The sequence below is a fragment of the Phoenix dactylifera genome, chromosome 5 (genome assembly GCF_051530095.1).
Source record: "Phoenix dactylifera cultivar Ajwa chromosome 5, Ajwa_hap1_PhDact_Kaust_v1.1, whole genome shotgun sequence".
NCBI classification, from domain to species: Eukaryota; Viridiplantae; Streptophyta; class Magnoliopsida; order Arecales; family Arecaceae; genus Phoenix; species Phoenix dactylifera.
The window spans coordinates 10643674-10715762 of NC_143194.1; the positions used below are offsets into that span (position 1 = coordinate 10643674).

Here is a 72089-nt window from a genome sequence, read left to right on the forward strand (position 1 = left end):
TGATTTTTAATGACAAAAATACCTTTGGCTCACTCATCTACACCCCCCTATCTCCCATTTACTGCCATCACATCACCCACCAACTGGATCGGATACAACGCTTATCGATTATTCTACGATTGCAACATGATCAAAACATTCTCCTCTCTTAGGAACAGAATGACTTACAGCTATAACAACGGAACCGAATGCCTCTGTAGTTGTAATGACGCGATCTTGTACACTCTATATATACTTGTTATTGGAAATAATTCAATTCTCTAGTTCGTATGAACCATTGGTAGACCTTCACCATCACAAAGTACTCACTGTTTAGTGTCTGGTACCTGAATTAATTTGCTACTTATCCCCATATTCAGCGAGGAAGAAGAGAAGAGATAGTGGAGGTAGTGGAGGCCTCTAGTTGCACCAATGCAGACTATAGCCTTTGCTTCAGGCATGGGAAATTGTAGCATTGTAAGTAATTATTTATTGGCCCCTTCTCCACATACCCATATACTAGAATCATTTCTGATTGCTCGTAATTTACACTACCAAATCAATGACACAAAGATGGTGGTGACAAATTTAGGTCAAGAAAATGATGTCGGCCTAGAACTCTAGGTAGCCTGCTTCAACCCGGGCATTCTGGTTCCATCCCTTTGTCACGCCCCGAACCCAGCACCCGGGTCTGGCACGCGACCGGCCGCATGAGCCCTAAAGCAGTGCCCTAAAGATCATGCAAGGCCTAAGATAAACAAAAATTCCAATAAATCCATAATTAATGTATTTAAACCAAACCAACTAAAATGTACTGAATGATTACATAATTTCAAATGTCCATAAGCAAAAGATAAATTAACTTCTATCTATCTAGCAGTCTGACTTCAGATCGATCTCATTTCTCATTCCACCCGATGGACTCGACAAATCCAGTGCCTCTGAAAAAGAAGGTAAGTGTAGTATGAGCTTTTCCAGCCCAGTAAAAATCCCAACAGCCACACACAATAATAATAATAAAATAATCAAAGTATCAAAATAAATGTCATTTCATCTTTTCAAAGGCTCAACAAACAACAAGTGTATATAATCAGTACATATACACAAATCCTTTTTCACATTATGTGATCCATTCCCGTATTACTCTGATTCCCAAGTTTTCAGACTTTTCACTTCTGGCTTTGGACTAACCAAGTTTATGACCCAGTCCAAGACTGCACAAATCCCACGCATAAGCTCGTGGCAGCTATCCCACGCGTAAGCCCGTGGAGGCTATCCTACGCATAAGCTCGTAGAGGCTATCCCACGCGTAAGCCCGTGGAGGCTATCCTACGCATAAGCTCGTAGAGGCTATCCCACGCGTAAGCTCGTGGCAGCTATCCTATGCATAAGCTCGTAGAGGCTATCTCATGACAAGGTTAGTCCAACCCATTTTACATGTCTAGTTTTACATGTTTAATCACATTTCAATCACGTCATATTTTTCATAATTTCTCAAAATATGTTATTCCTTTCCAATTTAATTATTCCAATACTTTCATAATAAACAAAATGCACACCTCATAGTGCCATACAAGCTCAAAAACAAATAGCAACATACTGATAAAATATATCCAACGATAAATCCAATATATGCATAAATAAAAGTACTCAGATGTAGGGATTCTTACTGAAATTTGTGGATTGACTCAAATACGTATCCGGAGCACAACCTACGAGCTGGGGTGCTAGGTCCCCTGATCAAAACCTCCTGGCTCCGCTGACTCCTCCCCTACAACATCAATTACAAATCACAAACTAAATTATTTAATATTTAAATATTCTAAACCATAATTCATATCTACTATGGGGTCCATCACCAGGTCCCCAAACACTCAATCCCTCCAAATCTAGGGCAGTCGAGATGGCCCGACTTCCACCCTTGTACCACCGGCCTATATCATCGCCAGCCGTGACCGCAGCCACGCCGGCGACGATAGCCGGTCCCAGTGAAGAAACTAAGAGAAAGGAAGATCCCTCTCTTCATGGTTGGGAGTACATCTCTCTTCCTCAAGTCTTTTTGATCCAAGGGCAACAACCATGGTGACTGTGCCCTCTCCTTCCCCAACCCGACAACAACTCAGCCACCATTGGCCGAACCATCATCGGCCACCACTCCGGCGATGATGGTCGGCCAAGAGAGGGAGGGATGAAAGAAAAAGTCGGCAGAGGTCGGAAGGCCCTCTGCCTTCTTTTTCTTCCCTAAGATAAAGAACCCCCCCCCTTCTTCCACCATCATTGACAGAGGGCCACCGTGATGGTGGCTCGGGTCCTCCCACCTGACAGCAGCCACGGTGGCCCACGACCGCCGCCGTCGCCGTCGCCCCCGGTGGCCAGCCGCCGTCGTCGCCGTCGACGAGAGGGAAAGGGGAAAAGAAAGGAGATGGAGTCACGAGAAAGAAGACCTCGGATCCATCACTCCCCTTCTCCAATAAACCCTAGAAAATCCCTCTCCGACCTCCACAAAAATCCAATCCACCCCATCTGCCATGAATCCCTGCCAACCCGGCGGCCGGCGGCGGCGGAATCCAGAAGAGAGGAGCCGAAACAGGGGTACCCTGTTTCGGACCCTTCTTCGATGATCTCACCGGCCAAATCCTCACCAACGCCACCCAAAATTCAGAAATGGAACGCAAAGGAAGGAGCCACGCTTACCTTGGTCCGGCGGCGTGCTCCGGCAACCTTTCCGGCAAGCAATCAGAGGAGGAAATCCGTGAGCACACGCACGGTTCCAAAGCTTTTTCTCTCGATTTGTGGGGAAGGGAGGAGAGGCTTTCCGGCTTCCTCCACCGCCGGCCAGTTCTCGGCTCCGGCGCTCGGTTTCCTCCGGCGATCGGCCTCTCCAACGCCGCCGCCCGCTCCCCTCAAGCGCCCTCCTTCCACGATCGTGCCTAGGGCACGATCGTAAAAGGGAGACAGGCCCGGTCTTTTCGGGCCGGCCCGTTATCCCTTTTTTTTGGAGTTTTCACATTCTTCCCTCCTAAAAAAAATTTCGTCCGCGAAATTAACGTACCTGGAATACCAAAGAGTTGAGGGTGTTTGGCTTTTATTTCTTCCTCGAGCTTCCAAGTGGCCTCTTTTTCGGAGTGGTTGCTCCATTGCACCTTTACATAAGGAATGGTCCGACGTCGCAACACTTGATCCTTTCTATCCACAATCCGTACCGGGTACCAACTCAGGACCTCACCCAAAATGGCTAGCCGGAAGGTATTGTTTGGATTTCTTGATCCTGTATAAGTACCCAAGATCTACCCAGCGAATAACCGATGTGGGACTAAACACACGCCCGCACAGGTCCTCACTTACTCCCTCCGTTCAAGCCCTGACATCCTCGTCAGGCTAAGGGTTCAAATCCATTCAAATCTAATCACAAACACCACGATTGGTCCGTGGTCAACCCCAATGGATCCGTGCTGCAGTGTCCCCTAGTTCACATAAGTTATGGGCCAGTTCCGCTCTGATACCACTCTGTCACGCCCGAACCTAGCACCCGGGTCCGGCACGCGACCGGCCGCATGAGCCCTAGAGCAGTGCCCCAAAGATCATGCAAGGCCTAAGATAAACAAAAATTCCAATAAATCCATAATTAATGTATTTAAACCAAACCAACTAAAATGTACTGAATGATTACATAATTTCAAATGTCCATAAGCAAAAGATAAATTAACTTCTATCTATCTAGCAGTCTGACTTCAGATCGATCTCATTTCTCGTTCCACCCGATGGACTCGACAAATCCAGTGCCTCTGAAAAAGAAGGTAAGTGTAGTATGAGCTTTTCCAGCCCAGTAAAAATCCCAACAGCCACACACAATAATAATAATAAAATAATCAAAGTATCAAAATAAATATCATTTCATCTTTTCAAAGGCTCAACAAACAACAAGTGTATATAATCAGTACATATACACAAATCCTTTTTCACATTATGTGATCCATTCCCGTATTACTCTGATTCCCAAGTTTTCAGACTTTTCACTTCTGGCTTTGGACTAACCAAGTTCTTGACCCAGTCTAAGACTGCACAAATCCCACGCATAAACTCGTGGCAGCTATCCCACGCGTAAGCCCGTGGAGGCTATCCTACGCATAAGCTCGTAGAGGCTATCCCACGCGTAAGTCCGTGGAGGCTATCCTACGCATAAGCTTGTAGAGGCTATCCCACGCATAAGCTCGTGGCAGCTATCCTATGCATAAGCTCGTAGAGGCTTTCTCATGACAAGGTTAGTCCAACCCATTTTACATATCTAGTTTTACATGTTTAATCACATTTCAATCACGTCACATATTTTCATAATTTCTCAAAATATGTTATTCCTTCCCAATTTAATTATTCCAATACTTTCATAATAAACAAAATGCACACCTCATAGTGCCATACAAGCTCAAAAACAAATAGCAACATACTGATAAAATATATCTGACGATAAATCCAATATATGCATAAATAAAAGTGCTCAGATGTAGGGATTCTTACTGAAATTTGTGGACTGACTCAAATACGTATCCGGAGCACAATCTACGAGCTGGGGTGCTAGGTCCCCTGATCAAAACCTTCTGGCTCCGCTGACTCCTCCCCTACAACATCAATTACAAATCACAAACTAAATTCTTTAATATTTAAATATTCTAAACCATAATTCACATCTACTATGGGATCCATCAATCCCTCCAAATCTAGGGCAGTCGGGATGGCCCGACTCCCACCCTTGTACCACCGGCCTATATCGTCGCCAACCGTGACTGCAGCCACGCCGTCGACGATAGCCGGTCCCAGTGAAGAAACCAAAAGAAAGGAAGATCCCTCTCTTCATGGTTGGGAGTACATCTCTCTTCCTCAAATCTTTTTGATCCAAGGGCAATTGCCATGGTGGCTGTGCCCTCTCCTTCCCCAACCCGACAACAACTCGGCCACCATTGGCCGAACCATCATCGGCCACCACTCCAGCGATGATGGCCGGCCAAGAGAGGGAGGGATGAAAGAAAAAGTTGGCAGAGGTCGGAAGGCCCTCTGCCTTCTTTTTCTTCCCTAAGATAAAGAACCCCCCCCCCCCCCCCCTTCTTCCACCATCATTGACAGAGGGCCACCGTGATGGTGGCTCGGGTCCTCCCACCCGACAGCAGCCACGGTGGCCCACGACCGCCGCCGTCGCCGTCGCCCCCGGTGGCCAGCCGCCGTCGTCGCCATCGACGAGAGGGAAAGGGGAAAAGAAAGGAGATGGAGTCACGAGGAAAAAGACCTCGGATCCATCACTCCCCTTCTCCAATAAACCCTAGAAAATCCCTCTCCGACCTCCACAAAAATCCGATCCACCCCATCTGCCATGAATCCCCGCCAACCCGGCGGCCGGCGGTGGCGGAATCCAGAAGAGAGGAGCCGAAACAGGGGTACCTTATTTCGGACCCTTCTTCGATGATCTCACCGGCCAAATCCCCACCAACGCCACCCAAAATTCAGAAATGGAACGCAAAGGAAGGAGCCACGCTTACCTCGGTCCGGCGGCGTGCTCCAGCGACCTTTCCGGCGAGCAATCGGAGGAGGAAATCCGTGAGCACACGCACGATTCCAAAGCTTTTTCTCTCGGTTTGTGGGGAAGGGAGGAGAGGCTTTCCGGCTTCCTCCACAGCCGGCCAGTTCTCGGCTCCGGTGCTCGGTTTCCTCCGGTGATCGGCCTCTCCAATGCCGCCGCCCCCTCCCCTCAAGCGCCCTCCTTCCACGATCGTGCCTAGGGCACGATCGTAAAAAGGAGACGGGCCCGGTCTTTTCGGGCCGGCCTATTATCCCTTTTTTTTTTTGGGTTTTCACACCCTTAATGCTTCTTTATAAATAAACTGGAACTTACTAGAGCCAACAACAAGCTTCTCATCAAAATTGTTGGTTGCCAATTTGATTTCGATGAAGGGGATGCGGAGACCCGCATTGACCTTTGATGAGGCAGTGAGCATTGTTCCTTCCGTAACAAAGTTGTTGGACTATCAGTCTGATATATATGGTGAGCTACTGAGCTCCTTTCGGTTTTGGCATAGACTTTGGCCGACATCATTTGTATACCAACACCAGCACAGTGATCATCAGAGTGATGAGGAAAAAAAAAAGAAAAACACCACTAACAATTGATGAGATCATTACAACAATAAAATCGTTCTTCTTGCTGGCTAAGGCCTGATCTAGAGTCGAAGGATTTGGTGAGGCTAGTGAAGGTATTGTCTACTTTCATGATCTCCAGCTCCTTCAGTATGGCATAGCGCTATTGGGGGGGTGTGCTCCAATTTGACTGGACAATGCTAGCAGTGATGAGCTGTGAGCTTGAAAGATCAAAGGCAAAGTCTACAAAGTCTGAAACATCAATGATAAGGTCTAGAAAGAAAGCCTTGGCAATGGAATCAGAGTTGTCGTTGATGTACACATTGAAGTAGAGAACCGTGAAGAAGAAGAATGAAGTATGTGTGGCTGGCTGCCACCAAAAAGTTCACGTCAAATGAAAGGTGATGGAGTTGAAGGCAAATTCATGGAAGCAAAGGCTAGAGATATGCATTTTGTGGAGCTAGAGGCCTCCGCTACCTCCATGCAGGCTCTTCAAATAACTCAGGAGAGTGGTGGAGCTTGCAAGGCCGTGCTGGGTGGAGGGCATGAGTCGGAGTGGAGCCCACCGGGGTTTAGAAGAAGAGATAGGAAGAAGAAGAGGAGTGAAAACAAAGTTCACACTATTTATTTTTTGTTGTTCATGGAAGGCGGCAGACTCTGGGAGCAGCAAGAAGTGGGGGTGGGTGGCCAAGGCGGCGGAGAGAGGAGAAATATTTTGATTTTAAGAAAGAAAGGAATCTGGGAGCAGCAGGAAGTGGGGGTGGGTGGCCAAGGTGCAAATGATGACATTGGGTCAACTAAAACCCTAGCCCTAGAGAAGGGCTTTAGGATACCTAGATCACCATTTCTTACCAAGCCCTAAACCTCTAAAGCTCTAACCTCAACAACATCAACCCATCTTAAGATGGAATTGATTGAGATTAGCCTGTATTGTTCCCTCTTGCCATGATTTGGAACACTAGCAAGCTCATTATGAGGCAATAGAATTCGATTTATATGCATCTCATATCAATTGACACTCTTCCATCTCAGCCTCCTAGAATAAGGATCCGATGCACCAAGATGCCTATGCATAGTGAGTGAAGCGAGATTTTCTTCAAATGGAATCAACTGAAACTCGCGCATCTTACCTCCGTGATTAGAGATTTGGAGTGCTTATAAGTCCATTAATAAAGCAATGGAATTAAATCTACATGACTTTACAAGACTAGGGCGATCCAAAATGCGAAATATCAAGTTTCTTTTACACATTACTTAGTCCACATTCCAAATATTTATGCTAGTTGATGCGTAAGTGCATTTGTGTTACTGCAAGGCTTGTTCCCCCTTCTCAAGAATATATCACGTATTTAGGGTGGCAGCATATATTTAAGCATCGTTTATTCTTGAGAATTGCCGACGCCTACTTGAAGCGTCAGCAAATTTTGGCACGGTGCCCTTTTTTTCCTACGCTTCTTCCTAGCGTTGAAAAAAAAGCGTCGAAAAAAGCTGTTTTTCCTGTAGTGATATTTTGATTTAGTTGACCATCTTTATACTTGATGATCAATTATATCTCACATGATTCACATGTGTGAGAAAATCTTAAGAATAAAAAATGTTACTAATAGAAAAAAAAAGTCCAATCAAAAAGAGAAATTATTAAAATATCATAACTCGATCACCATAAAAGTTTGCAAATATCTTGAAAGCTATGGCTAGTTTCGCGAATTAGATTCCATTATCAATATACTCTTCATTTAATGCAATAACATCTCCCGCGCGCGCCATGTTCAAATCAGTTAGTTTCTTTATTGGTTTATATTGCTTGATGCGATCATGGTTATCTATCAAATGCTCTTCTTTATCAAATGAACTACCTGCAATTCACATGAAAGAGTCTACCGGCCATAGGAATGCATGGGCATGTCAAAAATTTCAATGCCTATGTCCCAAATGAGCACCAACGGCTTCTCCTTTGCCTTCAGGATACATGGATTTTACTTCCACTATATATGTTCTAATTTTTCTTCGCTTCTCCTGCAAATCCTCCATTTGCACCTAATATGTCAATTAGAGCCGCACAGCCGGACGCATACGCAACCCTCCTCCGGTGTGGAAGACTATCACGTAACAAGCCAACCCCGTGGCGGTCCCCCCGGCGTCCACGTGACCCACATTTCTCTTCCCCGGACGACCCTCACAAACACTTCTATGCGATCCCGACGATCCACCATCCTTGCCGGCGTCACAACTTTCGATCATGACACAGTCGCATGACCGAAAACACCAACGGTTGGGATGTATTGAATCCCAGAAAAATAACGGCCGATTCTGCCATCGCATAGAGATTCAGTACGCCTTTCGTACATTCAGCTCGTACTGGGCCAGTGGTAAATAATTGGACAAACGGTGTCCCTTTTCGGACCCAAATCGAAATCCAAATCGGAATCGGGCGGCAAAAACCTGTAGATAGGACTCCGTTTCGTTTCTCCCCTAGAGCGACTCCTCTCTCGCCATATCGGTCCTACGTAAACCTAGAGGCCGAGGAGGGAGACGAAGGCGTCTCCTTGCTCTCTTTCTCGTCTCTCTCCTTTCTCTCTCTATCTCTTCTGCTCGAAGAGAAGGAGAGATCGGTGGGAGTTTCACTGGATCGAGCGCGGGCGTCGAGGTACGGGATTACCGTTCTTGGATCTGAGGTGGTTTGCTCCGATTACTCTTTTTTTCACTGATTTCTTGTTATCTTGGTCGATTTCTGTGGATTCTTGTACCTTTTGTTTTGATATCTGATATAGGGTTCGTGATCTTGGAATCGTGGACCATGGATACGGGTTTTGTGGGCGGGTTGAGGGTTAGATCGGGCAAGAGTAAGAGGAAGGTTGTTTCCTCTTTGGATTTGCGTTTCGGATCTATTTGTTTTAAATGATTATTTTATTATTTTTTATAAAATTTTCAAGAAAGTTTGTAAGCGGATCGGTTTTGATGCGAGGTAGATGTGCTGTTTTTGGGATGCCGAGGTTTTACCGTTCCAGCCATTTTCGATCTTTTCTTTAGCAAAGGAATCAATTTTATTGGGTGGTGGGATTTAGGGTCGAGAATTGACTCGATGGTTTGGTTTTTTTAAAAAGAATTCTTCCATTCGTTTTATATTTTATCAAAACTTGTTGGAGACTGTGTGTACGTTTCTTTTTTTGGTGATTTACATTCTGGTGACTATGTTATTTCTTGATGCTGTCGGTGATCGTTTTACATGGGTGATAGTGAGGAAGAGAATCCTTTCGGTTGATTTAGGTACGCGTGCTGCAAGGGTTAGTCATGACCTTTGGCTTGCAGAGGGTCTTGGAAAGGTCTGAAGAAAGGAAAGAACTTGGGTCAGCGCAGTGACAAGTGAGAACCTTCACTTTTCTTTTCTTTTTTTTTTTTTAATTTTTCTTGTCTTCTTTTCCTCGGTAACAAAATTATCTTGGACATATCTGACAATAAAGTTGGCACTACAAAGCCAACCTCAAGAAGAAGGTAAACCAACATGCAAGATGCGTGCCTTTGGAGCCGTAAGGAAGTCTAAGCTACCCAAACATTTTTTGGATGTCAGTACACGCTTACTAATTGAGCATTCCAATTTTTTTTTTTAATTAATTAGTTATATGACTCGAGATAATTCAGCTTGAATGTGAAGCAGACTGAAGTGTGATACATGATCATCACCAGATGATGAAAACATATAATATTACGAGGCATTTTCAGTGATCTTGCTTTTCTTCTTGTTCTCTTGCAGAAAGGAATCTTTGCATCCCAAATAAAGTAGCTAGGTTCAAAAATCAAGTACTACCTGATATTTATTAGCCCTATGATTTTACTGAACTTATGGACTTGGAAATATATATATTTAAGGTACCAAATTGCATCAGAGGCTAGACTCTTTAGAATGAAGAATTTCAATTCTTCTGTTTTTGAATTAATATACTTATACCGGATAAATCAAACTTTAAATGCTCTATTAGAACATCAGTGTCCCATGGGTAACTGAGCTCTGCCTGAATAATATGATGTGTAGGCATGAGAAATGTTCCATGGAATAGTGTCCTTGAATGTTGTCATTGCATATTAGTATTTGGAAGTCTATATATCCTAGGTACTGACATGGCAACGAGACTAGATGCTTTACAATGAAATGTTTCAAGTGTTGTACTTTTGAATTAATATATGGACTCATTGTAAATTGAACTTGGAATGTGTTATTAGAACATTGGTGTCCCATACTGAAGCATAGGATGTGCAATGTCAAAAAAATGTGCCATGGAGTACTGTCCTTGAGGCACATTATTGCATGATTACTATCTTGACAATTTACAGGCTTAGAAATCTTTGGGCCTTTTGTCTGTGCATATCTGCTACTTCCTAGATTCTGTGAAGAGGCCATTATAAGATTCTTTCTTAATTGTTACAAATTGTGAATGGGAAAACAAATTAAAATGAAGCATATATGTTCTGTCTTTTCTTGCAGAAAAATGGACATTTTGCTTTGAGATCTAAGCATCAATTTGTTTGCTGGGCAAACAATTTAATACTTACATGGAAACATCAAATTACACCAATTTACACAATTAACAGATGATATTCTAATGGAAATGCTCAACAAAATAAATCAGTGATCTGTAACCAAAGATTTTTAAAAAAATGCCGATTCAAGGTTTCAAACTAAATATTGAACTGGCAAAGAAACTATTCGTATGTATTCTGAATTGTAGTTAACTTGTTTAAAAATTTGAAGTTGACTGTGAAAAAGACACAGCTGCTTTTTGCATGATGTCAACGAGCTTTAACTTGATACCACCAACTAAGAAATGACAGCCTAAGCAAATGACTTTGATGAATGTATCCACATTGCATAGCCAAATTTTGCCAAGAAATATTGCAGTTTTTTTTTAATGTAACCTGACTGGAGTATAATGGAAAATTAATATTTTTTTTGGTTACTTGGTGGAACTTGGGATCATATTGATGCTTGCATAATTGCCTTCAATTGGAGGTTTTCTTTAAAGTTTATCCCTTTGTAATGTGGCAATGTTCTCAACTTTCTCAACCGACTAGTTTTCATTAGGTAAAACCTGAAAAGGGGTTTAGTTTGTGTGCTATGGTTAAATGGGAGGAACAACTCTTTTCAATGGCCCACTAGTTGATATTTTGTTAATCACAAAATTATTTTAATTTCTTGGAAGTTGCCTTGGTAACATAATATATGCTTTCAGAAGTAGATCAGAATACCAGCCACCTTAGGATTGCGTATTTAATTCCTTCCTGCCTTTATTTCATCATTTCTTTTTCATTTTTCTTTGCGGTTACTTGAATTTGGCATGGATGGGCAGGTTCTACAAACAATTGTTTGTGAAAGTGTTGTATTTGTTCTTCTTTAAGGCCTACTTGCCCATGAAGAAGGAAAATTCTGCAGCTGCTGGTCATGGAGCACCTACTGGTCGAATCACACGAGCACGAGCTGCTGCCTTCCGTGCAAATGGTGGCATGATCCCTTCATCATCAGCAGTTGCAAAACCGGAGAAGAAGCCAACACAACAAGGAAAATCAAAGAGAGCAGCTAGTGATGAGAACAGCCAACCCGCTCTTACTGCAGGTTTTCAGCACAAAAAGAGAGCAGTGCTTAAGGATGTCAGCAATATATGCTCTGATAATTCATATAGACACTACAAACCTGCAGCAAAAGCACAGGTTACTTTTCTCTTTAGATTTTGAAATTTGATTGTTGTTTCAAAATTTTAAAACATCATCGTGTTCAAATTTGATTTTTTTAAATTTATAATCAATATAAAAGAAAATAAAATTAGCTCTTTCCGAGCTTTACCTTTGTCTGTCGCAAATACTCCATCTTCATTATTATGTTTTTTCTTTCCCTTCTAGTACTCGGGAACTTAATTTTTATTCTTTTGATGATTCAGTCTAAGGCCTCCCAGCAGGTTAAACTTGGTTGTTCTAAAGCAAAACAATGCTCTGACCAGAAGAATTCTAAGTTAGCGCCCGCCGCTTCTATTGGTACTGCAATCATTTATGATGCTGTGCAAAATAAGGTGGATGAAGAAATGCTAGAAGCGAAAGTGGATGAACGGCTTTTAGCCTTACAAAATATGGAGTGTGTCAGGGATATGGAGAGCACATGCAATACGGCTTTCTTCAAGGAACATAGCTTCAGAGGAGCTGAAGTCATAAACCATTCAAAGAATGGTTGGTATCGTTGTTCTGTTTCTATTTTAACTTGAACATGCATGAATCTTCTTTGTGAAGAATGGTTGTCTCTGGACCACCACTGGATCACTGTTATCAATGACAAACTGAACAAAGTGGTGATTTAAGCAAAAGCTCACCATCAAAGTTCAGCTGAATGGGCAATGACATCCATAACATATTGATTCATATAATTCGTAACTCATGCATTTACAGCTTAAGCGGTTTGTTTATCTTCTACTGCACGCACGGAAATTTATGACTAGGGTGTGGCAGATTTCAGTTATGTATTAACTTAAAGATAAATTTTGTGATGATCCAGGAGGCTTCACTGGAAAGAATATTGTAGATATTGATGCTGACCATGGAAATCCTCAGATGTGTAGCATTTATGCTGAGGACATATATACCAACTTACGTGCTGCAGAGGTATCCTTAACAAAATATTTCCAATATACCAATGCAACTTGATCTTCTTTTATTCTCTTTCTCTCTATCAGTGACATACACACATACATATATATACATACATATACATACATACATATATACATACACACACATATGTGTGTGTGTGTGCATGCAGGTGCGCCCATGTATATATGTATGTATGTATGGATATGTATATATATGTGTACATATATGTATGCATGTATAATGTGTTTTCTTTTCTCCCCTTTCCCTCATATTTTTGATCAATACAGAGCTATCATGCAGTTCTTTGTTTACTTGATATACTATTGTTACTTGCCCTTAAAACTTTACGCATTCAGCTCATCCGAAGACCTAGTTCCAATTTCATGGAAACATTGCAGTACGATATCACGCAAGGCATGCGGGGTATTCTAATTGACTGGCTTGTGGAGGTTTGTTAATTTTCTTTTCTTGTTTTCCTTAAATCTTTATATACATTTTTGCAAATAGATATTTGCTCTTTGTTATATAACCTTGGAATTGAAAGGTTAGTGTGATTACTGAAGGCATCATAAAGCATTATCTTGAATTATTTTTTTACTAAAATTCTCCAGAATGAGTTAGAGATGTGAAGACTTTATTTTGTTACCACATTTAAACTAAGCATTTGGTATATAATTCTACTCTTTCTTTATCCAAACAACAGACAAAGGAGAGATGTTTGCTTTGGCAATTTACAATATCCACAACTGCTCTTTTAAATTGTTGATCAAATGCTACACTATGCAATTTTGGCAAACTACAAATCATGTACCTTCTTTTCTTATACTTCATATCTCGAATAAAAACATTACCTTTGATGTTGCATCAAAATTATTCAAATATTTACCTTTTGGCCAATTATGGTGAGAGTAAAATGTCATAGCTTTTGATCACTTAAAATATTTTTCTAAATAAATGTTAGTTCTGGAATTTAGGTTACTTGCAAAATGAATTGGCTAAGTAATTGCAGCATCGGGTCTAAGGATTGGTTTCTTAAATAATTGGTTACGACATTGTTTTCACAACTAAAAGAAATTCAGGAGTCGTAACCAAAAGGTCATGTATATACAAGAGTTAAGGGCAGAAATTTTAATATTCATGACGGATAAACAATAGATCTCTTTCCTCCACTTAATTATAATTGTTATTTCTTCAAATGAATTATTTGTTTGCTCAATTTTAAGCCAAGTTAATTAAAGGATATTATACAATATACAACTGTTATGATCAATTATGTGAAATTAAGACTGGAATGCCTAATTGAATCTTGTTACCCTAGAATCAAGGTCATTACAACTATGATTCATTCAAAAATTGAGGAATGGTTTCATTTGCGAATTGGAGGCCCTTTCTAGTTGGATTATAATGTAATTATATAGTTGAGGCTATGCAAACAGTGCAATAGGGTTATGAGTTTTGAGGCTATGCATCCCACCATGCCTTACACATGTAACACATGAGTGTTTTTTGATGCTTTGGTTATTAGAAACCAACAATAAACACCATGGGAGGACCTTGATTGAAGGAGAGAAAATAAAGCATTACTCTTTCTTTTAGATTTTGGATTAACTCTAAGGCAAGATAGCGAGACATCATGTCCTGATAATATGCATCAAGCTAACATCAGTCAAGCTTGAAGTTGCTATTGGTGAGTGAAAATGTGGTGGTACTTCATTGAAGGGGTGCATTTTATTAGCTGAAGTCTCATCTAAGAAGGATTACAGCTGAGTGAGGTTTAGTGAATTTGTGCAAACAAGCAATATCTGGTGCTTCAAAAACATATGCAAACATCAGTTGTCAGCTACCAAATGACTATAATATATAGCCAGCAAAAACAATCAATCCATGGACTTACGTGGAGACCTTCATTGAAGGAGAGAAACTGGAACATAACTCTTTCCTTTACATTTTAGACTTACCCTAAGGCAAGATAGGGAGACATGATGCCATGATAATGCTTAAACTGCATCAGGCTAACATCAATCAAACCAGAAGTTACTGTTGATAAGTGAAAATGTGATGGTACTACATTGAAGGGGTGCCGTTTATTAGGTGAAGTCTCATGTAAGAAGGATTACTGCTGAGTGAGATTTAGTGAAATTGTGCAAACAAGCAATATATGCTGATGCCACAAGAAAACATATGCACACATCAGTTTTCAGCTACCAAAAACTGTAGTATATAGCCAATGAAAACAATCAATGAGCATACATGGACAAGGTATATTGTTTTTGAATGAAGTCTATTTGGTAGAATATTTTATTGATTTAGGTTTAGGTTAATTGGAACTGTTATTACTCCAACAGAGGCTTCAAATTTGTTCAAAATTCTCCAATGAAAAAATTGTTTACATAGTCTGACAACATTCCAGAGATGAGGTACGCTGATCTTTAATTGGGAGGATCTATGTTTGGACACCATTATAGGTAGGTTGGCATGGGGAAAAATGAATTAAGTTATTTTAAAGAAAGGGAAATGGAAGCAATTAAGTATTATTTTATGGTACAGCTAGTACATGTAGATTATAATTCGTTGGCATTTTGTTGAAAAACAATCTTTCAACACTTGACAAGGGTAACTCATAAGTCAACTCAATTTAGCTAAGCTTAATCCCAAACTAGTTGAGGTTGGCTATATGAATCCTTGTCCTCCATTCCACTCTGTTTGGATCAGACTTTCTAAAAGATGTAGCGATATCAAGTCCTTTTTTACTATTTCATCCTATGTAACTTTTGGTCTATTTTTACCTCTCTTTCCTTCTACATATATTAAATTACTCCTTCATACTGGCTTAGCCTACATTGTACATGTCCAAACCATCTAAGTCGTCCTTCTTTCAATTTGTTGTCACTTAATGCTATATCTACCTTTTTACAATTGATTTCATTTCTTTTTTTTTTTTCTTGTATTACAAAATATCTATCCCAACATTCTTATTTCAGCCATACTCATGTTGTATGCTATTTTTTAATTGCCCAAAATTATGTACCATAAAGCATAGTTGATCATATGACTATCTTATAAATTTTTTTCTTCAACTTGACATGTATTCTATGATCACATAATATCATAGTTGTACTTTTTCCTTTTATCCATGCTGCTTTAATCCTCTCTTTTTTAGGAATAGTCGATTCTAAATGCTACAATCACTTTTAGAAACTTCACGATCCTCAATTTTTAGTTTACCTTCATCTCTAGTTCTAATTTTACTAAAATTACATTCTGCGTATTCTGTCTAGATTATATACTTAACCTGAAACATTTAGATTCTAATGCACTCTTCCATTATTCCTACTTACGAATGACTCTAATCTTAGTTTCATCTAGGATTAAGGCCTCGTTGCAAAGCTTTTGGTGGGCCAGAAAGCACTTTCTGACCTTTCAAAAGTACTTTTGGATGGAATAGGAGTGTTTGGTAAAAAAATCAGGAAGCTATTTTAGCTTTGCCAGAAAGCTAAAACAGCTTCTTAGGAGAAGCTCCAAAATGGATCTTCTTCGGAAAAGCACTTTTAGCATGCGTCAGAAAGTTGTTTTGATTTATAATTTTTTTTGGGACTAAAATACCCATGATAAAATATTACAATTACAAAAAATATTCTTTTATATTACAGAAATTTGCAGGAGTTCCAACAAAGGAAACAAGGAACCGTAATACATTGATATGTTATTGTATTATACTGTAAATATAATATTATATTACATTATATCATAATACATTGATATGCTATGTTATATAATATCAAATTATATTGTATTATTATGCTATAGTATACAATATTATATTACAGTAATATTATACTATATCATATATTTATGTATTAATACATATATTTTATTATACTTTGTTGTATAATACTATGCAATATCCTTTATGGTCATTTTGTCATACCAAAAGAACTTCCTCGGTTTGTTTATCAAACACATATTAAAGTTTCTCAGCACTTTAGAAATATAGTTGCCAAACAATAAATAGCTTTTTATAAAAGCTCTACTATAAAAAGCTCTACTTCCGAAAGCTCTACTGTTAACAACTCTGCCAAACGAGGCCTAAATCATCTGCAAACAACATGCATAAAGGAATATTGTCTTGAATATATATAGTAAGCTTATCCATAACTAGAGCGAAAAGGTAAAGAATTAGGGCATTGATACATATTGATTGTGATTGGAAACTCACTAGTATTACCACCAGTTGTTATCGCACCAGTAATCGCTCCATTATAGATGTTTGTAATCACATTAACATAGCTAACAGAAACTCTTTTCTTTCTTAACACCTACCATAAGACTTCTTTGGAGACTCTATCACATGCTTTCTCTAAATCAATAAAAACCATTTTGAAGATTTTATCTCTTTTCTCTTGGGTAACTGATCTAGGTTGAGAAGCTTAACTTTAGTGAAGTTATCATAATGGGACTTGTTTTTGTTAGAAAATGAGCATACATGTTTTAAGTACTCTGGTCTCTGCTTGTTTAATTATCTCAAAGATAAAAGAACCAATACATTTCTCGCAGAGCCTTAGTGTTCGTTTGTAACTCTATTAGATCCATAATGTTTTTTTTTATTGATTAGAATGGTGGGATTTTAATGCTTGGTGCTTATTTTGTTTTCTGCTTACAAGAAAAAGCTAATATTAGTTTGATGATACATGCTTCATTTTTTCCCTTTTATTTCCTCTTCAGGTTTCGGAGGAGTATAGACTTGTTCCAGATACACTTTACCTTACGGTTTATGTTATTGACCGTTTTCTCTCTCATAACCATATTGAACGTCAAAGGCTGCAACTACTTGGCGTTACCTGCATGCTGATTGCCTCGTAAGTTTCCACAATTCCTCAGTAATTCATCACATTATCTACGCTACTCAATGTCGTAGTTTGTGATTGTTTATGACTATGTGGAACTCTAAAGTATTTTCCTTGTTAAAGGGCCCCGATGAGGTCTGAGCATTCTGCACAGAAATTTTTTATTAAAATAACTTGTATGCCATCTTATTCCTGCAAAAGTGTCTGATTTGTCCATATGCAATATCTCTGCTGCAGAATCTTTGCCGAGTAACAGAAAACTGGTCTAACACCTAATTAGTAATTTCCATGTGGATCATGCAGACTTCAGCTTGATCATTGTGAACTATTCCTATTTGAGGTTGTGTTATGATATTTTATTGATAAAAAAACTTTATAGTTTTTAATAGTTTTTCTATATCATATGATTTCTAAAAAGCATGATATATATGACATTTAATTTTTGTGTTATTTATCATCCACATATCTTTCAAATAGTTATCTATCTTTAAAACAGTTAATATTATTGGATAAGTATCTTGTATGGAAGGGAGAAGGCCACAGCTTATCTCCAATTAGATCTCATCTGAAACCTACTAAATTATGGTCCAAGGCATGCATTGCAAGTGAACAGGTACATTTCCAAAACACTAAGATTCATCCTTTAAAATTCAAAAATAAATAATTATAGGTAAATTATCACATTCATGTTTATCCAAGGCGGCTCTATATGTGTCACGCCCCCGCCTGCGCGGAGCACGTGAGGCACCTAGTGCCCACGTGGGGGCCACATGAAGGGGGAACACGGGGCTCCCCTGCCAGATATTGTCCGGTTCTGGGGCTTCACGCAAGCGTCCTTCACCCCGCCCCGGTTTTGTTTTCCTCCCAAAATGCGTCTGCAGGATTAGGAGATACCCGCCTCGTATACCCAGGCTTTGAAACGAGTCTTTCCGATGTGGGACTATTGGGCCTCACACCCTTTCCACCATCGGACAAGAGTCGTCCTCGGCTCTGATACCAAATGTCACGCCTCCGCCTCCGCGGAGCACGTGAGGCACCCAATGCCCACGTGGGGGGCACATGAGGGAGGAACACGGGGCTCCCCTGCCAGATATTGTCCGGTTCCGGAGCTTCACGCAAGCGTTCTTCACCCCTCCCCGGTTTTGTTTTCCTCCCAAAATGCGTCTGCAGGATTAGGAGACACCCGCCTCATATGCCCAGGCTCTGGAACGAGTCTTTCCGATGTGGGACTATTGAGCCTCACAATATGGTAAAAATTATGCCTCCTTTAGAGCTTGAAATTATCACTGCACTTATATTATATTAAAACTCCTTGGAAGTTCTTGTACTGTCATCATGAACGGTTAGCTTGACCAATAAAAATATGTAACTGCTCTCTCTCTCCCTCCCTCACTCACTCGCTCTTGCCATTTTGTAATACAATTACTCTTCCACAGCTATCTCATGCATTCTCCCTCTTGGTCTCTTGTATTTTCATATGCGGAATATTTTGATTCTTTCTAAACATACATAAATATCATTGAGGGCCAATTTAGGTTGTTTGAAAGTATAGTTCACATGTTTGTCCCTGCATCCAAAATCAATCAGCTGATTTTTTTTTATGCAGATCATAACTTCCCATTCTCTTTATCTTTTGTGTGTATCAAGGTTGATGAACAACTCTGTCATGCAATTTTTGTGTAATACTTTTTGTTTTTCTCGTTTAAAGTCAACCATCTAAAATTAAATTTGCTTGCTCCCTTACTTTAGTTGGAACTGCATGTGCATCTCATGTGCATGTCATATGCCTCAGGCTGGTTCTCATGTGTAATAGGTTCAGGTTGGTCAAATCCTTAGACTCTGAAAATATGATGCCTCTTTATCTAATTTCATATAGTAGGGCGCAGTATATAATGCATTAAAGATTTTTGTATTAGTGAATTCTAGGCTTGTAACTAGATCTGCCACATTGGTACTGTTTTTTTTTATTCTATTGGTTTGTTGCTCTTTGTTAGTTTTATGGCATGATTTTCTAGGTTCTTTTAATTGCCATTAGATTTTCTTTGGTTCTGGTGTAATTCTGTTATCTAATCTAATGTAGTTCCTCTTTTACAATCAAGAGTCTCAGATGTATGCTTCTTGTGACGATATATATTTTCATGGCTGTCTTGTGTACTTACTTTCTTTGTTATTTTTTTGTTATTTTATTCGCAGGAAATATGAAGAAATTTGTGCTCCTCGTGTGGAAGAATTCTGTTTTATTACAGACAATACATACACCAAGGCAGAGGTATGTTTTCTCTTTTTGCTTTTGATCTTAAAAATGCATTGCATAATTCAGCACCGTGAATCAGAATACATTCTCAATAAGAATCAGTGAACATAACGTGAATATTGCTGGCTTCTGGCTTACAGGTGCTCATAATGGAGAGTCAAGTACTGAACTATTTAGGGTTTCAACTATCTGTGCCCACCATTAAAACATTTCTCAGGTTGTTAGAGCTATCACGATTAAATAATAACAAACCTATTTTTAAAAGCTTTTATATTCTACTTTGTGAGTCAGTATGAGAATATCTTAACATTTAAGATTCTAATGACTACTCTTTTATTACTCTGTTTATTTGCAGGAGATTCCTTCGAGCAGCACAAGCATGTTACAAGGTGAGGTAGATTTTCAGAACAGATGGGTTTTTAATCCACCCACTAGGTGAAAATGCATTTTCAGCAAGCAGGCTTGGTAAGTTCCAGTTGTTCTGATTTGCAGGTTCCTGCTCTAGCATTGGGATACTTGGCTAATTATCTGGCAGAGCTGACACTGATTGATTATAGCTTCCTGAAGTTTCTTCCTTCAGTCATAGCTGCATCTGCTGTGCTTCTTGCTAGATGGACACTGGATCAGTCTGACCAACCATGGGTCTGTGAACAAATCCTTCACTTCTTTTCCTTCCATCTGATTAAGTTTGTTGATTGTGATTTCCATTTTATCTTCTCTACAGAATCTGACTCTTGAGCATTACACCTCATATAAGGCTTCAGATCTTAAAGCAACAGTTCTCGCATTGCAAGAGTTACAGATGAACTCCAAAAACTGCCCCCTAAATGCTATACGTGAGAAGTATAGACAGCAGAAGGTATTCAATGTTCTAAAATGTTGTCAGACTACTGAATAGTTGCATAAGCTGATAATTCTTTTACATGCATATATAATATATAATGTATTAAATATGTTTGCTGTCGTTTACTAGCTATTGGAGCATATCTTTGAAGCATTTTTGATTTGTAATATTCCTAGAAAATTGATATGTGCCAATATCTTAAAGGTCTAATGATTTTTCTGTCTTATTATCCTCCATGGATCCTTAGAAAACAGAAACATTCATTTGTCAGAGTTGTCAATAAATATATTTGTCAATGTACACATAAATCACTGTATACAATTCTAACTTGATTGTTAGTGTGTGCATGCACGTACATATGCCTGCGTGCACATGTGTGCATGTATATATATATATATATATAGAGAGAGAGAGAGAGAGAGAGAGAGAGCAGGGTGGCTAGGATGCATCTGAGGGCATTTGGCTCTGAATGCTTCCCAGTCAAAACAATAGGGAGCTCTCAAAACAAAAATCAGCTCATTGATAATGTAGGTTAATCTTGATTAGGGAAAATTCAGGGATGCTTAATGGATTGTTTTGGGCTAAAAGGGTAGGGAAATTGTATAAGAAGCTAGTGTTATATTGGTATATGGATGTGAAGTAATTTGCGTGCAAAATAGAGGCAAAAGGATGAAGTTTTGAGGGTGTAATCTGCTCTGGAAGTAGAAAAACGGGAATACAAAATTTGTTTGTTTTATGAATTTGAAGGTCCATTGATGGATGGGTGGTTATGGGTTTTGTTGCGTTTGGTTGCTAGGGTTTAGTGGGGATAGAATAAGATCTGAATTTGAGATTTTAAGATACTCTAATTAAAGAAAAAGAAGAAAAAAAGTGAGATTTTCTAGGCATCACACCTAGGTTAGAATTGCATCACAACTCTAAAAGAAAGCAAAATAGCTTAAGAAAAATCTCTAAAATTTTTACCTTTTTATTAATGAGAGATTACAGCCTATTTATAGAGTTCTAATACTCCTGCTAATAGGCTTTGGACTTGAAGTAACAGATCTGCAATTTTGACTAATAATCCCAACTAAATGCCATAAATAAGCCCGAAAACATATACAGACCTAACATATGACCTATGAGCCATATGATAGCCCATGTCCAGAAAATCTGGAAAATTACAAAATACCCTGATTCAAAAAGTTTAACAAAATGTTAATAAAACTAAGCCAATATTATAGTACTACGAGAAACATAAAATTAAGATCCTACAATGACTAATTGGCCCTAAGCAAGGTCCCAAGAGGGTCACACATCATCCAACATAATCCAAATCAAGGTTTGATCATTAGAACCATTCTTAGGGCACCTTTATAGAATTATAGGTCTTCCATGGCTACTACCAACTTCCTTCATCATCTCTCCCCGGCTTCAGAAGACTTGACTCTGGTGTGTTAAAGATCATAAAGATCATGATCAAGCTTTTGGAGTTCTTCATCCATGATCCAATGTACACTACAAAATCGAATGCCCTCTCCATTTGACAGGATACTTTTGGTAGACACCACCTCTTGTAGATACCACTTAATGATCAACAATGTCTTCAATCTCTTCCTTCAAACATGGGGTTGGTGGAAGTCGAGCAATGGGGGTGTCATGTTGCGCATCATCGTCATAGCCTTGATACAAAGTGCAACATTAAAGATTTTACTAATCCCCATTATCTTCGACAGGTCAAGAAGATGTTTCTTGAGAATCTTGTAGAGACCATCACTTTTTAAATGGAGTTTCTTATATATACCATTAGGATAATGTTCAGATCTAATTCACACCATAACCATGTTTCTTTCTTTGAATTCAGCAAACCATCTCCTCAAATGAGCATTTGCTTTATAACCTTCATTGCTCAAAGCGATCTTTCTTCGAATTTCATCATGTAGCTCATGAATATGCTTGGCAAAAGCTTCCACTTCAATATTAAGACGTGCCTCCACAGGTAAAGGAACCAAATCAATTGACTTCCTTAGAATTGAACCTGTTACAATCTCAAAGGGATTATGACCATTTGCCTAATTGTTATAAGCAAACTCAGCCATAGGAAGAACTTGATCCCAATTATTAACATGATCACCAACACAACAACGAGGCAAATCACCCAAACTCCTATGAACAACTTTCGTTTAACCATCAGTTTGTGGATGAAAGAAAGAAGAAAATTGTAGCGTTGTTTTTAGAATATTTCATAAAGTGCGCCAAAAGTAACTCATGAAATTCAGATTATGATAAGAAACAATAGTCTTAGGCAATCCATGAAGATGGACAACTTACTTAAAAAAGAGTTTAGCATATGGAAAGCATCAGAAGCCTTCGAAGGAGGAATGAAATGAACCATCTTAGAAATAGCAATCCACAACCACAAGAATAGAACCATGAATCCTGAATGTCTTTGGCAACCTTAGGGCAAAGTCCATGCTTAGCTCTTGCCATGCCTCATGTGGCAAAGACAACTGTGTATACAGACTTGTATTTTTCTTTCTTCCCTTTGAGATTTGACAAGTCTGACATCATGAGACAATTCTAGCATGTCTTGCTTCAAACTAGGCCAATAGAAATAATCCTCCACTATTGTAATGGTTTTATCTCTTCCAAAATGACTGGCCATCCCACCTGAATGCAATTCTGTAATGACTTCTTCATGTAAAGAGGTATTAGGCAAGCAAAGGTGAGTTCCTTTGAAAAGATACCTACTACTCAAAAGAGAAATCTGAATAGTCAGCATATTATTTAGCCATCAAATAAGCATATATTATGCTAAAATCCTTGCAAGGAGAATAGTATTTCTAGAGCAAATCAAAGTCCACAACTTGGACTGATATAGAAGAAAAAATTAGTACCACTTGAACCACTATGCAGCTGAGAGCATGTGCTGGTTTGTTTTCGGTTCCAGGCTTATGCTTGATAACAAAAGCATATTCTTGTAAGAAAGAAACCCACTTGCCATGGCGAAATCTCAATTTTCTTTGGGAGTAGTTGTATTTGAGAGTTTCATGGTCGGCATATAATACAAACTTCTTTTGAATAAGATATCGATAATAACAAAGTGCTTGAAGCACAACATAGAGTTCTTTATCATAAGTTGAATACTTTTGCTTAGCTTCATTTGTCTTCTAGCTAAAATAATCATTTGGATGTCATTCTTGACTAAGTACACCTCCTATACCAACATGTGATGCATTACAAGACACCTCAAACACCTTAGAAAATTCGGAAGGTGCAAAACGGGTGCTTCAGTCATCCTTTTCTTCTTCAAATGCCTTGTTGCTATCTTGTTCCAAACAGACTTTCCTTTCTTCATGCAATTAGTGATTGGAGTCATTATAGTGCTGAAATTTTTGATGAAACACTTATAGAATGTAGCGAACCTATGAAAACTTTGAACTTTATATAAAGTAGAAGGAATAGACCACTCTCAAATAGCTTTGGCTTTTTTGGGATCAACCTCCACTCCTTTTAGAATAAACAAGGCCTAAAAAGACAACACTTGAAGTCCTGAATGAATACTTTTTCAAATTTATGTAAAGCTTCTCTTGGTGAAGAACTCTCATAATTTGTAGATGAAAGATGTGTTCTCTTTTGGTCTTATTATATATCAAAATATCATCAAAATTAACAACCATGAAGTGGCCAATAAGGGGTTGTAATGTATGAGCCATGAAGTGCATGAATATCCTAGGGGCATTAGAAAGGTCAAACGGCATGACCAGCCACTTATAGAGGCCATCCATGCTCTTGAAAGCTATTTTCCCTTCGTCTCCAAGCCTTATACGGATTTGATGATAGTCACTCTTTAAATCTGTCTTTGAAAAGATAGTGGAACCACCCACAATGTTCAACATATCATCAAGATGAGGAATAGGAAATCGATACTTGACAATAATCTTGTTAATAGCTTGTCTATCCATACATATGCCAGGAACCAGGGCATGCCGTACTAGCCCGTACCGATCGGTACGAAACCATACGGATCAGCATGGGATCTGGTACCGGATCAGCATGGAATCTAGTACCGGAAGCATTTCATTGAAAAACCGGCTGGTACGACTACCGTACCGTTACGGAACTGGTACGTACTGGTTCGGGCTGCCACCGGTACGTTGATCGGTATCGGTACGACGGACCTTGCCAGGAACCATCATTCTTTAGTTTAAGTAAAGGAGGAACATCACATGGACTCGAAATTTCGTTAACATGTCCTAGTTCTACTTGCCTTTTGAGTTCAGTATGCTTACTTGGATTCATGCAATAGGTATGAAGGTTAGGCAATTAAGATGTCGATATAAGATCTATAGAATACTGAATTTTGTGCAGTGGAGAGAGTTAATTAGGCAACTCTTTAGGTGCTACAACGGAAAACCCAGACAACAACTTAGTTACTTCCGGTGGCATATTTGAGTCATAACCAGCAACCATTCTTTCACTTCTCGAGCTACTACAACACAAATAACACTTTATTTCTTGGGGGAAACTGATGTAGTCTCAGAGCTCCATCTTGTACATAGTTTATGTTTTTTGTTGTTTCTGTGTTTTCCATCCAAAGCCATGTTTAGGCTTGAATTTTAAGTCGAGTCATGTACTAGGACTGCCAAGCAAAAAGGGTCCACCTATGTGTGAGGAAGCCTAACCCAATCCCAAACCACCACATTTAATTGCTTGAGTTTTGGCCTTTCTTCAATGCCCACGACCATCACTCAACTCTAGGAACGGAGGAGGATGGGTGATAGTCTTGGAGATAGAAATTGTTCACGTGAATAGTAATCCGACCCAAGTTACTTTTCACGGAACAGCAACCCGACTTGAGTTACTGTTCACGGAACAGTAATGGATGGTTGGATGGAAGATAAGAACGAGTGGGAGAAGGATAAGGGCTTTTGGGAAAGTTGTTGGATAAGGATTAGTGGAAATGTTATAGAAATCATTTTGGAGGATTTTTAGAAAGATTATTATAGTTGTTTTTGGGCCTATAAAAAGAAAGGACAACAACCATTCAAAAAAAAAGAAAAAAAGAAGAAGAAAACCTAGAAAGGTAAGTGCCACCGTGGGCGAAGCCCTGAGAATCTTTTTTCTTTCACTTTCATCTTGCTTCTTAACCTATTTCTTCTTGGAGCCACCTTCTTAACCTCACCATCCTTTGTCCTTGATGCCTTGGTGGAGCGCGGCCTGAAGATTCTCATTGGATTGGAGGGACCAAACTTGGAGAGGTAATTATCCGAGTAGTTCTATCACCATCTTTTACCCAGCCCTCATTTCTTCATCCATCGACTATTATCTCTACCCATCATTATTACCATCATTGCCATCTATCACATCCTTGAAAATTCGAGTTTACTGGCAATATTTTTTTATTATTTTTTTGAAGTTATTTTCAGTTTGCTGCACTAGTTTTATTTCATTGATTAGGTTTCATTAATAAGATATCTATCATGTTTTGTTTTGTGTTCACATATATGTCTATGATGATCTTTTGGGATGAAGAGCATTTGCTGAAATGTCTAATCAATCGCACCATAATTGTCTATTATAAAATCAACATATATGTGTAGAAGTCGATTATAGGTTGCACCAAAGTGGTAGTAGTGCTAAAGTGGTATCGGAGCCAATAGGTTTTGCATTATTGTGTTTGCATCATAACATTCATTTTTCTGCACTTTAAATTCTAAAAATTAAATTTCTGCACTTCAAAATAGAGAAGTATATTTTCTGGATTAAAAAAAAGTAAATTATATTTTCTGCACTTAAAACTACAGAAATTTTAATTTTTGGAGTTAAAAATATAGAAAAATTAGTTTTTGTGCTTAAAATAAATTCTGCATTCTTTTTCCGCATTAAAAGAAAATATTTCTGCATTAAAATATTAATTTCTGTATTAAAATATTCATTTTCGGCATTAAAAAAATTAAAAATTTAAAAAAATTCTGAAAAAAATTTTGTTTTTCCTCCATCACATTGGAAACACCTTCGAAACAGTTTTGGGTTGAATCTTAGCCTATAATCATGTCTGATAATTGGCAAGATTTATTTAAAATCCAACAAAAAACCTTAAAGCAGATTTGACGATAGGTAGAACACCTCTCTAACTTCATGACTAGATTAGAATTGAGCATACCTGAGATAGTGAGATTTAGAAGAGAGAAAATCCATCAGGATGAACCAAGATGTAGAGTCAGACCTCAAGATAGACAATGGGTCGATCAGAGGGTAGTTGAGAGTAGTGAGTCAGATGAGATAGAAAATGACTTAGATGACCGACCACTACGTAGGAACAAAGAGAGACCACCACATAGAGAACCCCTCGTGCCAGACGTTGGGATGATGGCATTAAGATAGATATTGGAGATTTTGAGGGGCATTTCTAGCTAGATGCTTTCTTTGATTAGGTCGACAAAATCGACCAATATTTTAATTGGAAGGAAATCTCGGAGGATAAAGATGTCAAATATGTGACCCTCAAATTAAAAGGACACACATTGGTTTGGTGGAAGCAACTCCTGGAATGAAGAGTTCAGCAAGGTAACGATAAGTTCTGTACTTGGAGTAAGATGAAAGAGAAGTTGAGGAGGCGATTTGTCTAAAAATCTCTACTTGAAATTCCAAAACCTCCGACAAGGGACTAGGACTGTGGATGAGTACACTGAGAAGTTCTGTGAGCTCCAAGCAAGAAACGACCTTAGTGAGGACACTATCCATGTTGTTAGTACTATAGAGGTGTGCCATGTGTTGTCGAGAAGGTCTTGGCAGTACGATAGGAAGACCCAACATGATGGAAAAAAGAATACATATTCCTTTGTGAAAGATAAAATGAATATCACACTCTATCCACAAAAGGAATTGAATGGGTATAACACAAAAAATTCTCTGAAAGAAAGAGGCAAAGAACCTATTCAAAAGGCCTTGATTCTAAATTCAAACTCTTTCAAGGCCGAACTGAAAGAGGGCTCGGTAGTTTGTGTTCTGGTAAGAAAAGAGATCCAGGAGGAAGTGGAGATGCCAAAGGCGGTCCAACCTTTATTGTTCGAATTCAAGGACCTGATTATTGAGGATCTTCTATATGGCTTACCACCCATGAGGGACATTCAGCATTGCATTGATCTAGTCCCGGGTGCAAGTTTGCCACACTTACCTCACTATAGGATGAGTCCGATTGAGTGTGAGGAGTCGAACAAGCAGATGACCGAACTCTTACGAAAGGGTTTTATTCGTGAGAGCATGAGTCCATGTGCTATACTTGCTTTGCTCACTCCAAAGAAAGATGGGTCATGGAGAATGTGCGTTGATAGCTGTGCCATCAACAAGATTACAGTCAAATACAAATTTTCGATTCCTAGACTTGATGACATGCTTGATATGTGGAACGATAGGAAAATTTTCTCCAAAGTTGATCTCAAGAGTGGGTACAATTAGATTAGGATACACCCAAGAGATGAATGGAAGATCGCCTTCAAAACCAAGGATTATATGAGTGGTTGGTCATGCCATTTGAGCTATCTAATGCTCCAAGGACATTCATGCAAACTATGAACCAAGTACTTAGACCATTCATAGGAAAGTTCGTAGTGGTGTACTTTGATGATATCTTGATATATAGTACTAGCCTTGAGTCTCACTTAGATCATTTGAGACTACTATTGCAGACACTTCGAGACCACAAATTGTATGCAAATTTGAGGAAATGTGTTTTTTTGACTGACAGTCTGATTTTTCTGGGTTACATTGTGTCATCAGAGGGCATAAAGGTCGAGCCTGACAAGGTAAAGGGCATTGAGTAGTGGTCTGCACCTAAGACAATCACGGAAGCCAGGAGTTTCCATGGGTTGGCTTCATTTTATCAGCGGTTCATTCGTAATTTCAGTACCTTGATGGCCCCGGTAACTGATTGTCTAAAGAAGGGTCCCTTCAAGTGGACACCTGTAGCAGAAAAGAGTTTCCAACTCGTTAAGACCAAGCTGATCAGTGCACCTGTCCTTGCACTATCCAACTTTGATAAGGTCTTCGAGGTGGATTGTGATGCCTCACATGTAGGCATAGGAGCTGTCCTGAGTCTGGAAGGACAACTTGTGGCTTGTTTTAGCGAAAAACTGAATGACACTCGTTCACGCTACTCTACGTATGTAGAATTTTATGCAGTCGTTCAGATTTTGTGCTATTGGAGGCATTATCTCATTTAGCAGGAGTTTGTACTCAACTCTGACCATGAGGCTTTGAAATATTTGAAATTCACAGAGAAATCTGAATAGAAGACATGCTAAGTGGTCCGGTCCGCCTTCCTACAAGAGTACACATTCCACTTGAAACATAAGTCTGGAACCACTAACAATATGGTAGATGCCTTGAGTCGTCGAGTTTATTAGTTGGTCACTTTGAGGGCATGGGTTATAGACTTTGATAGGATAAAGGATAAGTATGCTACTGACCCATATTTTGGTGAGATTTTGGAGTCATGTCAGACGACTGGGTCAGATCCTCCCGGTAGCTTTTACATTCAGAACGGACTCCTGTTTAGAGTATCATGCTTGTGTATATGTGGAGATGAATTGCGTGAGACTTTGATTCAGGAATTTCATGAAAGAGGGTTAGCTGCTCATGATGGACAGAGACACTATAGGACTCCTAGTTAAGAGGTATTTCTAGCCTAAGATAAGAGATGACGTCGTTAGGAGGATGTCACCATGGACTTCATTATTAGTAGGAAAAGAGAAAAGTCCAGACTTGTACACCCCGTTGCCTATCCCTAGTGGCCCTTTGGAGGATGTCACCATGGACTTCATTGTAGTACTACCCATGATTGCTAGGAAAGTTGATTCGATTTTTGTTTTGCTGGACCGGTTTTCAAAAATGGCACATTTCATTCCGTGTAAAAAACATTTGATGCATTGATGCAGTCTCAGGATTCCATCTTATATATAGTTTATGTTTTTTGTTGTTTCTGTGTTTTCCATCCAAAGCCATGTTTAAGCTTCGATTTTCAGTTGAGTCATATACTAGTATTGCCAAGCAAAAAGGGTCCACCTAGGTGTGATAGGAAGCCTAACCTAACTTCAAACCACCACACTTAATTGCTTGAACCTTAGTCTTTCTTTAATGTCCACGATCATCACTCATCTCTAGGAATGGAGGAGGATAGATAATAATCTTGTAAATAGAATCATGCATGTATGGAAGGAGGAAGTTAGAAAAGAGGAAAAAAAACGCAGAAATTCGCAGAAAACAACACAAAAAAATACTGTTTACGTGAACAGTAACCCAAATCGTTACTGTTCATAGAGCAGTAACTCGACCCGTTACTGTTCAGGGAAGAGTAATCCGACCTGGTTACTATTCATGGAACAGTAACTCGGCCTATAAAAAGACATGACAACAACCAAAAAGAAAAAAAGAGAAGAAGAAACCCTAGAAAGGTGAGTGCCACCATGGGCGAACCCCTGAGGGATCCTTTTCTTTTCACTTTCATCCTACTTCTTGACCTATTTCTTCTTGGAGCCATCTTCTTGACCCCGTCATCCTTCATCTCGATACTTTGGTGGAGTGCAGCCTGAAGATTCTCATTGAATTGGAGGGACCAAACTCGCAGAGGTAATTATCCGGCTAGTTCTATCACAATTTTTTGCCCAGTTCTCATTTTGTCGTCCATCAATCATTATCTACATCAATTATCATTACCATCGTTGCCATCTATCACATCCTTGAAATCCGAGTTTACTGGCAGTATTTCTTTTATTGTTCTGTTGTGGTTATTTTCAGTTTGCTGCACTAGTTATATTTCATTTATTAGACTTTATTAATAAGATATCTATCATGTTCTGTTTTGCGTTCACATATCTCTATGATGTTCTTTTGGGATGATGAGTGTTTGCTGACGTGTCTAATCAATCGCACCATAATTAATTATTATGATCCATCAATTAACTATGCTCTAGTATATAGGGTTTTTTGTGTGCATTCCCTCCTAAATATTAGAATTTGCATGAATACCCTTCCAAAATTGATATTTGCATGTATATCCTCATCAAACACTTGTTTTATATGTATACCCTTCTTTTTTCTTTTTTTTTTGTATATGTACCCATGCTATCTAACGCCGTTAAGAAGTTAGCGGTTTAAAATTGAAATGACGAAAATACCATTAATGAGTAAACATGCAAAAAGAAACATTTATAAGGGTTTACATGTAAATAGAAATTTTGGAGGGTATTCATATAATTTCATATATTTAGGAGGGTATATACACAAAGAATTCCTAGATTTTTGCATAAATATCTTTCTAAATATTGAAATTTTCATGAATGCCCTCCAAATTGATATAGAAATTGCATGAATAAAAAAAAATAAAATTAAAATTTTCTGCATGTAAACTCTCTTAAATATATGAAATTGTATGAATACCCTCGCAAAGTGTTTTTGAAGTTTCTCGTCTATGCATCAAATCAAGAAAAAAAGTGGTAGAAATATAGCTAGTGGGCATAAATATAATATAAACTATATAATTTACAAAATCAAACAATTGATCTTGATCTAATTATTATCAAATATATGCAGATTAAACTTCAACCCGTTTGGATATATCGAAGCTATAGATCAAACTAAAACATGATATTATAATGTTGAAATGGTAAATTTTATTTTTATTTATCACCAAATAATAGACCTCAAAAATATGTATTTTTTGGGTTTTGGCCAATTTAAATGTCATAGATCTTGCTCAATGGTGCTGATTCTCATTTTTAGAGGTGTTTCATCGTTTTTCACAAGAAAATATTTGGAGCCAAATGCTATCAGAAACACCAGCCTCTGTCTCTCTATGTGTGTGTGTGTGCGTGTGCATGTATATATGTGTGTTTGTATCTATGTATGGTGTATGCGCAAATTTTTATTTTCATGTTACATTTTGTTATAGAAATATAGGAAAAATGTTGTGATACTTCACACGAAGTGCTCAAAATCCTGTCTAGTTTTTAGCATGTCACTTTTTACTCTTCGAACTTGATTTACAGATAGCTTATTGTCTTGTGCTTAATTTTTGAAGTCCCAATACGTCTATATAGTTAAACGGAGGCATCGTTTTGCAATTAGTTCCATTATATAGGCAATTACTAAGTGCTGAGTAATGTTTTTGATAGTTCGAATGTGTGGCTGCTCTGACGTCTCCAACATTGCTGCAATCAATCTTTTGTTGATCACATGTGATCTACGCCTGTAGCTTTAGTGGGCTGCCATTGGAGAGTGATCTGAACGAAGTTTCACCGCCTTGTTACTAATATTTGGAAAAGAATGGATCAGCTCATTATCTATTGGTCTATTTCTCTTGATCTTCATTTATGGTTCTGTGGTTGTGTACCTGTTCTTCATTTTGAATATTCTGGCTCTGGTATTCCAAGCCTGCCTGTGTAGCATAAAGTTTATAAGAGGGATCAGAGTGGCAAAAGTATACCAAAACAAATGTTTACTTTATTACATGTTTTTCTTTCTCATGTAAAAAGACAGCTTGTGCATGGATTCATGTTTGTCTGTAAGAGGAAATTGTAACTATCTTAAACATAAATTTAAACAATTTGCAGTTGCAAGATTCTTCACCTCATTACTGTCTTCTTTTTCTTAATTTGTTTTCACCAAATGCTATGAAGAGAAAGTGAGGCTAGAATCCTGTGATACGTGGAAAAAATGGCGTTAAATTTTGTGGAATCTTGTTGGGATTAGATGGCTTATCGGAATTCCTAAAAAATTATATCTGGTAAAACATCTAAGTATACATCTTTTTAATTATGCAGAACTCAAATAATGGTAGGTTTTGAAATGTGACCTTCATAACTGTGCTCTAACCTATGGTTGTTCAGCTATGCCTTGCCTTTGTCAAACCCCCTATCCTTGTACATCTGTATTCCTCGTGATTCCTTATGATCATGCATGTAAGACCATTTTCAGTGCTTGCACCATTTTCAATGCCTTGCCTTTCTCAATGCTAGGTCTCGTGTTCCCTGTTTATTTCATGGTCAAAGATCCATAATAGATCTCCTATGTCTGTGAATGGAGTAATTCTTGTGGACCTCTTTCTTTGTGGGATTGGGAGAGCCTCTGAATCCATTATCCCCATTTTATAGGTTTAGGGAAATTTGATCAATTACCAAAAATTTTAGGAGTGAAATCCTGAAATCATCCTAGATCTATGTGAACTCCCTCAAAATACTGTTTCGACCCCTCAAACTTCAGTTAGCAGATAATACCTAGGGACTAGTTTTTCTTGATGAGGTTTTGATGGGGGTTCTGAATTGAAATTACCATGAAAGGGGAAGCATTTCAAAAAGATTGACGTCCCCGATATATCCACCATCTTTGAGTGGCTAGGACCAGGATGAATCGAGATGTTGGTTTATCTTGGCTGATAGGTAAGTGAGAAATTGGAGGAACCTAATTTTACAAGATCTCAGTTGATATTTTTGGACTGATGTCTAATTCTTGAACAACATGGTAAATCCAAGATTAAAATTTTAATTTTTTTATTTAAGAAAGTCTAATTGAAGAAATAAAAGAGTAATTGAGAAATATCAACATATATGAATTTATCTTATTTGCTAGTTTTATGTTGGCTGAAAAAATAAGGTTGATATTTCACCCCGTATTGATATAACTCAAGATTCGACGAGATAAAAACTTTTGTTTCCTAGTGTCAATTAATTCTAGCTTTCAAAGATATAAGATAAACAAATTAATTGTTTTCAAAAATAATGATTAGATTATTAGAAAGCAAATTCAATTTCTTTTGACATCATCTCTTTCATTCTATTTTGAATTAGAATCCTGCTATATAGATTCCATTGCTCTTATAAAATCACATCCAAATAGGTTTTGGGTTTGTGATGTCTAAAGTTCATATATTGAACTCTCATTAGCAGATGGTTGATACACGCTTAAACAAGTTTGCGCGTTTAGTGAAGACTATTAAAGCTTAACAACTAGTAGATGATGTTAAATCTTTTAAATCCATTTATGAAGAGAAAACACAATTGGTCCCAAAACTCCTCCCATCTCCATCTCTGATGCCATATGCCGCCAATGATGAGGGCCAGTGTTGTTGGGAAAGATTGAAGGGGGAAGAGGAGCTGTTGATGGCATTGCCGAAATTGCAAACTGTTACAGCTCCAGAAATAGCAGGACGGAATTATGCAAAAAGAGGACAGAAGTAGCATGGCATATCGAGATTTAATCTGGTTCATTCAAAGTTGAGGCTTCCTCCATGGGAAAGCGAGAGAGCCATAATAATATTGTGAGGACCCGTGCGGGCGTGTGTAGTCTCACATTGGTTATTAGCCGAGAAAATCTTGGGTACTTATACATGATTGAGGAAGCCAAAAAAATATTTTTTGATTAGCTTTTTTGGGTAAGGTGGGTTGTTACAAATGGTATCAGAGCGAACTCGGCCATAGCTCACATGGACTAAAGGATACTGCAGTATGGGTTTATGGAGGCCGACCATGAGCCGATCGTGGCGCTTGTGATTAGATTGAATAGATTTGAACCCTTAGCTTGATGAGAACGTCAGGACTTGAACAAAGGAAGTATGTTAGGACCCGTACGAGCGTATGTTTAGTCCCATATTGATTATTCGCTGAGAAAATCTTGGGTAGTTATACAAGACTAAGGAGACTAAAAAAATACTTTTCGACTAGCCATTTTGGGTGAGGTCCTAAGTTGCTACAAATAGTATTAGAGTGGACCCGGCCTATAACCTATGGAAACTAGAGGATACTGCAACATGGATCCATTAGGGCTGACCACGGCCCGATCGTGGTATTTGTGATTAGATTCATCAAAACCCAAGATCCAGAGCATGACACGACCGTGCAACCGAGGGGTACAACCCACGATAATACGAAGCGAAACATTACATCTTAGAATCCATCTTAACTTCCAAATTTATCTCAAAAAAAATAGAATAAATAGTAATCAAATTTCATTATTCATTAAATGCAACCAATATTGGTTCAGAGTATCTAAATCCAAACATAAATACTAAATCCATAATCCACAAAATTTAGAAAATTACTAAGCTACAAATATATAATCAACTGAAGAACTAAAGTTCTACTGTATAGATTGCCAAGTTTGCTAGCATGAACTCGAAGCCTGGACCATCCTTCATCCCTATTGACTCTATTCGCTTGAAGAAAAAAAAATAAAAATAGAGATATATGAGCGACACAGCTCAATAAGTAAATCATACATTACCTTATCGGATCAAGTATAAGTTTTTTCATGTCAATATATCATTTAAGAAAAATAATAGATATTACAAAATAAAGCTACAGTATTAAAACAAGTTATAAAGCAAATCATGCATGAACACCATATTTCATAAACATGTTTCAAGTTTATTTTGTAAATAAATACATAAATCATTCTTTTGCCATTTACCCATATCATAGTTTAAAATAGTGCTCACAGATATTCGTGCTATGGTCACTTTATATCCCGTAAGAGGGCTCGCATTTGTAATCGACATAGATTCATATTTTGGTATGCCAACTTTATATCCCCAATAGGGTTTGTGTTCATATGGATGCTAGCTCTGGCTATTGATTTTTTCAATTCTAGGGATCATAATGGCTATCCAAGAGTCTTTAAAAAATTTATATTTTTTTCTTAAAATATACACATATATAGATAAAATATACTAAATGGCATGATCAAATTCATATTTCATAATAATGCCATTTTTATCAAAACATTTCTAAAACTATTATTTATAATAAAACATGATTTTCATAACACATATGTTGATCCATAATTTTAAGAAAAATATGATATTTTCAGAAACAAATTTTATGCACGAAAAATATGATCATTTGAAAAATAATGAGAACAAGATCTACTTACCTCTTTGGTCATAGACTATCAGACTTCGCTAGGCGACTCCGCTAGACCTATTTAAAATATTAACAATAAAATTAATTTTTAATTAGTGACTAATAAAATAATACGAGAAGACTTGATCATGTGTATGGTTGTTTCGGGTAGGTAAGGTCTAGACAATTCGCTCAATGAATCAGACTCAATCAAGCTAAGATCAATCAACAAGGCTCAATGGGGGTCTCAAGGACATTTAATAGGGTCGGGGTGATCGGTCCAATAGGCAGTCTGGGCACCAGGATAGTTTAGGGCCTCAATCAACTCAGGTTCATAGATTTGGTTGATAGGACCCTATACTGAGATCCGTAATTCTCCTAGAGAGAGAAAATAAGATAGAAAAAGAGAGGGATGGGCTCTCTCTCCTTCTCTTCTTCTTTCTTTCTTTCTTGGTGAATAGGGGAGAAAGCGAGAGTCGATCGGTGGTTGCGGTCAAGGTGGGGGTCAATGCCGGAGTGCCCACAATGCAGTCAAAGTTTCGACTATAGGTGGTGGCAGTCGACAGTGGCGACTGGTGACCAAAAAACAGAGAGAATGATCAAAAATAGGGGTAGAACAGAGGCAGTCTTGGATCGGTGGATTCGTGTTCCTGCCTACTCACCAACGATTGGGGCCCTAGCATCAGTTAGAGGCCAACACAGGGGAGAGGCTGAGAGTTCGGCGACGAGTAACCACGGCTATGGTGGTTGAAAAAGGGGAAAGAAGGACCGGTAAAAGTAGGGAAAAAATAGGGTCCCATTTTGTCGGTCGATTTTTGGTTGAGTTCTTGGCTGGCGTCCGTGATTCCTGGCCATTGGAAGACGAAGAGGAAAGGGAAGGAAGGACAGGGTGTTACCTCGGCTTGGGCATCATCCGACATATCCAATTTCTAGCAAGCATAATAACGAGAAGCCATGAACTTAATGGAAAAAAGGATGAAAAAGGAGGGGGAAAGAGGAGGATTGCTTGGGATGGAGATCTCTTCCATTATAGAGGATCCCTAGGGTCCCGACGACCCTAGGACTCTGACTCAGTCAGAGTCGCTGAAGGAGAAGAAGACTCCCTTTAGGAGTCTTCTGCACTTGGCCACTCCATGGGCCAGGCCTCAGGTTAGGCAATCGAGTGGATTAGGCCAGACCAGGCTTTCATATTCTTCTCCTCTTAAAAGAGTTTCATCCTCGAAACTTAACCCACCTTAATTCCTTAACAAATAAGGATGCTCAGTCCACTTCTACTCTACCGTACTTCCGCTACGCAACTTTTAACAAACTTACTCTTCTAAGGCTCCAAACTCTAGACCGATTTGTATTAACCCTAACTTCCTCATCTAAGTGATAAAATCTTTAAGCAAAACATTTATAAGAATAACTTTCTTAAGAGATGGCTACCCATAAAGGCTGATTCAATATGCATCTCAAAGAGGTAGAAACTTAGAAGATGCAAAGGAATAGAAGAATCGCAATCAAATAGTGCATGAACATTTATGGAGTTGTCTATAATGATACTTGTCACTACTTGATCACTTGCACTAGCATCTTGCTAAGTTAAAGCGAACACTCGTGTATTTCCTTTTTGTTTCTGATTGGCCGGTTTGGTAGGTTTTAGATTATTCCTTTTCTTGATAGGGCAATCTCGTACCATATGTCCCACCTCACCGCATGAAAAACATGCTCTCAGCTTCTTAAGACAAGGTCTATGATGATTCTTGCCACAATACCCTCAAATGTCGGATCCCTTCTTTTTGTTAGAGTTGTTTTCTAAGTTTTTGTGCTGGTCATTTTGAGTTCCTGCAGGTTTGGGCCTCTTCTTATGACCCCTTTCCTTCTCTGATTTCTTCAAATCTGATTCGACCCTTAGGGCTCTTTCCAGCATATCTTTATAACTACTGAAGAGGTGAGACGATAAACGAGAGCAAATCAGATATCTCAAACCTTGTTCATTTCTGTTAGCTTGCTTCTTTCGGACTCCATAAGCTGGGGGCAAAATCGGCCTAACTCGTTAAATTTTTTTGCATACTTCAATACTGTTATGTCATCCTTCTGCCCCAAGGCCAAGAACTCATTTTTCTTTGCTAATTTCATTGCCTCGAAAAAGTATTGATCATAAAATATTTTCTTAAACTCCTCCCACATCAACTAGTCATCCTCATTCTCATTAGCAGCTTTTATAGCAGTCCACCAAAACTCAGCATTTCCCCTCAGCATTGGTATGGCCACCCTAACCTTTAGGTCCTCGGGATACTGTAGTGTATCAAACATCTTCTCCATCTTCCGAATCCATGTCTCTATGATCAGAGGTAGAGATGGGCATCGGGCCGTGCCGGGCCCGGCCCAGGCCTACCGGGCCACAGACCAAACGGGCCGTGCTTGGCACGGCCCGTTTAACCTAAAGGTTAAGCCCGGCACGACCCTAGGCCCGTGGGGTGGCGGGCTATGCCGGGCTCGGCACGGGCCGTGCCAGGCACGAGACAGGCCGTGCCTAGCACGGCCAGTCTGTCCAAAAAAATGTTTTCTTGGCACGGTGATGCAGGACAACTGCAGGAAGGAGAGGGAAGGGGGAAGAAGAGGAGGGGGGGAGAAGAGGAGGAGGGGAAAGAAGGAGGAAGAAGAAGATAGGGAGGCTAATTTTCTTTCATCATTCATCAAAAACCTAAACATGAGGGTGAACCCATATAAATGGGGTCACAAAATAACAAATAGATCCCTACAAATAAAACAATCCCGAAAAGGCCCTAAAATGACAATATGCAAATAAATCCAATCAACATAAAATAAATCTAACTAAAATAAATCAATCTAAAATAAAATCAGGCTGGCTGAATCGGCTGGGACCCGCTGAGCTGGCTGGATCCTTAGCGACCGGCTGACCTGGCACTGGTGTCCGCACCAACTCTCCTCGGGTGGAAAGAAGTCGACCTCGACGCAAGTGGCTCGGTAAAGCCCCGGTAGTACTCCAACAAGTCGGGGTCAATCAGTGGTCTCTCCTCGTGCTGGATCCAAGTATAACCGGACTTTGGTCATCCACGCCAACGAACCAGAGAACGCTGGATGCCTCCATCACTGTCAAAAACTATTTGCTCGGCTAAAATAGAATCAATATACTCTTTTTGTGCTCGATGGAGGATAAAAGGAAACGAAGATGGCATGGAATCAATAATAGGATAAACATCGGGCGCAGGAGAGTGTGCAGCAAAAGAGTCATCAGGGATTGCAACCAAATCTTTAATATTAAGAGTAAGGCTATGACCAAAATCAAATGGAAAGTCAATGGCCTATGCGTCAGTGCCATCCTTGTGCAACACCCTGAATGGTCCAATACTAAGAGACTGCAATTCCTTAAAACAGATCATTACGTAATCCCAAGTTTGAAATTCTTTAGCATGAAAATCAGCTTGCATCTTATATTGAGCAGTACATGCATGAATGCCCTTATAGATTTCCTGATACAACTTATGAATGTGTTGTGTAAGTGCATATGCAAGCTCAGAAATCTTAACATCAGTTTCGATGGGTTGTGCGAGGGCATATCCAACTACACTCATGGTAGACTGGTCAGACTCGCTATCTGACTGTGCAAGCGAGCTAGGTGTAGTGTGGGTGCATCCTAGGGTTTCAGGTTTGTCATCACACTCTTCCTCAATGTCCTGAATGTCATCGAGGTTTGGTTCATAGATTTGCTCCTCTAAGTCATCTATGTCACCTCCCTGCTCTTGCTGAGCAATAACGAAAAATTTGTTAGCACATTGGGAGGTAACGTGACCAAAATCTTGACATTTGTAACACTGAATTTTGGAATGGGGTTTGGGAGGCTCACCAAGGATTCCCTTGCTATTAGTGTTTCGGCCTGGGACACGGGCAGTAGGAGGGGGCCTATGAGTAGTGGACCCGACAGAAGGTTTGGACCCTAAGGAATTAAGACCCGTGGGAGTGCTCCGTGTGTCAGGGCGCTTTACAAATGTGGACTTAGTGTTCCATCGGTTAAGGAGATCGTCTTGGTAGTTCAGAGGCAGGTATTTTTCTTTAAGTCTCTCTTTCATCTCTACCCAATCAGCTATTTCATGTTGATGTCTCCTAGCTAATAGTTGTTCAGTGTTTTGCCAAAACAGCTTAGCTCGACCAAGGAGTTTCATTCTAGCGAATCGAACTTTTTTGTTCTCAGACAGATTGTACCACTCAAAGAAGTGGTCCATTTCGTGTAACCAATCGGAGAAGACTTTCGGGTCAAGACGACCGTCAAAAGTGGGGGCTTCCACCCTAATGCCTCTCGTTACGCCTTCATCAGGGTCACGAAGATCTCTGGGTTCTACGTTATGTCGGTAACCTCTATCAATATTAGAAAAGGGACCTGGTCCTCTAGGGCGAGGGTAGGCATAATGGTGACCCGGAACAGACCTATTATCAAAATTGTCCTGTCGAACGGAGTCTTGTTGTTCTAGGAGTTGTTCTAGGGTGTCATCCCCTTCAAGACCTGGTAAATGGGAGGTACTAGTTTTCTTAAATTCAATAACCCTCTGAAGTGAAACCTCGATTGAATCAAGCCGGGTATTAACCTGGGTGGACATTGTGGTTAGGTCATGAATTTGGGCATTGTTGTTTTGGATTTGAACGTTAGTGTCTTGGATAGCTTTTAATAGAGCTTCGATTTTGGAATCCATGCCTAATTGGGACTCAGGGTGAGATGCGACACGACCACTATGTAGATGCATAAAATGAATGACAAAATGTATGATCCGACCAACTATAAAGGTTCCTAAGTAGACCTAATGCATGAAATGAATTCAAAATTGCAAAGTAGATGCTCAATATAATCAGAAGCTAACTCAAGCAATTGAAATTGGCTTTGAATTACGTAACAAATTCAGATAAGTAGTTGCAGTCAAATAGTACTAGTTTTCAGTGTGTTGCAGGGTTGCACAGAGCCTTAAAGAACTTCCAAAGATTAGGTAGCCCTACAATTAATAACAAAGACAGACCACTACTAGGGTTTTGGTGTTGTTTGGAGTGGATGTGTTGAATTTTTAGGAAGCAATATCAATAGAGCACATAAGAGTTAATTAATTCTAAATTTAGACAAACAAATAAAATTTGTAGTAAGGGAAGAAACCTGACCTGGGTTGGGGTGACGACCAGAAATGCTGCACAGTAAGTAGGCTTGTCAAACGGCTCCAGTTGGGGTTGATCTCAGCAACACGGCAGGTCGAAATGGGCTCTGCAGTGGCGTTGCAGGCTGACGGGCTTGGGCCTGTGAGGAGGAAATCGGATTGGGCCCGGTGTTTAGGGCCTGAGAGTCGGGCCCGGTGGATTCTTTGGGGGTGCGGGCGCGGGCCCGATGAGAGAATCGGCTCGAGAGAGAAAATGAAGGTGGGGTGGGAGGTGAGGTGGGTTCGGCCGTGAAGGAAGAAGAAAGGGGAGGAGAGATGGGGTTACCCTTGATCCCACAGAGGGGAAGGGGGGGTGCGATCAGTGGAAGAAAGAGGAGGGAAGGGTTAAGGGAATCGTGGCACGGGGGAGGTGCTGCGTGTGGGTGGCGTAGGAAGGGGGCGGCGCTGCGGTGGAGGCGGAGGCGGTTGCAGCACGGGGGCGGCACTGCGGGGGAGGCGGAGGCGGTTGCAGCATGGGGGCGGCACTGCGGTGGAGGCGGAGGCGGTCGCAGCACGGGGGCGGCGCTGCGTGCGGGCGGCAGAGGAAGAGGGCGGCGCTGCGTGCGGGCGGAGGGGAAGCGGCGACGTCGGAGGCAGCGCTGCGGTGGAGGCGGAAGCGGCGTATGAACGGGGGAGGAGAGGCGGAGGCGGCGGTGGAGTTGCGGACGATCAGAGGAGGAAGATGAAAGGTACTCTTCTTTTTTTTTTTTTCTTTTTTTTTCTTCTTCTTTTTCTTTTTTCTTCTTTTTTTTTCTTTTTTTTTTCTTTCTTTTTTTTTTCTTTCTTTCTTTTTTTTTTTTTTTTTTTAACCCGATTGGGTTCGGGTTAGCGGGCGCACCCGCTCCGGGAACCCACTACGGGTTCGGCTCCATCGTGGGGCTTTGAGGGGAGGAGGTTGCAGGTGGTTACCTGCTTCCGCAGCAACCGGTGCATGGGGTGCGGTGGCGGTTGAAGGAGATGGGGGCACAGGCGGGCGATCGCTGTGAGGAGTCGAGAATCGCAAAGAGGGGAAGGCAGCGACGACGATCGGGACGATGGGCGCTCGGGAGTGGCAGTGCCCCTTTCCTCGGATCCGGATGAGATCGGCGACCGGGGACGCACGGGAGCGTGTGGAAGCGGGATACGATGGAGCGTCGATGAGTGATCTGGCCACGGACGGCGACGCCGAGATGCAATGGAGCGTGGCAGCTGGCGACGGGGACGCGGGCGGAGCTGAGCGCGTCCTCCTCTCTTCCGTGCTTGGGTACGGCCACGGTTGGCCGGTGGCTCAGGGAGATCCTCTTCGTCGGGTCGCAGGGCGCGCGGTTGGTGCTCTCGGTAGCGGTTGCGACGGCGTTGGAGGTGTCGGACGTGCGCGGGGTGGGGTGGGGGAATCGTCTTAGGGGCTTTTCCCTTGGGAGGATGATGGCCACGGGAACATGGATTCTTTTTTCTTTTTTTTTTTTTTTCCTCTCGTTCGTAGCCTGACCCACGGCAGCCCAGAAAAGAAAAGGGTTTTGGCAACAGAGGCAAAACCGGGTGCTCTGATACCAAAGCTGATGCAGGACAACTGCAGGAAGGAGAGGGAAGGGGGAAGAAGAGGAGGGGGGAGAAGAGGAGGAGGGGAAAGAAGGAGGAAGAAGAAGATAGGGAGGCTAATTTTCTTTCATCATTCATCAAAAACCTAAACATGAGGGTGAACCCATATAAATGGGGTCACAAAATAATAAATAGATCCCTACAAATAAAACAATTCCGAAAAGGCCCTAAAATGACAATATGCAAATAAATCCAATCAACATAAAATAAATCTAACTAAAATAAATCAATCTAAAATAAAATCAGGCTGGCTGAATCGGCTGGGACCCGCTGAGCTGGCTGGATCCTTAGCGACCGGCTGACCTGGCACTGGTGTCCGCACCACACGGCCTGCGTGTCCAAAAAAAAATTGTTTTCTTAAATTTTGACGCTGGACCATTATCTTGGTTTCTATTTGTTTCTTTCCTCCGTCCCCGGAGCCTGTCAAGTGGTTGTGGGGTTTTCACTAGTGAGATATTTAGGTAGCAGAGAGGAAGCACAAAGAAGGCTCTGTTTATCCTACTCTTCCAATGCCTCCTTCCGCCCTCTTCTTTTCCTCTGTCGCCTCTTCCAAACCTTGGCCTCCTCACCGTCCAGATAATCTCCAATCCCTCTCCCCGAGCACTCCTTTCTCCTCCTCCACCAAACCCCTCAACCCTCCTCCTCCCCCTCTCAAGCTCATCCCCCAAGATAAAGCCCAGAGCCCTCTGTCTTCGGAGAAGCCACCATGGCCGCTCGCCGGCGCCGTCAAGATGCCTACTGCCCCCTGGATGAGAGGCCCCCTCCTCCTCCCCGCCGAGCAAGTCCTCGACCTCTCCAATCCCCACAAGAAGAAGCCCCGCCGGCGAGGGCGGCGCGGCGGCCGCGGCGACGACGACCCCGCCCGGGACCGCTCCCTCACCGACAAGGTCTGCGGCGGTAGAAGCCGGCAAGCCATGCGCGGCATCATCAGAAGCATCACCAAACTCCAAGAAATCCATCCCATGGAGGAAGAAGAGAATGCAACAGGCGAAGCCGAGTCGCCTGAGTTCAGCATTCCTCTCAACATCAGCGACGGCGAAGCGCGGTGGTGACCGTCCGGGAGGTCGCCGTGGGTGGGGGTGGAGAAGAAGCTGGTCTTCAGGAGGGAGAAGAAGGTGAGGCAGCCCACGGCTGCGGAGCTGACCCTTACGGGGGACGTGCTGGCCAGGCTGCACGACGAGGCGAGGAGGATGAAGAAATGGGTGAAGGCGAAGAAGGCCGGGGTGACGCAGGAGGTGGTGGATGAGATTCGGAGAACTTGGAGGAAGGGGGAGCCTTCTTGGAGTCCTTTTGTTCCGGGCTGGCCCGCGGGCCGTGCCGTGCTTGACCCACGAATCATGCCAGCCCAGGTCTTTATGGGCCGTGCCGGGCTAGACCCGCGGGCCAGAAATCCTTAACCCAGCCCGACCCCCTTTTATGAGCCGTGCCTAGCACGGTCGTTACTGTAGCAAGCGGACCTTATGCCGGGCCGTGCCGGGCCATGGGCGGCCCGGCCCAATGCCCACCTCTAGTCAGAGGATCAACTCCACCCTCGAACATCGGCGGGTTGAGCTTTCTGAATCTTTATAATAGGACTCCAAAGATCGTGCAAATCGAGGAGCGTCCTGCATCTGCTGCTGCTGCTCAAGGAGCTAAGCTACCACATGGCATACTCCAAAAATGTCTGCCCTAGTGGCTGGGGCATTTGGAGCTTGCATAACCGGCGAGTTGGCATCTCCTCTCGTGGTCACTCTTGCTCCTCTTCTTTTGGCATCAGAATTTGCTAAAACTTTCTCATGTTCGTTGCTCATTATTACCAATTAAAATACTAACATTAATCAATTTTCATAGTTTATCAATAGTAAAATTAAGATTATCTATCTTTTCTTATTCAACCATGCGTCCTAACCACACATTGCTAAACTTTAAGTTTTACCCATGATTAAACCTAAGGCTGCAAATGGGTCGGGTTGACCTGAGACCTGACCCGACCCGACCTGACCTATTTTAGAGGCCCGTGGGTCCGGATCGGGTTCTAAAATTAGGCCCGTTCTGTTTTTTAGGTCGGGTCTAGATCAACCCAATCTCAAACCGACCCGATCTATTTTTTTTGGATCATTTTTGGATCATTTACCCAACGACCCGATCTGAGCCAACCCGAACCCAGATTATCTATTTAGACCCATTCACTGCCCACAGGCTGCAGCTGCAGCCCAAAGGGAAATGGCTCCAACAATCGGTTACCCACTTTTCCTTGGGGAGTCCTTAGGCCCATATTCCATAAGCCATTCACTGCCTAGGCTAGCCAGAGGCCCATATAGGCCCATATCTCCCTCGAAAGCTCCAAGATTTCTTCCGCATCAAAGCCATTCCTCCCCAGATCATCACCTCGGATCTTCTTCCTCTACTTTTCCCCAACCTTCGACTGGCGCCGGCCCTGTTTTCATTAACCGAGGCTTGGAGCGACCAGCTTCCCCACTCCAAAACCGAATGCAGCTTCGTCTCAAGCCAAGTAATCACCGAACCTCCACTCCCCCCTCTCTCTCTCTCTCTCTCTAATCCCTTCTCCCTAGTTCTTCCCCGTCTTCTCTTGGGTGGCCTGTGATTGCCGCTTCCGTTGCATCCCACCGCACAGTGGTGGCAGATCGCGAGAACAATCCCAAGCCGCAACTTTGGTCCGAGACAAAACAATTCCCTGTCTTAGCAGATCCAAGACTTCCAGCCTCTTTTTCGCTCCTATGGCATTGTGGGAGGATCAAGCTGCTCGTTTGGAGGCTGGATTGAACCCCTTGCTTTCGTTGTCGTTCTTGGCCTAGACTCCTGTTTGGGCCTTGAGACCACTTTGTTTCATCTTCCTTTCTCCCCCTTTTCTCCCGATTCCACTGACCTTATCGTCGTCTCTATGGCCCATGAGGACTATAGAAGAAATCTTTTAGCCAGAAACAGACTTCTAGTGGGATAAACTACTATAGAAAAAATGAAATACATTACAAAATTCTTTGTTAAAATTCTCTGTCGTAACCCAGATCCGGACCCGACCCGGATCCGACCCGGCCCGAACCCAAATTTTTTGGGTCGGGTCCAAATTATATATGGACCCGACCCGATCCGATTAACTCGTTGGGTCAAAAATTGTAACCGTGGACTCGATCCAACCCGACCCGATTTTCAATTGAGTCGGATCTGGATCTAAAATTAGGACCCGAATAAGAAATCGAGTCAGGTCAGGATCCCTCAAGAGCCGACCCAACCCGACCCATTTACATCCTTAATTAAACCTATTGCTCTGATACCATATTTATGTGAGGATCCGTGCAGGCGTGTGTTTAGTCCCACATCAGTTATTCACTAAGAAGATCTTGGATACTTATACAGAATTAAGAAACTCAAAAAAATACCTTCCGGCTAGCCATTTTGGGTAAGATTCTGGGTTGTTACAAATAGTATCAGAGTGAACTCGTTCCATAGCCTATGTGGACCAGGAGACACTACAGCATGGGTTCATGAAGGCTGACCACAAGCTGATCGTGGTGCTTATGAATAGATTTGAATGAATTTGAACCCTTATCTTGACGAGGACGTCAGAGTTTGAACGGAAGAAGTATGTGAGGACCCTGGTGGGCGTGTGTTTAGTCCCACATCGATTATTCGTCGAGAAGATCTTGAGTAGATATACATGACTTAGCCCAAAAAAATACCTTCTGGCTAGACATTTTGGGTGGGGTCTTAGGTTATTACAAAATAATAGTAGAGTGGGCCCGACATACAACCTATGTGGATTATAAAACACTGCAACACGGATCCATTAGAGCTGCCCCACATCGATTTACCACCCCTGTTTTACCCTTTTTTTTTTGTTTTTTCGGCCACCAGTGCTGCTACCTCTTGATGTTGAAACCCTGGTCTAGTCCCTCGGCCTCCTTACAACGCTTCCTAGCAGAGCCATGGCCACCGGTGATCGGCCAATGGCCAAAAAAGGGGAGAAACCTCTATCCCATATTTTTTCAGTCCCTTTTCCCATGATGTCTTGCCGACCGGTCATTCATGTTGGCTATTCATAGCCTCTGGCCACCGGCCATGCCCGCTGGTACGGTCCTTGATGATCTAAACCTCCTTTTTTCTCTTCTAGGAGAGATGAAGACTTTCTCTCTTTCTTGTTTTGTTTCTCCTTCTCTCTCTTCTTTCTCTCCCTACTTCCTCTTTCTCTTCTTAGCTGACCTAGGGATCCCAGTTCAAAGTCCTATCTTTCTTTACTATAGATTAAAGTTGATCTTAGTGAGGAGGCTCTAAACCCCCTTAGTACCCTAGTGGCATGCCGACTTATTACCTCGGTCCTTACTGAGTATCTTTGGAATTCGGCGGCCATTGATCTTTATTGAGTCATCTAAATCATAATTTATCTTGACCAGTGAGTTCACCTTGTTCGGACTGATCAGGGCAGTCGGGCAGCACCGCCTGGCCGATCTTGTCCTTCCTCCACCTTGATTCGATATGAAGCCATACACCCCGCAGTACCTCAAGTTGCATAATTTAGCCTAATTTTAATCCATTCCCATTTTTCTTGGGTTTCAAAGTTGTTGATGATGGATTTTAATGACTTTGAATAGGTTTGGGTGATTTGCATAATTAAACTTTGAAGGTTCCACAGAGGAAGAGGTAAGTAACCTAGGCAATCCTTACTAGTTTTTGAATTATCAGTTACTTAAAACTTTATAAATATAAAAAGAATATTTGATATTGATGATTCACGAAATAGGTTGGAGTTCTGAGCTGGAGCAATTGGGAAGAGGAGAGCAAGGAGGGCTTGGAAGAGCCGAAAGAGAAGAAGAGATTTGAGAAATCCATTGGAAACTTGACGAAGATGTTGGGTTGTGCTTGAGGTGTAGAGGGCTAAGGAGTGGTCACACCCGATAGCTGATAGGCGATGGATGTAGCATCGATGTAGCCGGGGACCCATAGGTCGATGGCCTTCCTCTGCGGCTTTGGCCGACTACGGTTAGTGTCGAGGTTGGGGAGGGTCTACAGGTCTGTGATCTCATGACCCCCGGGGTGGCTGGCTGGGATGAGATTCAGTTGGCCCGATTCTTCGGGCAGCATTTGGCGGAGCGGGTCCGCTCACTCCCTTTACCACGGAGTGGCGGACCAGACGTACGTGTGTGGAGTTCCTCAACCAGATCCAGGGTCAGGATGGGCGATCTCTCCCGCATCCTCAGGCGGGAGTACGAGCCTGGCCCGGATTGTGCCTGGATCTGGCGATTGGGGCTCCACCCGAGGGTAGCGTTGTTCCTCTGGAAGGTGGTCTGGGACCGTCTTCCTATGAGGGCTGTACTTGGAGGTCGAGGTGTGAGGATCCCATTGGTGTGTGGGGTTTGTGGTGTGGCCGAGACGGTGGACCATGCTCTGTTTCGGTGCACATGGGCTAGGGGTACCTGGCGTCTGGCAGGGGTCCCACAGGTCGTATGGCGGTGTAGGGACCTGTTCTTACAGGCCATGCGTCAGAGCTCGGAGTCCCCGCTGTTTCGTTAGGGGGCTGTTCGAGCGAGCTGCATTGCCTACCAGATCTGGCTGGCCAGGAATGCTCGTACCTTCGGCGAACGACGTATGTCGCCGCGATTTGTGGTCGAGAGTGCCTGCGTTCAAGCGGCTGAGCTGGGTTACACCATCCCTGTTGGAGGGACCTTGATAGCTCGGGACATCTGGGGTTCCCACTCTGCTTCGGCAGTTTCCGTATGGTGTTTTTCACCTGGGAGCCCCCACCCCCGAGTTTCCTCAAGGTCAACTTTGATGGGTCTGTTTTGGATGGTGGCATGCGGGGAGGCGCAGGCTTTGTTATTCGGGACCCGTCTGCCAGGGTTGTGGCTGCCGGTGGCAGTCAGTTATTTGACACTTCGGTTCCGAGTGCGGAGCTAAGTGCAGCCTGGGCGGGCCTTCGCCATGCACGGTGTGTCTTACAGGTTAGGTCCGTCATCCTGGAGGGTGACTCGGCCACCGTCATCAGTTGGATCCAGGGGGGTCCAAGGGGTGGCGGTAGTGACCATCCCTTGCTCCGTGACATTTGGGCTATGGCGGGGAATGGATGGGCCTTTCAGGCCAAACATATTTATCGTGAAGGGAATGGTGCCGCGGATTGGGTAGCTGCGTATGTAGCTTGTCACTCCGGAGGCATCTTGTGGATTGGTGATGGGGAGTTGCCCTTGGCACTCCGAGATATCCTATTTTTTGACCTTATTGGGTGTATCTGATCCCGTCAGGTATGATCCACCCGCATTAGCAAAAAAAAAAAAAGAAAAAAAAAGGAAAAAAAAAAGGAGTGGTTGTCTTTGCAAGGGTGTGGACCAAAATTTGCAGACCAGGCATGGAGGGAAAACACTTCAATATTTACAATAGTGTGAACCGTGAAGTTATGGGTCTAAGGTAACATCATTCTCTCTTTTGCAATCAGTTTTTTTTCTTGAGTGGTTTTAGGACAGGAAATTAATCCAATTGGGCACAGATGGACATAGACTTGGAAGAGTGAGAAGACTTGCCATATTTGTATGTCAAGAAATTATTGCAGGAGGTTCTTTGATCAGACTTCTAATTTATGTGTAACTTTGAAGAGGATGGACACGAAGGCATGAGGTGGGAAGCAAATTGGGTGTAGTAAGCTATTATCAGCACTGTCAAAATGAGCGATCCCAATTGAATTGGGTGTACAGACTTTGAATTTGACACGCCTTGTACATGGAAACACTGAAGAGTCCCAGAGACTAAGAACAGGAAAGCAAATGAGACATTTATCTTGCCTTATCCTTTGGATAAATGCCAAACATATCATATTGTGGGTTGGAACCATGCATCCTTAACAATTTGGTCAAACTAGGGATAATTGGGGATCAGCAATTCCTTAGGGTCTCCAGAATTCCACTATCTCCATCTTTTATCCCTAATTGATTAGTGAAAATACCAAAGAAGTTCTTTATTAGCAAAAGGTAACCGAAATGCATGGATATATTTATTCTTTTTTTTTTTCAAATAATGACCAGCATATTTCAGATTTACTTTGGTGGTAGATAATGATTAGATGAGGATAAAAATGCTTACTGCAATCACAATTTTTTTTTTTTATACCTACTTATCCAACGTTATTCCTGAACTATCTGTACGTACAATATACAACAAGAATGTTATCCCCAAATTGCTATCCCACTTCCAGATTAGGCCTAAAACTTCTCAAGTCAATGCTGATACAAGATTAGCTGCAGAACTGCCTTGAATTAAAAACTCATAAATCAACTCAACTTTGCAGGTTTTTGATCTAACTAGGTAGAAGAGTTGGCTTGTATGAAACCGAGATTTGGACCAATCTTCACAGCTGATTTGCCGAGATACTTAGATCTCGATCCAAATAAGTTGAGTCTTTAACATATTTGATTTTTTTTTTTTAGCCATTATAGTGCCTTTTAGTATGGAAGTAGAATGTGAATGGACTTTGTACGGGCAGCAACAGCAGGTATAGGGTTGGATTGGGGGTGAGAGAGGTGAGAGAGGTGAGAGAGAGAGCCGCATCAATAGTCGTGCGGTCTCTTGGGACTTCTCCCGAACGGGTGCTGGGAGGAACAATGGCTAACAACGGTGCTAAAGAGAGAGAGAGACTGGGAAGGGAGTGGGTTCAGAGGAGGTGGGGCGACAGACTCTCCGGAATGATTTGAGGGGTGTGTCGTGGGCGGCGGTGGCAAAGGGCTCGGCGAACCAGGGTAGATGGAATCGTCACCGAATCTCGGAGCGGGAGTTGGGAGCCTTACAGAGTCGCTTCACGGAGGTTTTGGAGGTCCCTAAGGAAAGGTTGGAGATGACCAGGAAGGAGTGGCGAAGTACCTCGGTGTTCATGCAGAGCGTGGGGCGGAAGGTGCCGGCGGAGTGGGTAGGGCGGGAGCTGAGGCGGATGGGGAATCTGAACTACAATGTGGAGGTGGTCACCATGGCCGATGAGGTTCTGGTGGTCCGCTTCGCTTGCGAAAAGGATCGTGAGGCTATGTTGGCGAGGGGGCCGTGCTTAGTGGCCGGCCAACTCTTCACAATGGAACGCTGGAGGCCGAATTTCATCACCGGCTCCGGTGGTGCTGGCCGGGTGGTAGTTTGGCTGCGTCTCCCACGGCTGCCGTTGGATTTCTGGGCGAAGGAGACCCTGCTCCAAATAGCTGCGACGGCTGGAAGACCTTTGGCTTTGGATGCGGCCACTGATCAAGGGAGGAAGAGGGGGTTTGCTAGGGTGAAAGTGGAGCTCGATATAAGAGTTCCCTTGAAGCCGGGGATCTTCTTGAAGGGTGCTAAGGAGGGACTGGAGAGGAAGTTATGGCAGGAGTTCGTTTATGAAAACTTACCCAACTACTGCTACCGGTGTGGCCGAATTGGTCACGGGGAGAGAACTTGTGAGTTTTCTTCCCCGACGACGGGAGGCATGGAGGCGGAAGCTGGAGTTGGTGTTCGGCGTCCAGACACAGAAAAGGCGCCAGGGGAATCGGAGGACCCATTGATCTATGGTCCCTGGCTCTCAATGAACTGGATCGATAGCACTGGGGCTCCCAAAGGGGAGAGTGGGAAGATGAAGACGACCGGGGCGAGCACCAGTAAGGGCTCGGCTCCGACGACGTCTGCTGTAGCACCAAGCGGGGGAGATGAGGGGCCGAGGATGGCCGTCTCACCGCAGGATTTGGAAGGTTGGCAAAAGCCAACAAAAGTAGCTAGGCGGAGGTCGCCGGAGAAGAAGGATTTGGGCGACTCGACGGGAGAGGTGGGCGAAGGCCTGAGTCAACCCGGTGAGCAGCCCGAGTCCAGCGTTGAATCAGTGAGGGGACCCGGTGGGGTGAATCGGGCGTCCTCGATGGGCCAGGTGGATCTGGGCAGGGCTGGGCCGGGCCCAAGTCCGTTGAAAAGGGCCCGGAGTCCACCCAAGGTCCAACGGGCTCCGCCCGTTTTCGGGCCGAACAGGGAAATTGGGATGTCGTCTACGACCGGCCCGCCCGTGACACCAAATCGGGATCTTCCTCCCCGGGGGGAGGGGTTCCGTTCGGTCGGAGGTGGCCGCAGGCGCAGTAAGAGCTCGCCGCCACCCCTTGCGGCAGCGGACACGACCTCGAGGAGGCGGGCGGAGGAAGGAGATGGCCGGCGACCTGGAGAGCACACCGTGTCACGGCGGGGGCTGACACGAGCTGCGTCGGTAGCGGCGGAGCTGTTGGCGGCGGTGACCGGTGAGCCGGTGGCAGTTGGGGTTGGGACGATGGTGCAGGCGGGTGAAGCGGAAGCCGGCGTACAAGGGGATATCATTCGTACCGGTTGGGAGAGCTCTATGGCCACGGATTGTTCCGAGGGAGGGGAGACTGTGTGCCGGTTGGCACGCCAACACAGTGACAGCAACTGTGCTGGGGGAAATCTCTTCTCCGACTCAGTTCCGGTGGGAAGCACGCCTTGTGTCCCAAGTAGGGAGGAGCTGGCACGCCGTGGTGAGGGCTTTGGGGAAGGATCCAAGAAGATTTTGGGTGTGAATTCAGCGGAGACAGTGGGATATTTGGCACAGATTCAAAGTGAGTCACATAGCCTTGCTGTGCCGCGGTTGATGGCGTCTGCTAAGGGGGTGATGCACAGTGAATTGGAGAAGGGTGGGGAAGTGATGTGTGATGAGGATGTGGAATTGGATCCAAGATGTGGTAGTGGCCCGAGGGAGGTGGGTCATGCCGACGCACCATGTGCACCATGAGAGCCCTCCTTTGGAATTGCCGGGGTGCAGGGAAGCCCTCCTTTGCCCCGGCTTTTCGCAGGTTGGTGCACCAGCATAGACCTGAAATTTGTGTTTTGTTTGAGACCCGGCTATCCGGGCGAAGCCTTCAGAAGGCTAGAGCAGCAGTTCCAAGGTCTTGGGGCTTCTATGCAGTGGAGTCTCTAGGATTGTCAGGTGGTATTATTGTGACTTGGGCACAGGGTGACTATAAACTAGATGTCTTCAATATCTGTAGACAAGAGGTCATCTTAGTGATTTCGGAGGATAATCAAAGGCCATGGGTTCTAGCAGCAGTGTATGCCAGTACAGATTATAGAGTCCGGAGGCGGTTGTGGGCGGAGGCATCTCAGATTATCAATCAGGGCTATCCTATGTTGTTGGCTGGTGATTTCAATTGTATTGTTGATCCCCAGGAGAAGATGGGAGGGAGGGCCTTTGCTTATAAGAGGGAAATCCGGGAGTTCCAAGAATTCACTATGTCCAATGGATTGATAGATTTGGGCTTTTCGGGCCCAAAATTCACATGGTGCAATAATCAGCAGGGACAGGCCCGGGTTTGGGAGAGACTGGACAGAGTCTATGCCATAGCTGGGTGGGCCCAGTGTTTTTCTGACTATCATGTTCGTCATTTGCCGAGGATTGCGTCCGACCATTGCCCTTTATTGGTGAGTACTGATGCAGATGTTTCTATTCGTCCCCCCTTTAGATTTGAGAAGTTCTGGACATGTTATCCACGGTCTTGGGAGATTGTGAGGGAGGCATGGGGTGTACCGGTGAGAGGGGATGCTATGTATCGTGTGTCTCGCCGGTTGGAGCTGACGAGAACAAGGTTGAGAAGGTGGAACCGTGAGGAGGTAGGAAATATTTTCAGGAGGATTAAGGAGACTGAGGAGGCTATTGCCAGGTTGCAGGCTCAGGAGGCCATGGGGGGGAGTCTGGCGGATGTGGAGATGGGGGAGCTTAGATCCCTCCTTGCCATGCATGATTCCCTCTTGAGACAGCAGGAGATATTTTGGAGACAGAAATCGAGGGTATAGTGGATCCAGGAGGGGGATCGGAATACTAGATTCTTTCACCAGGCGACAGTGATCAGGAGGCATCGGAACAGGATCAGGTCGATCAGGGATGAGGATGGGCAGTCAGTGGAGGACCCAGATATGATTCGGAGGGTGTTGGAGGGTTTCTTCAGGGCCAGATGGTCTGAGCAGACAGGTACTGGGACCTCAGAGGGTATCGTGCCGCCCCTGATACGGGTGGCGGAGGAGGATACGGCCGCACTGATTAGGCCGGTATCGGCAAGGGAGATTCAGGAGGTATTCTGGTCCCTAGAGGGGGACAAGGCGCCGGGTCCGGATGGCTTCCCACCATTATTTTTTTGGAGGTACTGGATGATTGTTGGTCAGGGGGTTACGGTTGCCATACAGCAGTATTTTAGCACAGCTGTGATGTCTACAGATTGGCAGAGGACCCTAGTTACCCTGATACCGAAGCGACTAGATGCATCCGAGCCTAGCCACTTTCGCCCGATTAGCCTGTGTACGACCTTGTACAAGGCGACGGCGAAGTTACTAGCTGTTAGATTGAGGGAGATTCTTCCGAGACTGATTAGCCCGGAGCAGGGGGCTTTTATGGGAGGGCGGAGTATTACAGATAATGTCCTTATTGCCTAGGAGTTCATGTTTGATCTCGGTAAGGCTTTGAGTAGGAGGAGTTTGATGGGGATCAAGCTGGACATGGAAAGAGCCTATGATAGGATGAGATGGGATTTTGTGCAGCAATCTTTGCAGGGGTTTGGCTTTCCCGAGACTTGGGTCAGATGGGTCATGGGATGTATCAGAGATCCTTCCTTCGCCATCCTAGTAAATGGCACGCCATCACGGTATTTTGTGTCTACTGGGGGATTGCGTCAGGGTTGCCCCCTCTCCCCATTACTGTTTATTTTATGTGCAGATGCACTCTCTAGGACCCTGCGGCGTGTAGTGTTCACCCAGGAGCTGGAGGTTTACAGGCCTGCGCCGGACGCCACACCGATCTCCCATTTACTATTTGCTGATGATTGTTTTCTGTTAGTCCGGGCGACGAGACAGGCAGCACGGATTGTATGGAGGATTTTTTGGGATTATTGCTCTGTGTCTGGTCAACGGGTTAACTCATCCAAGTCAGCAATTTGCTTTAGCCTGAAGACCAAACCGGATGTGAAGACCTCCATATTGGAGACTTTGGGGGTGGGAGAGCAGGAGGGTACGTTGAGGTACTTAGGAGTGCCGATCTCAGGTCAGCGTCTACGTAGCAGGGATTGCTCTTCTCTGGAGATCAGCATCAGGAACGGGTTGGAGGGGTGGCAGATACATTCACTTTCTATGATGGGCAGGATTATCTTGGTACGGTCAGTTCTCTCCTCGATCCTGATTTACCTATTATCTACCTCGTTTATACCGGTGGCGACAGTGAGGAATATTGAGCAGATCTTCAGAAACTTTATTTGGGGGAGGACCGGAGGCGGAAGGGGCATCCATCTCATGGCATGGGAGGTGGTATGTCAGCCGACGAGATTTGGTGGCTTGGGGGTGCAGTCCTTGGTGGCGAGACGGGAGGTCCTAGCGGCACGGCACGCCGCTAGAGTTGTGTTAGAGCCTGATGGCATGTGGTCCTCACTGATGAGGGCCAAGTATGGCGGCCTGGTGCCTGGGACCCGTGCGGGGCGTCGCCATTCACCGATCTGGAGGGAGATTTGCGCTAGAGCAGGGTTGGTGCTTCCCGCGATTAGATGGGCTATTGGTGACGGGCGATCCATTGATGTGTTAGAGGACCGTTGGGTGACGGAGCAGCCTATGAGTAGACTCCCGGTCATGGTGGATACGTCGAGGTTAGTCGGTCTCAGGGTCAGAGATTTGATGGAGCCTGGAGGGGGGCGTTGGAGGGTTGAGTTGATTAGAGAGGCTTTTGGGGAGCAGCTGGCAGAGATGATCCTGGCTCTACATATTCCTGCCTGGGAGGGGTCGGATAGACTAGTCTGGATGCCGACAGGGCGATCGCAGGTGCGAGCCAGGGACATTTCTATGTTATTGAGTCGAGAGCCTGCCCGACAGATAGAGGGAGGATGGATTTGGAGGATGCGGATTCACCCGCGTGTCGCGCTCTTCATATGGAAGGTAGCATGGGGCTGCCTACCGACCAGGAGTGTGCTAGCACGGCGTCGGGTGAGGATTACTCAGTGTTGTGAGGAGTGTACGGAGACTGTGGAGACGATTGATCATGTTATCCTGCAGTGCCCCAGAGCTAGGGGAATCTGGAGTCGTTCTCCATCCTTGTTGCCCTATTCAGCCGAGTCGACACAGGATTGGATTCATTGGTTGAGAGTTTCCATGCGGAGGCCCAGTACTGTTGAGGCCGGGATCCAGTGGGCTTATTTGGCTCATTCTATATGGTTGGATAGGAATGCTGGAATCTTTGAGGGCAGACGGTTACCTCCGAGGGTGGTGGTGGACAGAGCTATGCGTCTTGCCAGGGAGGTTACCACTACTACCGTCAGGTCTTCTTCTGAGATGGCCAGGGACACCTGGGGTACTCTTTCCGCTGTCACAGCGCCCAGGTTCGCCCTAGTCTCTTGGGTACCCCCACCCCTTGGTCATCTCAAAGTGAACTTTGATGGTAGTATGTCGGTGGACGGGGTGTCTGGAGGAGTTGGCTTTGTCATCAAAGACCATCTGGGTGGTTTGATAGCAGCTGGTGGCCGCCGTGCGCCGGGACTTACTGCTGTCGGTGCGGAGCTGCGGGCAGCCTGGGAGGGGATATCTTATGCGAGGCGGGTACTTCGTGCTGAGCATATATGCCTTGAGGGGGACTCCTCTGTGGTGATCGAGTGGATTCGGGGAGTGGACAGATATGGTGATGGTCATCCCCTCATCCGTGAGATTCGGAGATTGGCGCAGGAGTCCAGTGATTTCCGGGTGTTACATGTTTTCCAGGAGGCAAACAGTGCAGCAGACTGGGTTGCCTCTTTTGTTGCCCGGCATTCCGGGGAGGTTACATGGACATCTGTAGGAGATATTCCTCCTATCCTGTATGCTTTACTTTCTTTTGATATGGCTGGATGTACTCAAGTTAGAGCTATATGAAATGCCGCTTTTATCAAAAAAAAAAAAAAAAAAGACTTTGTACCACAACTTTTGTGAGAGATTTTTTTTTTTTAAAAAAAATTCCATAATCATCAGTCATTGATTAACCTACGGTTCTGTAGTCTGGTACCTTTCTTTTTGTTCTATAATCTATTACTTTTCCTATCTCAAAAAATAGTAAAATGTATGCGTGATGAGAGTCCATTATATCAATTTATAATTAGTGTTTGAGGGTTCATTATGTTTCCTTTTAATTCATGTGATTTGACTGGTTTTCAAAATAAATACACAAATAATAGTTGATAGCGCATATTAATTAGTCATTGATGTCTCTCTTTTTATAATTATTAAATTAATATATTCTTTATTACGTTAACTACAAATTCTAGGCATAGAGCTCTGTCAGTACCTACATTTTGATGTTCGAGATTTATTGGGTACTCGACCAAGTCTTTGAATCAACTTGACTCGATAAACTTATCGAATCTAGTTAAACTTTTGGGCTTTTAAGCTATGTTTAAAGGTTGCTACTTGCTCCAACAATCTTGGAGGCAAATACCTAGACTTTCACAGTCATGCTATTGTTTCAGGATCAGTCTTATTCCAAAAATTCCAAGCCAACAGCAAATTCAGTTATTTCAGCTGATTACTACCAAAATAAAAAAACTTCAGCAATTCAAGCAGGAATAACTTACAGAATAACGATTTTCTAGAAAAATAAAAAGAAAAAGAAAACAGAATAACCCTTGAAACTACCCTGTTCCCCTTTTTTTTTTCCCCGTTACACAGACAGCAAAACATGGAATACTTCTCATTTTTTATCTATATTGGATAAATGGAGTTGATAGACATAGCTCTCTTCATAAAAGAAATATACCTGGACCCTCTATTGATAGGACTGATAAACTGGCTAAATTCCACGACCCATAGCTGCGGAAATTCTCAAACTACCGCTGCCACCAGCGCTACGAACGACCAGATTGGCCACCAGTGCTTCATGGCGTTCGAGTAACCATGACTCGACTGATTTGGCGCAGATGGACTCGGCGTTTCCGTAGACATGGCTAACAGACTCTGCGCCGTCTTCTCATACTGGAATCCATTGCTCTTGGAGTCATCAGCAGACCATACAAAGATCCCTGGGAGCTTCCCCTGCTTCTGAAGAGTCTTACAGGCATCAAAGAAGCCATTTGCAGGTGTCAATCCTTTACTCCCATCAGAAATGAAACTGGCCAGCACCTTCCCTCCTTTATAATTTGTTCTCTGGGTCTCATAGTAGCCTAGAAATTGCGACACCGTCGTGCCGGCAGGGTATGCATAGAATTCGAAGTTCACGTAATCTATAAGCTGTGAGTAATTGCTCCACAAAGCCCTGTAGTAGCTCTGGAGCGGTTCATCATCATACATAGCTATTGAAGAAAACTCGATCACCTTATTTCTCTTTAGTGTTGTCAGCAGCTGTCCGATGCACTCGGCAAACATGTCCTGGTTGGCGCCGATGATGAAGTGCTCGTAGTTGATATCGATGCCGTCGAGATTGTATCGTTTGATGAGAGTGGTCAGCGAGGACACAGCATTACCGACCCAAGAGTCTACAGAGGCAGGATGGAAGGTGGCAGGGATGGTATCGGCGACGCTGGACCCTCCAAGGCTGAGAGCAACCTTCACGTTGCCATGGTTCCGTTTGATGGAGGTGACATCGGAGGGGGTGAGGCTGGCGGTGTCCCAGAAGGAGGAGAACTGACCGTCGGTGGGGGAAGGCGACGTCGATGTGGTGTAGTCTATGGCGAAGGCAAGGATGAAGTGGAAGTCGATGTTGGGGTAGATGGGAACGTCAGTGAGCTCGACGGCCCTCCCCTGAGCTCCGATGTATTCTCGAAAGAGGTTCGAGTTTTGTGCTGCAGTCATTGCAAGGAGAAGAGGAAGGAGAGTCTGGGAGAGAAGGAAAGAGAACAAGAGCTTTGAGAAGTCCATTGGAGGCTTGAAGGAGAGTGCGTGTTGTGCTTGGTGACTAGAGGACTAGGATGGTGGGTGTTATAGAGTAATGGATATATGAGACTTGGAGGGAACGACTTGGAATGGGATCCTGCCTACTATCCTCTTCTCTCCTCCCCATCAGTCTTCGTTATGAACTGTTCATAGGCCTATAGTCCAGCTATGTGGAAAAGAAGGCAAGATAGCCTGGAAAACCTTGCATTTGAGGTTGATTATGGTCCTCGCATTCATTAAGCCTAGGAGGCAGCAAACAGCAAAGAGTGATAGTGACTAGTTTACCGAAAAAAAGGGGTTGCATTGGCTGAAGACTACCAAAGTCAATAGCGTTAGAGCAGGGACGCTTCGGTCGTAACAAATGGGCCAAAGTTGGAGAGACCGACGACTCCCGCATTGGAGTCATTCTGATGTGATGTAATAATCTTGCGCCATTATTTGCGCGTTAAGTGCAAAAGCCAAAACAAAATAGAAAAATGAAAAAAAAAGAATGAAATAAACTAATTGGGTTCCACATGCTTTCCTTTAATTTCTTTTTTTTTTTTTTCCGGTAAACATATATTTTTTTTTCTTTGAAAAAAAAAGAAGACCCAACAATTTTGAATGTTCATTGATTAATGATGAGGTCGGAGATCCTTCGACCTCAGACCTTAGCCTCCACCGAACTGAAATAGGAAAAGAAGACTGCATCCCCACAGGAGGTATTGTCCGCTCTGGAGCAGGATACGACACAGGTCGGCCTCCTTTACGATTTTGTCCTTTAAAAGGCGCCTCCTGAGGAAAGGGTAATCGAGCACTCCATTTAAGGTACAGACCTTTCCGCTATTCAGTCGATGTGAGACTAAGTCCGAAACCCTTTATTTTCACAATATTCGTAAGAAGTTATAGCTGAATGCGAATGGTAACCATCACTTGGTTGGTTTTTTTAATATATATAAATTATTATGTCATTGATAGGATTAGTGGCAGTTATTGGATATTATTATTGTTTGCTCAAGTAGACTAATACTTTGAAAAGAAAAATTATGCTCTAAAAATATCTTTTGTTCTGCAAATATTGACAATGAAAGAAAGCTAATTTAATTTTCAATTACAATGTCCAACAACGTTTACATAATAGCTATTACTTTTTTTTTCTTGGGAAACTTCAGCTAATGCATTGCTTCGGCACAATAGGTTCTAGATATGGCCATTAAAATCAAGTTAAAAAACTTTGGATTAATACCAAACAAATTTATGATTAGATTGAAAAGAATAAAACCATACTTATCCCATTTATTTTTATATTGATCATCCACTAGCTCCATTAGCACTTCACTTATCAATTACGAACCTTAATAAGTGAAATAAAAAAAAATAAAATAGTGCCTATCTTGGGGCATCCAAAGGAATTGAGAAAGTGAGAAACATGGTAAATCCTATACATGTTATAACTTTCATTTTTCTTTTTATTATATTTTATTCATTCTCTAAACAATGCAACCTTTCCAATCATCTAGACTAATCCTTTTTTTAGACCATGTCTTATGACATGATTACCATAACTCCAATCCTAAATCCCTTGCACTTCTTCTCCCTTCTCACTGCCATTAACCCTAACTCCCGATTCCCACCCTCAGAAGATGTCTGTCCCTCTCGAGATCCGAGATCCCAGTGTCGACTCCTCCACCAAACTCCATTTTTGTCTTCGTCGTCAATTGCAGCACTGCCACGTTGAGCAGACCAAGAGCCTAGCTGATCCTCCTCCTTTTTCTCCCTTCTCACCACCGCCATCAACTGAAGTCTGAAGTTGTCAAGGGATCCTCTTCTTTTTCTCCCTTGTTGCTGTAGTCAACCCTAACTCACTACTACCACTTTCAGATGATGCCTCTCCTTCCCAGGATCCAAGCCTTGGCGTCATCTCCTCAGTCTCCACATTTCTCTCTCTCTCTATGGATCTCTCTAAGATCTTTGGATCTCAGATTTAGGCATGATTTCTTCTCTCCTTCCCTTTCTTGATCTCAAATCTCAAGCAGGATTTTCAATTTTCTAGGGATTTCTCTCCGTAGTATTTTTCTTAGCATTTTCATATTTCTATATTTGTTAGATTGAAAAAAAAAATCAGGAAGCTGGAGGCCCGTTTGAAAGTCTGAAACCTAAATAAGTACCATCCTCTTGTCCAGAAAGTAGGCCGAAAGACTGAGGGGTGGTTCTATATACACCCCCCCTATTGCTCAGGACACCCCCCAAAAATTAAAAAAAAATTAAATACTCTCTACACCCCCCCATTTGCTAAGGACACCCCTAAAAAATTAAAAATTTCTAAATTACCCCCCACCCTCCCCACCCCCTCACCTAAATTGCTCTCTACACCCCCCAAACCCCCCCCACCCCGCTCTTCCCCTCCAAAACACCTCGCCAACGCCCAAAACCCCCCCGTTCCCCCTTCTCCCTCTCGTCGCCGGCATTCTCCCGATCTCCGACCACCTCGCCGGCTTCTCCCGGAACCACCTCGCCGGCTTCTCCCGAAATTTTTTTTTTTCACGGTTCGTGCTCCGTTCGGCACTGGATCGCCGAACAAAAGGCTTCTGTTCGGCTGAACAGTGCCGGACAGAAGCCTTCTGTTCGGCACTGTGCAGCCGAACAGATCTGTTCGGTTGAGGGTTGCCGAACAGAAGGCTTCTGTTCGGCACTGTTCAGCCGAACAGAAGCCTTTTGTTCGGCGATCCAGTGCCGAACGGAGCACGAACCGTGAAAAAAAAAAAAATTCGGGAGAAGCCGGCGAGGTGGTTCCGGGAGAAGCCGGCGAGGTGGTCGGAGATCGGGAGAATGCCGGCGACGAGAGGGAGAAGGGGGAACGGGGGAGGAGGGGTTTAAGGGGGGTTTGAGGAGTGTTTTTTTTTTTCTTTTCAAAACGAAACGGAGGAGGAGGAAGGGGGTGTATGAGAAAATTTCAAGGGCAATATGGTAATTACACTAAAGGTTAGTTTGGGTATTTTTTTTTTGGTTTTTGGGGGGTGTCCTGAGCAATAGGGGGGGTGTATATAGAACTACCCAAGACTGAGCCGGGCTTGAGCCGGGCTTAAGCCGGGCATGATTAAATTTAGTTATACCTTAGGTTGAACCCAGCCCAAATCTAGCCCATAAATAGGTCTATTAGCCAACTTACTCAGTTAAAGATGTTTCACAGGAGGGGTATTGAGCTTAAGGAGAAATAAATTTAATAAGGTGGCTTAAGTTCCCCTACCCCTTCCTTTTTCAATCCATTTTTATCCTCCTCCTTTTGTCCTACTACACTGTTGCTTGGCCTAGGACAATGCTTTTTTACCATGACCGTGGGGCAATGTTGGTTTCCCCTAGAATCAAGGCCCTTTTTCTTCTTCTTCTTCTTCTTCTTCTTCTTTCTTTTCTTTTCTTTCTTTTTTTTTTTTTTTTTTTTTTTTTTTTTATGGTGAAACGGCTTCTCACTGCACTTGGTTGTGAGGGATCCCAGAGCCATCACAAGACAAAACATGATTTAATGCCAGCGGCACTTGATCGAAAACACACCCCATACTACAAATCCGGAGTGATGGGCTGCAAAGGAGGCGACGCAGTCCGCAACACTGTTCGCCTCCTGAAACACATGTGAGACCCGGAATGAATCTAGCTCCTCCGCCAAGCGTCAAATATCCCGTAATAGTGGATGTGAATCAACCTGGCCTGCCGGCCCTAGATCCAGCCGATCACTGTGGTGGAGTCACCCTCTAGAAATACCCGTCGAGCACCCAGGTATACTCTAGCATGAACGAGACCATCCCATGCCATGTGCAACTCCGCCACAAGAACAGAGCCACCAAATGTGCGCTGACCTCTGGCCGCAATCAATTTGGAGTACTGGTCTCTGATCACAAAGTCTACGCCACTTCTACTGATGCCCTCCGATACATTGCCATCGAAATTTATCTTAAGAAAACTAAGAGGTGGAGGCTTCCAGGATACCTTCTTTCTCACCAACTTCGGTTCACTAGCACAAACTTGCTAGTCATACTCCACTTTGGGCCCTTTTTTTCTATTTGGGCTACGATGGTTGAGCTCCACTACCGCGGTACCCTCTTTTGATGCCTTTCCCACCATTGTCGATGAAGGATCTAACGCAACACCTCGCCTCGAGCCCTCCTTGCTCGATCCAAACCACTGGGTGCTGCATGTTTTAGTGAACAACAGCTGTGTTGTGCTAGATCTCCTTGCTCCTACTTTGATAATGTACCGGTGCTCCATAGCCTGCCGGATCTACCTCCCCTCCTCCAAATGGTGACCAAGGTTGGAAGACTTTTGGCTCTGATTCAACTCGCCCACTTCTAATTTTGTGATTCAAACCAGTCAACTCGGGGACTCGAGCGAGTCATCTATTTCACATATTATGCATGCATGCATTCATACATACATATTCATACATACATACATACATACATTTACATATACATATACATATACATTTGTTGTACACATGTTTTTATAAATTATTGCTAAAAATAGTTGATTGGATTTACATATCTATAATTATTTAAATTGAATTTGCATGCTCAAATCTTTTAAGGATGATGAAGAATATATAGATGTTGCAGTTTTAGTAGCAGTACCTACATACAAACCTAATGGGAGAATAATGTTATCAAAATGAACATCCAATATTGCAAGTTATCAAAATCAATCATGTCCGAGTCATTCACCTAAAAAATATATGAAAACTCTAAAGTAACACAAAAAATAGAAACACATTTTTTTATATTTTTGCTTATTATTTTTGATCAACTGGTTTTTTACACGCAAAAATATCACAAATAGCTCTAGTCATTTCTAGTGGAGGAACAGTCCTATTTCAGCATCACTTTTAGGACACTTAACTTGCTGATCTAAGTCACAACTCAGTCTGATTTAGCAATGACACGGCATAACTTGGCTGAGCTAAGGCCTTGAATAAATTAAAACTAAGAACATGACCCAACCAATTTTTTTTGACTCATCGGTTCAACCGAGTCATGAAAGAGACTTAACCAAGTCTTGCTTGGTTGTTAATATTATTTGAGCCGTCTTGACATCTGACTCGGTAATCTTATATTAGATTTTGACTCAACTAGGTGGAGTCCCAAGTTGACTTGCCGAGTTTCCCAAATTTACCAATGACTCAAGCTTAGATTAGGATCCAATTTGATTTGAGGCCGGCCATTAGCAACTCATTCTAGTTCACCCTGGGCTCCCTCCCAGCCAAGGTAATTTCATGGTTTTCTAGTTTCTTGTGGTGGTGTGCTTTTATGCTGTGATGACATCCATGAAGGATCATGGGTATTTTCTACTATTGTGATGAGGAATTGCTTCATCATCTTCATGGGTGTAGAGTAATTTTTTCCTTTTTTTTTGTTTTATGTTATTAGCTCTCTAATTTTATGTTGGTGTACATAAATTTCATTTTGATATCTATGTTTGAATGGGTTACTTGTGCTGCTATTCCAATGGAATGCTTGTCATTTTATATGGCAACAATTCTTTTTTCCTTGCTGCTATGCCCTCTAATTTCATGGTGGCTTACCTGAAATGCATTTGGATATCTATGTGATTTTTGGGCTGCTGCTTTGACTTTGGTGCTTTTTATTTTATTATATCTTTATTTTCTATTTACCCAGTCCTTGTAGGGCTGCTGATCCATGCTAAGCTTATCCAAAGCAACATCTCTTTGCTTTGATATATGTGATTATTTGTTATGGATATTCATGTTCCGTTAGATAATTTGATTGATTGAGGAACCACATTGTTGTCATGCATACCATGTTTGCTTACGTGGGTTCATTCATGTATCCTATGTATCATGCAATGTATGTTTGATCAAGAAGGCACTTGCATGCCTTCCCATAAATTACATGCATTGCCTTGTGCACTGTCATTCCATGCATAGTAAATTGATTCATGGATCATGTATGTTGGGTTCATCTTAGAGGTCTATCTACTCATAATAACTTACCGGTGCGGCAGCGGCCTTGGAATCCAGATTCAATACGTTAGGACATCAGGACGATCAATATCAATGTTTGGCAACCAGTGACCAATTCATTCAACAATGAACTAGGTGCAAATTCCAACATTTGATATTTGAGTGCTCGTTTATTAGGACTTCATTGTTTGTTTTTCTCCTTTTGTACTGCTCACGTGTGTGTAGGGATGGCTGAGGTTGGGAAAACCTAAACTACTTATTGCACCATTCATAGTGGTGCAGCAGCAATAGCAATTTGTAGACCTTTTATCCGAGCACACCCAAAAACCAAGCATGTAGGTATGGGAACTCATGGGAAAGCAATTTCAAGAGAAACCATGCATGGAGATATTCCGGTTTATAATTTCAGTGACATGGAGACAAATGCCATTTTAGTTGGAGAAAACATTCATGCTAGGAGTCTTCTTGTTGTATCATATGCTATTCATTATCTGGGTCTCAAAGTCTAAATGTTTGTATTACACACGTTCACCTGTTACAGGGTAGCATGGATGTGCATGAATAATAGCTTGGATAGCTTCAAGCAATTGTTGGACCCCAGGAGTTTGGCAATGATGGAAAACCCATAGCTGATGGGTGCATCTTGGCATGATCAGTGTCCAAGCATTGATGTTGTACTTTAACCCCCAATCTCATTTCTATTTCACTTGTTCTCCATTTCATCATGTGTATGTTTTTTATGTTCAAATAAATGTGCATTATATTTTAGTTGGCATGTGCTTGTGCTTGGCGTTGGCCCCAAGGGTGGAGATATGCATTCGTATCCTGCCACGACATGTTGTGTAGCCTATGCGGTGATAATTCTATGCTTCGATCCCCTTTCGTTTGTTTTATTTATCTATTTGTTTGACAATGAAAACTACTTCACGTCCAAATATTTCCATGATTAATTGCTTGAATTCCTGTTAATATATATATACCCAAGAAAGCTGCAGGAAGTTGCACCAGGGTCGAGAACTGAAGCCCATGGTGGAACCTCGCTTCATCTTTGGGAGTTCGTTGAAAATATAGGGGCATGTTCTCAAGTGGTACAGGCTTTCAAATTGTAGCCAGGCAGAACATGGAGGAGCGGAGCTAGGAACCTAAAGTTGTTACCATTGCTACGTACCCACAACGGTTGGGTTTGGGATCCGGAGGAAAAAGTAGGTTTCTCGAAGATTCCAAGGCTTAGGTAATGAAGCACACGGCCATTTCTGCCCGCATCGAATATTCTCCTGACAGGGTGGGAGCCCAGTGGGGGCTACTACGCGGGGGTGGGCTTGTCCCTTCCTCCCCCTACCCCTTTTCTTTAGCAAAAAAAAAAAAGAAAAAAAAGAAAGAAAGGTAATGAAGCAAATCCTCCCAAATGCAAATTGTGACCTCACCAAACAACAATATGCAGCTAAATCAAAAGTACGTGCTTTGCCAAGGAATTCCCCCCAATATGATATATTTGAGGAGTTAAAACACATAGTCCAGGGGAGCGGGGAGGGAGGAATTTGGGAAATTGAGTGTTCCAGTTGCGGGTGGATGATAGTGATTCCTTCTGAAATCGTATGGATGGTCGAGGTCAAAATTGGGATCCTGCTGAGTTGTCGTTGGTGGCTGCAGGTATAGAAGAAATTATACCGTCCACAACATAGTGGTGCACCATGCCAATGTGTATATCAATTTTTATAAGCTCCATTCATCATGCACTCATCTCAAATTGTCATCTTACACATCTCATCTTGATTTATTTCTATAGTGCACCACTGATGTGGTGTGCATGGTGTAGGATATAATTTTTTATAAATATAGAGCCGGAAAGCCAACAGAAGGTCTACCTATGTTGCTAGCAAGGTTGCCGGGGCTCATTGGGAAAGGGGTGTTGGAGATGTCTCTTGACGCCAGGATGGATTACTCAATCATTCCATATGCCCCCACCACCGCGAGCACAATGTCAGCATTGTCAGCCTTATCCTAGTAGGGGCCCCCCACCCCCTAGAAGAAAAATTATTACCTACACCATGTACACAGGTATGGCTATACATGCAGCCAATCACAGCCACTAGTTTCTATGATGCTGCACCGAGATGCATGCTAGTTATGACCGTGATTGGCTACATGCATAGCCACATAGTGCATGCAGCATAAGCAATAATTTCTCCCCCTAGGAGCCTAATGGTAGACTCTACCGGTCCTTCGCATGAAATAATTATACCCTACACTAGGTTCACCTCGTCAGCAATGCTTCATACCAATCAGAGTTCTAGTTTCTGTAGACCCCATTCCCTATACGGCTTGTTTTGGATTATCGCCTCCTTCCCCTCGTCTCAACTTGTACTTATAGTGCATTGCTGACATGGTGCACTTGATGTAGGATATAATTTCTCTCTCGAATTAGCTAACCGTTGTTTGATTATGTGGACTTGCTTCGATATTTTATATACAGTGACTTATGTTGGCACTATATTATTGGGGTAATTATTTATGTTGTATTTTTGGATGGAGGGTGCAGTGACTACACCTTGTATTCTAGAATTGCTTTTTGCGATGGAGCGCATGCATGCGTATATTCTTATATATACTTAATTACCCCATTTTCTTCTTCATGCGGATGTGCTATTCATGTTTATAATTGTGCTATACTTTCGCTGCTTACAAATGATTCAAGATCATGTCCATCAGTCATTCATTTCATGTTGTAAGAGGATGAATTGTGGGATGACATATCAACCATTTTACAACATGATGGTCTAATCATTCTTTTTTTTGCTTGGTACACCGGCTCCTCACACCATACATATATGAGTACAGCCAAAAAAATTAGAAAAAAGAAGCTAACTAAATGGGTCGGGAACGTCTGCTTGGTTCACCTAGAGGAAGCTTCCAGAGTGACGCGCCGCATAAGAGGCCATCGAGTCAGCGGCTATGTTTGCCTCCCGATAAACATGTGCGCCCCAGAAAGCGCCACAATCCTCGATCATCCTCCGTATGTCCTGGATCAGAGACAGCCTGTCCGTCACGGTATGTCTCCCGCTGATCCCCTTGATCACAGAGGCCGAGTTACCCTCCATGTAAACATACTCAGCACTCAGAGTGCACCTCGCATAGAAGACACCCTCCCATGCTGCCCGCAACTACGCTCCAATGGCTGATGTGTCGTAGATCCGACACCCACCAACCACTACAAATCTGGAGTGGTGGTCTCTGATAACAAATCCAACACCTCCCCTCTCGCTTTGTTCCACAGCACTGCCATTAAAGTTCACCTTAAGAAAACTAGATGAGGGCTCCCAAGAAACAAGGATAAACTTGGTCGCTGACTCAGTTGAATGAGAGACCTAGATATCCCTAGCCGTCTCAGGGGACTGAGATAGTGCACTGCTGATAACCTTCGATGCATGAAGTAAAGCTCTAGCCGCCACCTCCCTCGGATGCATCTGCCTATCCTCAAAGATCCGGGTATTCCTATCTAGCCAAGAATGGTAGGCCAAATAGGCATGCCGGAGCTACCACTCCACCATGTCTGACCTCCTCGCAGACGTCCTCAGGCGAGTGAGACACCTCCAACAGGGGGACCTGCCCCGTCTGACGTCAAGGGATATCCCTGCGTACCACCAAATCTAGGCAGTTTGCGGGTAACCAAAAAGGGCATGACAGATGGTCTCCTCCGTCACCAAAAAGGCCTTACATGCTGGGGGGGTTCAGCACCCCTCTACTCGCTAGGACACCCCTGGTAGGTAAGTATCCCCAAGCCACCTTCCATATGAACATGGCACCCCTCTACTCGCTAGGACACACCTCTAATCTCGGAGCCTGCACCGCTAGGCCTTGGAGATCCCTGGTGCTCACCATCAATCTCCCAGTGCTGCTCCATACTCTCCTGTCCACCCTTTCCTTGGTGGAGATCGGTAGAGCCAAAATTCGCTCGGCCAGTGCCTCCTCGAAGATGCCGCGAATGAGATCCACATCCCACCTTTGCTCCCTCGAGATGATAAGGTCACTGACTTTGCACCCAACCAGCCACTCCGGGTCAAAAAATGTGGGCCACCCACTCAGCGGTCGTGCCAACAACCAGCTATCCTCAAGAATATCAATTGCCTGTCCATCTCCAACCTCCCATCTGATTGCCTCCAAGATCCTCGGGCCTCGATTGCAGATCTCTCTCTAAATGAAGGAGCTCCGGCGACTGGTGCAGAATGCATGTGCTCCAGTCGACTTTCCATACTTGACCCTCATCAAGGATCCCCACAGGCTGTCTGGCTCGAGAAAGAACCTAACTGCATGTCTAGTCACAAGTACCTTCCGTTGCTCTACCAAGGAGTGGATCCCAAGGCCATCGCCACTGGTCAGCTGACGGATCATCTTCCAGGCAAGCAAATGCATACCTTTCCCTCCCCCCTGATAGCTCCAAATGAAGGTCTTGAATAGTCGCTCCATCACCTGCAATGGTACAAGTGGCACAATGGTATTGGAGAGCAGATATATCGAAATCGAGCTGAGGACCGAACCTGCCAGAATCACTTTGCCCATCATGGATAGAGAGCTCGCCTGCCAACCCTCCAGCCTATGTCTGATGCTCTGCTCCCAGGAAACATACTCTCCCCTGCGCAACCGCCGACCAATGACCGACACTTTAAGGTACATCAAGGTGCCCTCCTGCTCCCCTACACCTAGGATCTCTGTAATAGAAGCCTCACCCTTGGCCTGATCTTCGGGCTGAACCGGATGGCAAACTTCATCAGGTGGACTTACTGCCCATATGCTACACAATACTCCCATAGAATCCTCCAAATTGCCTGTGCAGAGCGCCTTGTCGGCCGTGCTAACAACATGCAATCATAAGCATAAAAAAGATGAGAAATCTAGAACGCACTTGGTGCTGGGCAGTACGCGTCCAATGCCTAGGTCTCCATAGCATGTCAGAGCGCTCGCAGCATCCGCGCAGATGATGAAAAATAGTGGTGAAAGCGGACACCCCTATTGCGACCTCATCGAGGAAACAAAATAACGGGTAGGGGACCCATTTACTAGAGTGGCGAAGGACGGAGACTGGATGCAGCCCAAAGTCCATCTGATCCATACCTGGTGGAAGCCGAAGGACACGAGAGAGTGAACCATGAAACTCCACCTCATCTTGTCGTAGGCTTTCTCCATATCCAGCTTAAACCCCATTAAGCTCCTCCCTCTCGGGGCCTGCAGTAGGTCAGCCATGAACTCCTGAGCAATCAAAACATTGTCGAAGATGGACCGCCCACCAACAAATGCTCCCTGCTTTGAAATGATGAGTCTACGCAGGAGACCCCTCAATCTGTGCACCAAGATCTTGCCGATGATTTTGTACGGGGTGTTGCACAAGCTAATTGGCCGAAAGTGGCCTGGCCTTGTAGGATTATGCCTCTTCGGGATCAGAGTAATGAATGTTTACTTTCAATCCCGAGGCATAGTGGAGGTAGTAAAGAAGTGCAACACTGCCGCCGTCACATCCTGCCTGATGATGTACCAATACCTTTTGAAGAAAAATGGAGAAAAATCATCTGGCCTCGGGGGTTTGTCCTCACCCAAGGACCATATGGCCTCCCGCACCTCCATCGCAGATACTGTCCTGATCAGTGCTACATTCTCCTCCCCTGAAACAACCATTCCAGGAGCCGGCCCACTCTCACCTCCTCTTGTGTCCCGCTGCTCGGTCCACCTAGATCGAAAGAACTACTCTAATACCCCCTGATGGCATCCGGATCCTCGATCATCCGACTACTCTCATCCCTGATGCTACTGATTCTGTTCCTTTGCCGATGAATAATGGTTGACTAGTGAAAGAATCTCGTGTTTTCATCTCCCTCGGCAATCTACTAGACCCTGGACTTCTGTCTCTACATCACCTCCTACCTTCGAAGAAGAGAGTGGTGTTTGGCCAGCTGCATCTTGAGCTCCCCCAGTTCCTCCTCAGTCAGATCCCCCTCTGTTCTTCACGAGTCTGTAGCTGTGCAATGGAAGCCTTTGTCTCCTCTACTCTTTTGAAAATGTTGCTCACCACCTCACAGTTCCATCTCCTCAATTCACTCCTGGCCGTAGCTAGCTTGCGGGACACTCTGTACATGGGGTCACGTTGCACCGGTTGCCTTCACACCTCCCGAATCACATCCCACGAGCGAGGGTAGGATAACCATATCTTCTCAAAATGAAAAGGACTACGATGCATAACCAGGGTTGAAGTACTCACCAGGATGGGGCTGTGGTCGGACGCAATCCAGGGCAAGTGGGTCATACGAAACTTTGGGCACCACTGCACCTAGCTAGCAGTGGCGAAGGTCCGGTCAATCCTCTCCCAGACACGTGCTCGGCCGGCTTAGTTGTTGCACTAGGTTAAGCGTGGGCCAGAGAAGCCAAGGTCAACCAACCCACACCCCAGGATGAAATCCTGAAACTCCTTGACTTTAACTTTGTTCGAGAAGGCCTTCCCACCACTCTTCTCCTCAAGACCATCGCAGCAGTCGAAGTCCCCAACCACCAGGGTTGGGTGTCCCCAGCCACTAGGGTTGGGTGTCCCTGTTGGACCAGGTTTGTCACCTCACCCCAAAGCACTCTCTTCTCCTTGTACTCTGTACTGGCATAGACCGCAGACAGGACCCACGGTGGCTCTGTGCCCTTAGAGATGACGAGCATGATCTGCTAGTTGCAGTTGTAGAATGTATCAAGGTTGCAGGACCCCACTCTCCATGTCACTATGATGCCCCCAGATAGGCCCTGAGACTCCACCGCATAGAACCCCCAAGTCCTGGGGATCTCACCCGCCTCGCTCGTTGAAGACTACCTTCAGAAAGACGGGTCTCAAATAGCACACACACCTCTGGGTCATGTAGGTAGACCACCCTTCTAAAGGCCGGGCTGAAAGACAGTTTTCCAGCCTCCCGACAATTCTAGAGTAAGAGCTTCATTTTGAAACAGTGGTTTGGAAGTGTGGCCCTTTGTCCTTTGGCTCGAGACCCTCATTGCCTCCTGCTTCACTCTACACCTGCCCACTTGCCAGATTGGGCCCCAACAAGGCCCACTGGATGGCCTGGACCACCAAACCATGGGCTGGCCCTCCCTTCTTCGTCTCGTCCGAAAGAGGGGTGTGGACCCCATCTCGTCCGTCATTGGTCGACACCGAAGAGACCCCTTCACACCTTTCCTCCCTGCTGCTTCCAACGGTGAGCAGCAATGCGGCCAGTTTGCTTCACGCTTGCCCAGCCACCAACTCCCCTGCTCCATGGGCGGCGAGGGGTAGTTCCTCTGGGAAGGGGGTGCCCTCGTGTGGTTTCTCGCAACCTCGGCCTCGGCGGGAGACCGGGCGTCTCGCCTTGACTAGCGCTCGCTCCTCCCTTGGTCAGTGCCTGAAACACCATGGGGCCCTCCTCCTGGCTAGTCGTCGGAGGACTCCGGCTACGGAGACGGAGGAGACCCCTTCCCTCCCCGCGAGCCCTAGCTCGCGCGCTCAGCCCAAGGGATGCGGGCCTCCGCGGGCGCGACCCATTGCGCCCTAGCCCAGTCGTCTTTTAGGCTCTGGATGGGCTCCCCTACCCGGCCAATTGATGGGCTTTTGATGGGCTCCCAACTAGTGGAGGGCTTCTGGCCTGCTTCAATGGGTCTGGACCCGACGACTGGTCTACCATCAAGAAGTCGGCCTTCTTGAGAAGTGCCTAGTCCACCTTGAGCTTCCTCTCGCCCGACTCGCTCCAGCTATCACCCCAGACTGACTCAGGCTGGGTCTCGAGTCAAGGGCTGGACTCGCCTCCATTGTGGACCACCCGAGCTCGCCACCTGCCCCAGCCTTCTCCGATGAACTCCTGCGGGCGAGTTTCTTTGGTTTTTGCCACCCATCAGTCTCCGGCGGCGACGTGGCTGGGCTCGGTGGCATCTTAGGGGATCTCGGCCTGGGCTTCAGCTGGGACGAGGGTGGTCCCAAAGACACCTCAAGGGGAAGGGGTTGT

The 72089-nt window shown here is 43.5% G+C and overlaps 2 protein-coding genes, 1 long non-coding RNA gene and 1 pseudogene across 9 annotated transcripts; 3 read left to right on the plus strand and 1 right to left on the minus strand.

The window, feature by feature from the left end:
- The first annotated feature begins 8569 nt into the window (after nucleotides 1-8569).
- Nucleotides 8570-32282, plus strand: LOC103718015 (cyclin-A2-1-like). Of its 6 annotated transcripts, none has more exons than XM_008806637.5 (13): nucleotides 8570-8749; nucleotides 9370-9465; nucleotides 11494-11802; nucleotides 12030-12312; nucleotides 12635-12741; nucleotides 13086-13178; nucleotides 17452-17585; nucleotides 19767-19842; nucleotides 19968-20044; nucleotides 20183-20216; nucleotides 20320-20469; nucleotides 20552-20686; nucleotides 31825-32282. In XM_008806637.5, exons 3-13 carry the CDS (start codon nucleotides 11506-11508, stop codon nucleotides 31879-31881), a joined length of 1443 nt encoding a protein of 480 aa, XP_008804859.4. In that variant the 5' UTR covers nucleotides 8570-8749; nucleotides 9370-9465; nucleotides 11494-11505; the 3' UTR covers nucleotides 31882-32282. The 6 variants fall into 6 exon arrangements, with proteins under 6 accessions (XP_008804859.4, XP_038984869.3, XP_038984871.3 ...); XM_039128941.3 differs by having other exon boundaries at nucleotides 8577-8749; nucleotides 9340-9465; nucleotides 11445-11802; XM_039128943.3 differs by having other exon boundaries at nucleotides 8577-8749; nucleotides 9340-9465.
- A 16304-nt stretch (nucleotides 32283-48586) lies between these two features.
- Nucleotides 48587-49112, plus strand: LOC120111780 (uncharacterized). The gene is made up of 2 exons (XR_016395568.1): nucleotides 48587-48695; nucleotides 48775-49112. It is a non-coding gene; the product is annotated as an uncharacterized LOC120111780 (long non-coding RNA).
- A 2901-nt stretch (nucleotides 49113-52013) lies between these two features.
- On the plus strand, nucleotides 52014-53075 carry LOC149753454 (uncharacterized). The gene has a single exon (XM_089923501.1). The coding sequence runs from the start codon at nucleotides 52014-52016 to the stop codon at nucleotides 53073-53075; it is 1062 nt and encodes a 353-aa protein (XP_089779627.1).
- A 3365-nt stretch (nucleotides 53076-56440) lies between these two features.
- LOC103718016 (chitinase 2 pseudogene) lies at nucleotides 56441-58417 on the minus strand (annotated as a pseudogene). The gene has a single exon (XR_015986969.2). The product of XR_015986969.2 is annotated as a chitinase 2 pseudogene (transcript).
- Between the last annotated feature and the right edge of the window lie 13672 nt (nucleotides 58418-72089).

Excerpts from the sequence above, each read along its gene's own strand:
- LOC103718015 (XM_088721624.2), top strand. The coding sequence starts at position 9,612 with ATGCGTGCCTTTGGAGCCGTAAGGAAGTCTAAGCTACCCAAACATTTT. Across the intron at positions 19,843-19,967 it reads ATACATACACCAAGGCAGAG|GTGCTCATAATGGAGAGTCA; the intron begins GTATGTTTTCTC and ends TCTGGCTTACAG. Across the intron at positions 20,687-31,824 it reads AGAAGTATAGACAGCAGAAG|TTCGAATGTGTGGCTGCTCT; the intron begins GTATTCAATGTT and ends TGTTTTTGATAG.
- LOC149753454 (XM_089923501.1), top strand. The coding sequence starts at position 52,014 with ATGAGAGCCCTCCTTTGGAATTGCCGGGGTGCAGGGAAGCCCTCCTTT.